General features: G+C 36.0%; 1 protein-coding gene across 1 annotated transcript; it reads left to right on the top strand.

Moving 5' to 3' along the window:
- Positions 1 to 23,822: 23,822 nt before the first annotated feature.
- On the top strand, positions 23,823 to 47,330 carry LOC105101498 (transmembrane protease serine 11G). The gene is made up of 11 exons (XM_064489557.1): positions 23,823 to 23,839; positions 30,820 to 30,879; positions 31,368 to 31,489; positions 32,137 to 32,255; positions 35,750 to 35,817; positions 36,430 to 36,590; positions 42,181 to 42,219; positions 42,901 to 43,072; positions 44,106 to 44,365; positions 45,786 to 45,928; positions 47,053 to 47,330. Exons 1-11 carry the CDS (start codon positions 23,823 to 23,825, stop codon positions 47,212 to 47,214), a joined length of 1,323 nt encoding a protein of 440 aa, XP_064345627.1. The 3' UTR covers positions 47,215 to 47,330.
- Positions 47,331 to 54,913: the final 7,583 nt, after the last annotated feature.

Raw genomic sequence — 54,913 nt, 5'->3', positions numbered from 1 at the left:
TTGTTGTTCACTTGATAGCTTTGAGGATGAATATAATCTCAATTCATTTTATTTACAACATATTTTACAATAGCTTATGTTGAAGAATTTTCTAATCAATCAACTGGGAACACCGTTAAAGCTATTGTATAGCTAATGGTGGAAAATATCAAAATTATTCCAAAATCAGAATTTAACAAAGTATATTTTAAAGACTCTGTTTAATAATATTTCAGTCTACATTCTCAATTACTAAAGATTCTTTAAGTAACAGAGCTATGTAATAGTGAATATGCTAACCAAATATCATAGGTTTCCTGTGAAGTTCTATTTTTATGTTTTGTTCCGTTGTCAGAATTTCTGCCCAACTTTTATTTAAAAAACATAGTCCTGGAGATGAGGGGATTATCCTGTTAGATCTTTCTTCTCTTTCTACTCTCAAACATCAGTATTCTCCATAAAAGATATTGAGATGTCCCCTTTTAAGTATTTCCAGGAGGAGAAATTTAAGAAATGCTTAGGATTACCTTTCTAATGGTTTTAACTACCTTTATTTGTATTCAAAACAAGTACCTTCTGCTGAACCTGTATCTTCCTATTTAAGTCTAGGTGGAGATAACTGAATTATTGGGATAATTTTTTAAATCCACTAGTATTTGTCCTACAAGTAATAATCCTTAGGGAAAGAGCATTAGGAAGTTGAGTAAATAGGTTAAAGTATACTATGAAGAAAAGGTGAATTTAAAAATAGAGAGGAGAAATAATTAGAACCTGAAAGTGAAAAAGAAGCCATTGGAAAGACAAATAGAAAGCTGTAGCCACTTGATAAAATTAAAAAAATAAAAAAAAGAATAAAAGGGTTTTTTTTTTCAATTAAAGGAAATGAATAATTGATTTAGCCTGCTTAAAAAAAAAAAAACCCAAAGAAACATTGTAACTAATACATTTTGAAAGAGAGAGGGTACACAATTTTATCAGCTTAACACAACTATTTTTTATCTTCCAATTCTTGTATATATGCATATGTATATTTTGTAACACTGACATAACAGCACATACATAAAATATTTCTCCATCTGAGATTATATATTTTTCAATGACCACATGTTTGGTATAATCATCATTTTTAATGGCTACCCATGAGTTAAATTAAACCACATAGAACCTTGCCTAGAACATTCGGCTAGCTGATATCAACTAATTATTTTATATCAAGGTCAGGAACCATGGCAACCTCCCCTTCCTCAATCCATGAACCCTCTTGTGATGTACCAAACGAAGACCCTGTGATCACCTATCCTTTCCTCTGCTTTGCTTCTTTCTCACAACGCCTGTGGTTTCTTCTCTTTCTCCCGACACTGCTTTTTGTCTTCCGCAATGTTTTAACATCTCACTCTACCATCTTTCTCAGCTGATTCCACCGAGTCTTCCTTGCTTCTTTTTATCAAAATGTTCCTATACCTTCAACCTTTCACAGAATGCTCCCTCATCATCTTACTAAAGTCTGGATGTCCCTATCTAATACATCCCTTCATTGAAATCCATAATAATACTCAGTCAGAATTCTTCCAACTCCCAATTAAAAGCTTCCTAACATTTGTGTAGTCTTCCAACAATTACTACTGCACAATAGTATAAAAACATTACACTATTTTTAGTATATAGGCTCATGTCTCTACCTATACCACATATTGCCCCTCCTAATTCTAGCCTCTAGGTACTCCCCACCTTAACTGAGGTACTAGGCACCTGCTCAAAATAGACCTCTCTACCCGACTCCTATCTTTATTGTGGTCAATTTCAACATCCAAGTGGATAATCCACATCTAGCCTCAATTCTTCCAACTCATAAATCCAAATGACTTTAACTTCTACTCCACTCCCATTATCTCCTATCTGGACTGTTGGAAGAACCTCAAAATGATCTTCTTTCTCCAATATTGATGTCCTCTAGTCCATACTCCTGCACCTCTAAGTTCAAATATCTCTAATTTTCCACACCCTACAGAAGAGGTACTTTATCTACAGCCTAACAACTTGGATAGAAAAAAAAAAATAGTCTTTATTTCCACTAACTTTTAACAGAAACTTACTATTTCTTTCCATTATAAAATAGGCAAAACAATAATACCCCAGTAACATAAGCTGTATCAGTGACTGTCACTAAGAGAAATAACAGATTTTTAAATTTCATTTAACAGCTGTTATATATGTTTCAAAATATATTCATACTCACTACAACTTTGAAATTCTGTTCATAGACTCATTGCTATATCCTGCTATTTAATACGTTAAAAGAGAAGCACATTTATTACTATTTACAAATTTCAAAATATTTTGATACATATGTCGGTTCCTGTATAATTACATGTATTTTGTTTTATGCATCTAAAAACATTATGAGAAGTTCATAGCCTTTACCAGAGAGCCAAAGATGGCCATAGGCATGGCATAAAAAGAAATTAAGAGCCCTTCACCTGTAGGGTAAAGACAAAATCTATTTTCTAGATGTAAAAAAAATTTCATGATTATCTTCTATTTTCCATTTTAATCTCTCATCTTGGGTTCTTTTTGTTATTCTTCATTTTAGTTTTTTTAAAAGGTGCTTTTAGTGCTCTAAACATTACAGTGCTCTAAACACACTGTAATGTTGCATGCACAAGTGAATCCCTCTGCAGGGAAGTTCTTCCCTCCTTATCACTTCAGCAAGTTTCCATTCTTGAAAACTGTTTTACCAACTGAGCATATTCTCAGTTTGTGCATACTGAATTTTCACTAAAATCTACTCTCATTGTTAAATATATAGTTTAAAAAATATAAAACAATACTTTTTTTCAGTATTGTGGCAGGCAGAATTCTAAAGTTGTCCTTCAACATCTTCTGCTCTAATCTCACTGTGAATACAATAAGATATTATACCCATGCTTATGGAACATTACATGGTTAAAGGAATTTTGAAGACATGATTAAGGTTACTAATCACATGACTTTGAGTTAATCAAAAAGGAGAATTTTTTTTTCCAGGTGGGTCTAAATCTAGTCCTTTAGAAGTAGAGCATAGTCTCTTCTTTATAGCAGAAAAATCAAAGAGATTCCAAGTGTTAAAAAATGCAGTACTCCTGGCTTGAAGATGGAGAGGACCATTTGTCAAGAATGCAGGTAGCCTCTAGAAATTGAGGGTAATCCAAGCTGACAGGCAGCAAAGAAACACAGATCTTAGCCCTTCTGCAGTGAACTTAATTCTACCAACAGCCTGAATGAGCAGGCAAGTGACTCTTCACCACAGTCTCCAGATAGGAGCCCAGCCAAGTCCACACCTTGCTTTTAGCCTTTAAATACAAAGCAGAGAACAAAGCTGAGCCCACCTGAACTTCTAATCAACAGAATAAAAACAGATAAAAAATGGCTGTTGTTTTAAGTGATTAAGTTTGTAGTAATTTCTTATATGTTAACAGAAAATTGACAAACGTATAGAAATTTTGTTTATAAGCCAATTTGAACAATCTCCCATGCTCATTTTTTTAAACATTTTTTATTGATTTATAATCATTTTACAATGTTGTGTCAAATTCCAGTGTAGAGCACAATTTTTCAGTTATACATGAACATATACATAGTCACATTTTTTTCTATATGAGCTACCATAAGATCTTGTGTATATATATCCCTATGCTATACAGTATTATCTTGTTTACCTATTCTACAATTTTGAAATCCCATCTATTCCTTCCCACCCTCCGCCCCCTTGGCAACCACAAGTTTGTATTCTATGTCTATGAGTCTGTTTCTGTTTTGTATTTATGCTTTGCTTGTTTTTTTTTAGATTCCACATATAAGCGATCTCATATGGTATTTTTCTTTCTCTTATTGGCTTATTTCACTTAGAATGACATTCTCCAGGAGCATCCATGTTGCTGAAAATGGCATTATGTTGTTGGTTTTTATGGCTGAGTAGTATTCCATTGTATAAATATACCACTTCTTCTTTATCCAGTCATCCGTTGATGGACATTTAGGCTGTCTCCATGTCTTGGCTATTGTAAATAATGCTGCTATGAACATTGGGGTGCAGGTGTCATCCTGAAGTAGGGTTCCTTCTGGATATATGCCCAGGAGAGGGATTACTGGGTCATATGGTAAGACTATTCCTAGACTTTTGAGGAATCTCCACGCTGTTTTCCACAATGGCTACACCAAACTGCATTCTCACCAGCAGTGTAGGAGGGTCCCCCTTTCTCCACAGCCTCTCCACAGTTGTCATTTGTGGATTTTGGAATGATGGCCATTCTGACTGGTGTGAGGTGATACCTCATTGTAGTTATGATTTGCATTTCTCTGATAATTAGTGATAATTGAGCATTTTCTCATCTGCCTATTGACCATTTGTATTTCTTCCTTGGAGAACTGCTTGTTTAGGTCTTCTGCCCATTTTCGGACTGGGCTGTTTGGTTGTTTCTTATTAAGTCATATGAGCTGCATGTATATTCTGGAGATCAAGCCTTTGTCGGTTTCATTTGCAAAAATTTTCTCCCATTCCGTAGGTTGTCATTTTGTTTTACTTATGGTTTCCTTTGTTGTGCAGAAGCTTGTAAGTTTCCATACGTCCCATTTGTTTATTCTTGCTTTTATTTCTATTGCTTGAGGAGACTGTTCTAGGAGAACATTTTTGAGATGTATGTCAGATAATGTTTTGCCTATATTTTCTTCTAGGAGGTTTACTGTACCTTGTCTTATGTTTAAGTCTTTCATCCATTCTGAGTTTATTTTTGTGTATAGTGTAAGGGAGTGTTCTAACTTCATTGCTTTACATGCTGCTGTCCACTTTTCCCAACACCATTTGCTGAAGAGACTGTCTTTATTCCATTGTATATTCTTGCCTCCTTTGTCAAAGATTAGTTAATCAAAAGTATGTGGGTTCATTTCTGGGCTCTCTATTCTGTTCCATGGGTCTATATGTCTATTTTTGTACCAATACCATGCTGTCGTGATGACTGTAGCTCTATAGTATTGTCTGAAGTCTGGGCTTTATTCCTCCAGCCTTTTTCTTTAGTAATGCTTTGGCAATTCTAGTTCTTTTGTGGTTCCATATAAATTTTATTATAATTTGTTGTAGTTCTGTGAAATATGCCCTGGGTAATTTGATAGGGATTTCATTAAATCTGTAGATTGCCTTGGGCAATGTGACCATTTTAACAATATTGGTTCTTCCAATCTAACAGCATGGGATATCTTTCCATTTTTTAAAGTCTTCTTTAATTTCTTTCATCAATGTTTTATAGTTCTCCATGTATAATTCTTTCACCTCCTTGGTTAGATTTATTCCTAGATATTTTACTACTTTGGGTGCTATTTTAAAGGGGATTGTTTCTTTACTTTCTTTTTCTGTTGATTCATCATTAGTGTAAATATCTGCAACTGATTTTTGAACGTTAATCTTGTAACCTGCTACCTTGCTAAATTCTTTGAGCAGCTTTAGTAGTTTTTGTGTGGATCTCCTAGCGTTTTGTATATATAGTAACATGTCATCGGCATACAGTGACACTTTTACCTCTTGTTTTCCAATTTGGATCCCTTTTATTTCTTTCTCTTGTCTGATTGCTCTGGCTTGGACTTCCAAGACGATGTTGAATAGGAGTGGTGATAGTGGGCATCCTTGTCTTGTCCCAGATTTTAGTGCGAAGCTTTTGAGTTTTTCACTGATGAGTACTATGCTGGCTATAGGTCTGTCACATATAGCTTTTATTATGTTGAGATATGTTCCATCTATACCCACTTTGGTGAGAGTTTTTATCATAAACGGGTGTTGAATTTTATCAAGTGCTTTTTCTGCATCTATTGAGATGATCATGTGGTTTTTGTCCTTTCTCTTGTTGATGTGATGTATTACATTGATTTGCATATGTTGAACCACCCTTGTGTCCCTGGGATGAACCCCACCTATCATGATGTCTAATCTTTTTTATGTGTTGTTGGATTCTATTTGCTAATATTTTGGTGAGGATTTTGAAATCTATGTTCATCAGTGATATTGGCCTATAATTCTCTTTTTTGGTAGTGTCTTTGCCTGGTTTTGGGATCAGCATGATGGTGACTTCATAGAATGAGTTTGGGAGTATTCCCTCCTTTTCATTCTTCTGGAAGAGTTTGAGAAGGACTGGTATGAGTTCTTCTTTGTATGTTTGGTAGAATTCCCCGGTGAAGCCATCCGGTCCTGGACTTTTTTTTGTAGGGAGGGTTTTTAATTGCTATTTCAATTTCATTTCCACTGATCAGCTTGTTCAAGTGGTCAGTTTCTTCTTGATTCAGTCTTGGTGGACTGTATGTTTCCAGAAATTGTCCATCTCCTCTAGGTTATCCAGTTTGGTTCCATATAGTTTTTCATAATACTCTCGTATGATATTCTGTATTTCTATTTTATTTGTTGTAATTTCTCTGTTATCCTTTCTTAGTTTGCTAATTTGTGCTTTCTCTTTTTTCTTCTTTGTGATTTTGGCCACAGGTTTGTCGATTTTATTTACTTTTTAAAAAAAATCAGCTTTTAGTTTGATTGATTTTTCTATGGTTTTTCAAATCTCTATTTTATTTATTTCCTCCCTGATCTTTATCATTTCCTTCATTCTGCTGCCTTTTGGGGTTTTTCGTTCTTCTTCTTCTAGTTCTTTTAGTTGGTGGGTTAAATTGTTTATTTGAGACTGTTCTTTTTTGAGGAAGGCCTGTATTGCTATAAACTTCCCTCTTAGCACTGCCTTTGCTGTGTCCCATAAATTTTGTGCCGTTGTGCTTTCATTGTCATTTCTCTCAAGGTATTTTTTAATTTCAGCTTTGATTTCCCCGTTGACCCATTGTTTTTTTAATAGCATATTGTTTAATCTCCATGCTTTCCTCTTTTTCCTCCTTTGTTTCTCTGTTGTTGATTTCTAGTTTAATGGCATTGTGGTCAGTAAAGATGCTTGAGATAATTTCTATCTTCTTAAAATTGTTGAGGCTTCTTTTGTGCCCAAGTACATGATCAATCCTGAAAAATGTTCTATGTGCACTTGAAAAGAATGTATATCCTATTTTTGGGGGGGTGTAATGCTCTGAAACTATCCACCAAATCTAATTTTTCTATTGTATTATTTAGTTTCTCTGTTGCCTTATTTATTTTCTGTCTGGAAGATCTGTCTAGTGATGTTAAAATCTCCAACTAGAAACCTCCTAGAGGAAAACATAGGCAAAACATTATCTGACATACATTTAAAAAATTTTCTCCTAGAAGAAATAAAAGCAAGAATAAACAAATGGGACCTAATGAAACTTACAAGCTTCTGCACAGCAAAGGAAACCAGAAATAAAACAAGAAGAAAACCTACGGAATGGGAGAAAATTTTTGCAAGTGAAACCGACAAAGGCTTGATCTCCAGAATATATAAGCAGCTCATACGACTCAATAAGAAAAAAATAAACAACCCAATCCAAAAATGGGCAGAAGACCTAAACAAGCAATTCTCCAAGGAAGACATACAAATGATCAAAAAGCACATGAAAAAATGCTCCATATCACTAATTATCAGAGAAATGCAAATCAAAACTACAATGAGGTATCACCTCACACCAGTCAGAATGGCCGTCATTCAAAAATCCACAAATGACAAATGCTGGAGAGGCTGTGGAGAAAGGGGAACCCTCCTACACTGCTGGTGGGAATGCAGTTTGGTGCAACCACTATGGAAAACAGTGTGGAGATTCCTCAAAAGACTAGGAATAGACTTACCATATGACCCAGGAATCCCACTCCTGGGCTTGTATCCAGAAGGAAATCTACTTCAGGATGACACCTGCACCCCAACGTTCATAGCAGCACTATTTACAATAGCCAAAACATGGAAACAGCCTAAATGTCCATCAACAGGTGACTGGATAAAGAAGAAGTGGTATATTTATACAATGGAATACTACTCAGCCATAAAAACCGACAACATAATGCCATTTGCAGCAACATGGATGCTCCTGGAGAATGTCATTCTAAGTGAAGTAAGCCAGAAAGAGAAAGAAAAATACCATATGAGATCGCTCATATGTGGAATCTAAAAAACAAAAACAAAAACAAACAAACAAACAAAAACAAAGTGTAAATAAAGGACAGAAATAGACTCACAGACAGAGAATACAGACTTGTGGTTACCAGGGGGGTGGAGGGTGGGAAGGGATAGACTGGGATTTCAAAATTGTAGAATAGACTACACTGTATAGCACAGGGAAATATACACAAAATGTTATGATAACTCACAGAGAAAAAAATGTGACAATGAGTGTGTATATGTCCATGAATAACTGAAAACTTGTGCTGAACACTGGAATTTGACACAACATTGTAAAATGATTATAAATCAATAAAAAATGTTAAAAAAAAATCTCCAACTAGGATTGTATTCCCATCAATATCCCCCTTTATCCCTGTTGGTAATATTTTTATGTATTTAGGTGCTCCTATATTGGGTGCATATATATTAACAAGTGTAATATCCTCATCTTGTATCATTCCTTTAATCATTATAAAATGTCCTTCTTTAACTTTCTTTATGGCCTTTGTTTTAAAGTCTATTTTTTCTGAAATCAGTACTGCAACACCTGCTTTTTTGGCTTTTCCATTTGCATGGAATATCTTTTTCCATCCTTTCACTCTCAATCTGTATGTGTCCTTCTCCCTAAAGTGGGTCTCTTGTATGCAGCATATTGAAGGTTCTTGCTTTATTATCCAGTCTGCCACTCTGTCTTTTGACTGGAGCATTTAGTCCATTAACATTTACAGTAATTAATGATAGATGTGTGTTTATTGCCATTTTGAACTTGTCTTTGCAGTTGACTTGGTATTTCCTCTTTGTTCCTTTCTTCTTCCTTTTGTGGTTTGGTAATTTTCCTTTGTATTATCATGGATTTTACTTAGTTTTTGTGATTCCCTTGTAAGTTTCTGGCTTGTGGTTACCCTTTTCTGTAACTCTATTAGCCCTTTACTATATCTCAAACCCATCTTACCAAAAACAAAAAAATTTTTAAAAGAAAGAAAAAAAATACTCTAAGAAAAAAAATACTTGCTTCCCTATCCCACTCTTAATGACTTAGATGCCTTCTTTTACAATTTTGTGTTTATTTTATTTGTAAATCATGAGTTACCACTTTTCCAGTTATGAGTTTCTCATTTCTGTAGCATCCTGCTTCTTTTCTATTTAGAGTAGACCTTTCAATATGTCTTTTAGCATGGGTTTAGTGTTGCTAAACTCTTTTACTTTTTGTTTGTCTGTGAAATTCTTTATCTCTCCTTCTATCCTAAAGGATAGCCTTGCTGGATAAAGTATCCTAGGCTGCATCTTTTTTTCATTCAGGACTTTGAATATATCTTGCCACTCCCTTCTGGCCTGTAGTGTTTGTGTAGAGAAATCAGCTGAGAGCCTTATGGGGGTTCCCTTGTAACTCACTCTTTGCTTTTCTCTTGCTGCCTTTAGGATCATTTCTTTATCCTTGACTCTGGCCATCTTGATTATGGTATGTCTTGGTGTGGGTCTGTTTTGGTTCTTCCTGTCTGGGACCCTTTGAACTTCCTGTACTTGGATATCTGATTCCTTAAGTTTGGGAAGTTTTCAGTCATGATTTCTTCAAAAACTTTTTCAATCCCCTTTGATCTTTCTTCCCCTTTTGGGACCCCTATTATGCGAAGATTGGCACACTTTATATTATCCCATAGGTCCCTTATGTTGCTTTCATTTGTTTTTATTTGTTTATCTTGCAGTTGTTCTGATTGGGTGCTTTCTGTTGTCCTGTCTTCTAGGTAACTATTTTGTTCCTCTGCATTATCTAGTCTGCTTTGCACAGCCTTTAGATCCGTTCTCATCTCAGTCAATGAGTTTACCATTTCTACTTGGCTCTTCTTTATAGCTTCGATTTCATTTTTGACATATTTTATATCTCTAAACACTATGTCTTTTAGTTCCTTCAGTACTTTGATCACTCCTTTTTTTTAAATCTTGATCTAGTAGGTTATCGATATCTATTTCATTGATCATTGTTTCAGGGAATTTCTCTTGGTCTTTTAATTGGGAATGGTTTCTCTGCTTCTTCATCTTGCTCATCTCTCTCTGGCACTCTGGCTTACAGAGTATCAGTTATTTATTGTGGTCCTTAAAGGAGTTTATTTATTTATCTATCTAATGCCTATGTAGGGATAAAAGTTAAAAAATAAAAGAGAGAGAGAGAGAGAAAGAGAATTTTAAAAGAAGGGAGAAAAAAAGTTGAAAACAGTGTATAATAATTATAGAGGTGTAATTTGAATCAGACTAGCATTCAAGTTGAGACATCTTTTTTAAAAACCCTTTTAAAAGAAGGAAAAAAGATCAGAAAATGATATTTGAAACCTATTTATAATCAATAACAGGAGATCAAAGCCAAAAGAAATAAAAATGAAATCAGGTGGATTTTAAAAAAAAATATATAAATACTTAAAAAAAATTTAAAAGGAATTAAAACTAGAAGCATATACAATTGTTTATAAAGAAAAATTTAGAAAGGAATTAAAACTAGAAGCATATACAATTTTTTAGAAAGTAGAAATTAAAAAGGTAATAAAAAATAGAACAGGCAGAAAAAGATATGATAAAGAGGGAATTTTGAAAAATGGGAGAAAAAAAGGTTTGAAAACAGTGTATAATGAATAATTGAAGAGCAAGTTGAAGCAGAATAGCAATCGGGCTAAGACGTCTCTTAAAAACCTTTAAAAAAGGAGAAAAGAGGAAAAAAAACATTTGAAACCTGTGTATAATCAACAACAGGAGGTCAAAACCAAGAGAGAGAAAAATGACATGACGTGGATTTTTTAAAATAATAATATTTTTTAAAAGAAAAATTTAAAAGGGATTAAAACTGAGAGGATATATAATTGTTTGAAAGGTAAAAATTTAAAAAGTAATGGAAAATACAACAGGTAAAAACAGATTTTTTAAAAAGGGGGGGAGGGGGTGTTCTCCTGGAGACTGTGCGCTCTTACGGAGAAGTCTTTCTGTCTTCGCCCTGTTTCGCGAACTCAGCTTGCTGTTTTCATAGGCCCTCTGTTGGCGCCCTCATCTGTGCTGCTCCCAGTGCCCGTCGCCAAGCAGATCGCGCCCCCTCCCAGCACAGCATTCCTGCTGGAAAAGCGGGGGACCACCTGCCATCTCCCAGTGCCTGTTGCTCCGCAGCTCCACGCCGCTGCGCGCTCCGCCCCAAGTCAGCCCTCCCCAGGCGGACCCTGGGAAGACTGCCGAACAGCCCCGCCGCTGCTCCGTGTCTAAATTCAGCTCGTTTGTCCTGGCGGCACGAACTCTGCGAGGCACCACGGCAGAAGGATCCTATCTAACTGCGGCTGCAAACAAGTCACTGTCTGGCCTTTGAGGGTGCCAAGCCCCCAGGCGCAGATTCAGGCCTCACCCCCCACCCCCACCTGGGTGCCAAGTGCCGGAGGATATGGCAGCTGCACCTGAGCCCCAGCTCTCCTCACCAAAAACCTTCCGTGGGTTTTCAGAGATGGGGTATGCACCCTTCCCCCCAGGGCACATCAGCTGTGCTGTTTTACAGGGAGCCCAGGTTGTTCTGCCCTGTGCACCCACTCATCCACGTTGCGCAGCACCCTGCAGTCCCCCAGGGCTGCCTCAGCGCAGCCGTCCCTGTCCCCGTCCTCTGCCCGCTCGTGCAGCCTGTCCCGGCCCCCAGCTCCCACCTCGGGTCTCGGGCTGGGTGTTGCAGGGACCCTCTGTGCCCATTTAACTTAGTTCTATCAGTCAAGGTCTGCTCCGTACAGATCCGAGCCTCGGAGGCTCCCCCTCCTTCCCACTGGCCTCTCCGTTGGAGAGGGGGAGACCCAGTGAATGAGCGCCAGTCCTCCTTTGCGAGTCCCTCCCTGCGGGACCGGTTCCACACTGTTTTGCCTTTTCGTCTCTCTTTTTGTCCTTTCTCCTACCAGATTTTTGGCATCTTTGTCTTTTGAAGAGGACAATGCTCTGTTGGAGTTCCGCAGGTGCTCTGGTTGGCTGGGTGGGTCCGTGGATGTGAGTCTTGGTGTATCTGTGGGAAAGGCTGAGCTACGAGCGTCCTACTACTCCACCATCTTGGCCCCATCTCCCCATGCTCATTTATTAATTGTAATTATATGTTTCTGTTTTGCCAAAAACTTCTTTTCAAAAGAAAAGAGAAACTGAAATATGAATTTAAATGTTGATTGTCAAATTGACTTAAGGAAAGATTCACCACATATTGAATGTCAAAGTGTTTGCAGAGGTGCTGATAAGTGCATTCATTCAAAGACATCACAGTTTCTGGCCTCAAATCTTTCACTATCTAACAGGAGAAACATTTTGAAATTAAGCAAAACTAAAACTAAATGCCTGCTTGAAGGGAAAGCATGGGTCGAGGGTTGTTTGGTTGGTAGGGAAATTAAAAGAAAACATCCAGGAGCAGTTATCTTAGAATGTAGGCTTTCAGAGTCTACGGACCCTGTGTAGTCAGATCCTAACTAAATGACTTGAACCTTTCAGTGAGGTGGATTTTGAATTGAGAATTGCACTACAAAGAAAGGAAACAATATTTTAGGCATGCGGGCAAAGACACAATGAGGAGAAAAGGATCTGATCAACAGAAAAGGAAACTCAAAGACGCTGCTGTAGCTACAAAGGAAAGCGCATGGAGAGTCAGGGAAGCCCTTGAAAGAGGCAATGGCACAAATATGTTTTCATTTTCCCACGTTAAAGCTGGATTCCCCTTTAAGCAGACACAAATGAATTACTGGGCAGACATAATGAGTACACGTACCACCGCAGCAAGAAAAGTGAGTCAAGGAAACCCACTACGGAAATCTCGGATCTTGTTTCACACTTGCCTCTGACAGAAATAAAGGCAGGGCCTTAAGACCAGACTGTACTGACTCAGAACAGAGTGCCATCTCTTGAAAGACAAACAAAAACTGCTCCAAGGGTGTTGCTTAGGTTTTGGGCACAATATTATTTCTCATTTAATTAGCCAGAACCAGGAAATTCTTACTTCCTGCAACAAAGATTCTCAAGTGATTCTTTACCTCAAACCATACTGTTGGTTAAAGTTTACCCATCCCAACTTGTTAAACTAGTTTATTTTAAGTCCTTAAGTATTCTCTCTTTATCCAGTTTCCAAGTCTGAAAGAATGCCCAGGATGCTACTCATTTGACGAGAAATCACAAAGCAGCACAGAGGCAGAAGAGTCTGCATTCTCAACGGCGTATGATGTACCAGTAAGTTTATTATTTTTTATATTTAAAAGACTTGTTTCAGATTTGTGGTTTCCAATTCAGGAAATTATTCTGAATTGTAAATTCAAAAGTTTTTTTCTCTATTGTTGAAGAAAATAACAACAGTAATGTTAATATTCTTATTTCAGGAAACAATGCTAATGATTTTTTATTTAAGATTTGGTAAGTTTAACATGTTGGATTTTAATTGGAAAATTTAATGTGAAAATGACATAATCACAGAGAAAGGAGGAAAAACAGAGAGGCTGAGGTAAAATTGTGTAAATTTGTAGGTGTGGAATGATGGAGAAAGTAAGAAGGTGTTTTCTCACCCTCAACTCAGAGTTTAGAATACATAATGCTGTTTGTGATCTTTCTAAATTATGCATTTGATACACTGAAAATGGAAGAAATACATAAGTTGTATAGAAAGTACTGTATTTTAATCCCCATTGTGAAACTGATAAATGTAAGTAAAACTTCAAAAAATAAGAATTTTAATGTCCTTTGAGAAATCATTTGCCTTTTAAAATAAAAAATTAAAGAACAATATAAGAATAATTTGTACATAAGACTATAAAAAGTGAGAAGCAAATACTTCTAAGATTTTTGTTTTTAATGTATTTGGAAGGAAGTCTCTAGAAAATAAATCTTAAATGTTTTTAGCCCCCACTCCCCTGTCTGATCTATTCTGTATTTTTCTACACCTTGAACATTAATTCTTCATATACAAATATGATGTTAATGAGTGCAAGTTGCTCAAGGTAATAAGGGAATTACAAATGTCTTTTCTAATGACTTTTAACTAGAGTTGCACTCTTTTCTTCACTGGTAATAATATAATATTGTATATAAAACTCAATAAAATACACGTGGATTTCTGGATCACAGTCTCCCCCATTAGTTACAATTTCTTATAATCATTCAAAATGTTCCCCTTGAATGACTAGCTCAGGGGCAGACCATTTGACTAAAAATGTTCCCCCTTCTCCCTGCTCACCTTAGAGGCACAAATTAAGGTTTAGGTTGCTAAAAAACAAATTAAACAAAAACAACTTTTCACATTTAATTGATATTACTTCTAGAACTAGCACCCATTAGGATATTCTTTTCAAATGGACAATAATAGAAACAAAATGATAATTACTACTACTATTATTTTTATTTCAAAGTATCTCTAATCTGCAGGGTGAAAATGGTGATTCCACACCAATAAAGAGAATTTAGTTAATCTATTTTTTGCTCTTCAGTATCTTTAATAGTCATGCATTTACTCAAGAACTGCTATGTACCAGTCACCATTTTTGGCATTGGAGAGATAGGGATAAATAAACATACAGTTTTAATTCAGTTTCTTTTAAGGCTTATGTAAATGTCAATTCTGGTTAAATGTTATAGCTGGTTAAAGGCAAAATAAATCTACCAGAAAGGTAAGGAGAGAAATGAAAGTGATGTAAAGGGAGAGAGACAGGAAAAATAGACTGAAGTAAAAAGCTGGGAAAGTAAAAGACCTTCATCTGGTAAATAGACTAAGGAACCATTTAGACCTCTCCATTCCTATTATTTTCCATTTTCAAGATTTTCAAAAATTTTCCCTCCAGATCTAAAATCCTTAAAAACTCGATGGTCCCAATCCCTACTCAGATAAATTTTTGCCATATTGCCTTTGGCTTTCTTTGGCTTTGAGGCTCACAGGAATAGTAAGGGATGAGTGTGCTGGGCTGAGTGGAAGAGGTGTTGTTGAAAAGCTATCTCTACTCTCCATGGATAATCCATGCCCCAGTGTAGTTAAGTCTCAGAGGGTTTTCTCCATTTGGAATATACAAATAACACTTTATTTATTAGTTTTTGTCACCTGTGACTATTATGAAGAAAATATATCATACTTTTTGTTGTGCCTGCCAGTACCAATTAGAATGCCTGGCACATACTATGTTAGTTGAACGATTTAATTGTTCATCAAATTTATTTGGGACTAATTCCCAACTAACAACTCATCAGCTACTGGTTGTTTGGATTTTCCTCATTAACTTAAAATCCACTTACCTAGATTTCATACTACCTTTAAAGACTCTTTTTTACACAGAAATATTTTATTTTTCTAGTAAGCCACTCTCTATTTAGATATAGTGATATATAGAGTTGTAAATATATTTATAATACTTAATCCTTTTTTCTTTCTTAAAAGTGAATAACTATGAAACAGATTCCTTGAATTACTGCATTCCTACAATGAGTTTCTAAAAAATTGTACAATTCTCTGCCTCAGAAATATCTTCTTTTTTAAAAAATTGAGATATAATTGACATATATCATTATAGTTTCAAATGTACCATATAATGATTTAACATTAGTATATCTTGTGAAATGTTCACCCCATTGACACCTGTTATCATACCTAGTTACAAATTTGTTTCCTTGTGATGGAAATTTAAAAGATTTACTCCCTTCGCAATTTTCAAATATACAATGCAGTATTATTAACTGAAATCATCATGCTGTACATTACAACCCCATGACTTATTTACTTTATAACTGTAAGTTTGTACCTTTTGACCCCTTCACCCATTTTGCCCATCTCTTACCCCAACCTCTGGTAACCACCAAGAGTCTCTTCTTGTAATAACACCCATTAGTGGATTTTAAGTTATTTCCCACATTAATTGTTAAAATCAAGTTTGGATTTTATAGAAATGGCATAAAAGGACTCTGTCAAGTGAAAGCATGTCACTGTAGAAAACAGTGACTTTAATGACTTTAATTTGGAAAGCAAACCTGTCATTATAATGAGAGGCTTCCCTCAGCTTCTGTAATAGCATCTGAGGCTCTAGGAATTCAGCATTGTGAATGTACTACTAGGACTGGATGCAAAACAATGAAAAGATAGATGGCCCCCAAACTGAATAAGAGTAATTAATATCTCTGAATAGCATAATTTCAAGTTTATAAACACACTTAAAGCTTTTTCAGAACACATACATATATTAAACATATATACCTAGATGTAAGACATGTATACACGTAGTAAGACTTAAGACACTATGTTTTACCTATGATTAAGTAGTTTACAGGAAAATGCCATGATAAATTGTTTTTAATTTAAGTGGCTTCTATTTTTAAAATTTTTCAATCTTGTTAAAATTGATACATTATAAATAACACTGTAATAATGAACATCCTTCTGGCTAGTTTTTGCACATATTCAAAATTATTTCCTTAGGATAAATTATCTTCTCACTTTCACAATTTCTGGAATGTGCTACATCCAAACATTTTTTTCATTGAATAGTGTCTATATCCCTGGAAAACTGAAATATAGTTCTTTCTTCAGAACACAGAATTTTTTACAGCCTTCTCAAGGGTTTATTGTTGAGGATTTAGTTTTTGTCCTCCTCACTCTTCGATGCCACCCCAGATCATTACTCTCCACACCCTTGTGAACTGTCTTGTTATGTGAAGCTCAAACAATGCTGCTCACCACCCCTTTCCTTCCTCACTACTGTCCTCATAGACCCATGATAATGCCTTCTACTTATTAAAGACTGACACTCGCCTCCCTATCTCATTCTCTTCTCCAAGTCTTACATTTACCCTAGGTAGCCTCAGTTCCCATGTGGTTGACTTCCAATGTTCTCGTCATTTGTTCCCTTAATTATCTCATCTCTGTAATCTTCTCTTGAAATATTACTCTCATGCCCACACCCTAGATTTTGTCATGACTTGCAGTTACTCTCTCTGAATCATAACTTTGGACAACTATCACTATCCTAACCTTCCTTCTTACAGTCTTAGTTACTTCTAATGCATAATGCATCAGCTTTTAAAATTATTATTCATTGGCTCTTCCAATCTATGAATTCTTCATATACTTCAGCTGTCATCTCCACCAAACACACACACACACACACACACACAGAGTCATCTTTGTTCCTCTTGTGATCCTTAGATTCATCATTCCAACAAATTCAATGTCTTAAATTCCATTTAATTCTCTTGTCCCATATTTCTTTTATCATTCATACCTGGATAAATTCTACAGAGTCTGTAACTATCTGAACAATGGCTCATCTCTGCCCAGACAGACCACTGAGGAACACTACAAATGTGCAGGAAGTGCCAGTTCTTCTGAGCCCTCAGCTCCACGTGCTATTTCTACTACCTTCCTTTAGTCTATATTCCTGTTTTCCACAATGACTATTTTCAACTTCTCCAGCCTCCTCAAACTTTCAATTCTCATCACCTGTCCTCTCATGTTTCTGCTACTTCAAGGAAATAATGTGGTGATCAGTTAGGTGAGAATTCCTTCAACTTCCTGACAACAAAGCAACAAACCTACTTACATCCATTCATACTCTCAAGAGGATGCCTACAGTTTGTTCAAGTTCTCCAATCTATTAGGTTGAACCATATGAAAATGTATATGACCACTTTGTCCTACACAAATAATACACAAATATGTGTGAACTTAATAGTTTAGGATTTATGATCCTTCAGATATGCTCTCAACTCACAACTTCAGGACCTCTACTGGCTAGTTTACACCATTGTAAGTATACTCAAAACTTACCCACTCATAAGGAAAAATGTTCATCAACCCCATACACCTTGATAACTTGTCTCTTTTCCTATCCATAATCTAATTCATGAAAAAAAATGTTGATATCCACTGTCTCAGCTTCTCAGTTTCAATTATTCTCCAAACCCCTGATGTTTGGTTTATAACTCCACTATTCTGTTCCTTTACCTGTCATGGTCATCGTGATTCACTACTGCTTAATCTAATGGATATTCTAAACTTTTAAATCATATTTGATTTCCAAACACCATTTGACACTGTGGATCAATCTCTCCTTGAATATCTTTTATCCTTTGTTTTCATATCATACTCATTTTCCTCCTTATTTCCTCTGTGGTTTTCAGGCTTCTTCATTTTTTGTCTATATCTTAAAGGTTAGCCTTCTTTAGGATCATTCTCTGAGTCTTCTACTATTTCAACTAAAAAATATTCTTGAGCATCTACCACATTCCATGTGCTGAAAATACAATGATGAATTTGACAAAGTCTTGGCATTTTAAAGTGGTAAAGTAAAATTGCCAGATTGAAAGGAATGCATATTTAATGGAATATTCATGGTAAGTTAACCTACTCCTTTTCATATTTGTAACATATAACTTCCAATTTGTCATCTGACTTTTATTTATGAAAAGTTGATACATAGAAGATTTGATGCTATTGTTAGCTTGCCTTCCTTTTTAAAGTAGTCAAATTATTTAGTTTTTCCCTTTGATATTTGTGCCTCTATATGTCATTTTTAGGAAATGGAGCTGTCATTCATAAATATGATGACAAAGAGTCAAAATAAGCCAAGATCATGAGGAATTAACTTGTCTAATCTCCTAGCTCCAAGAAGTTTATAAGCAAAGGCAATAAATAACTCAAAACAGTGAAAACTATATACTTCATATAAGTAAGGCAGTTTTTAAAAGGAGAGTTCTCCTCCTCATGTGATGTTTAAATAGGATAAATTTATTTTAGTTTTTTTGAAGAGTGTTGATAAAATACAATACTTAAGTTTCCCTATAGGAATAAATAATGTACAATGATTATTTTATAGACTTATAAAAGAATATTTTGTAGCCTGAAAGTACTATTGCCTAATCCATCCACAATGAATCTTGTTTCACAAATTGACAACACAGGCTATATTCTTCTTGCCAGTTCATTAGTCATCTAAGGAGAAATGTCTTCCAAATTTCCTAGGTATTGACATATTACTGAGCTAAAATGTAATCTCAATTCTCATGTTTGGTAAATGAACTCGACAGAAAACTTCAAGTCATACTTAGGGATGATAGAGAGTAAATACAGAGAAAATTTTTTACGCCAACCAAGTAACAGTAAGATGAGCTCAGTGCTATTTCAACAATAACACAAAAAGGTACTCAAGTATTACTAAAGACAAGACTTGTAACTGAGCACGCGGTAGAAGCACAAAGGAAACATGATCTCTGGTAAGTGGAAGAAAGAAAACAATAAGTAGTAACAAATAGGATACAATTTAGAATTTAATCAATATTTAGCACAGGTATAATCAATGTACTTTAGCAGCATTATCTAAAAGATCAGTACTCACATTGCTAGCGATGTATGAGATGACTTTAGGTAGGATTTATTTTATATTAGAGAATATTTTATATTAGAGGTATATTAGAGAAGGTAAACTACTATATCAAACTCAGTATTTGGTAGGTATCATTGCTTAGGGGTTGGCTATCTTAAAATACGAGTCCATTTTAAAAATTTAAGGAAATCAATTTAGGGGTATTAGTGTTTATGGCAAAAATTGTGATGACTGAAGCTGAAATTTGTAAAAAAAAAAAAAAAACTTTAACAATTCAAAGAAAGAACAGTTAATTTCAAGCAGGACAGAAAATCAACACTTAAAATAGAGCATTTGGATGAGGTCTCAGAGATAAGTATATTTTTTATAAGTAGGGAAACAGGTCAAGGCAATTCTAGGCTGGGATTATTAGACTAAGAATGTAGAATGCCTCCTTAGTTAATGTAATAGGTGTTTTGTTCTCTTTTGTTTTGTTTTTGAGTAGGCTGATAGCCTCAAGAAGAATGCAAAACACAAGCCCCTCTTTTTAGAACAAATGCTTATTTTATCGGTTTATTATAGAGGGTATTTACATGCTTCAGCAGTCATAAAAAATATATCACAAAAAGGCAGGAAAAAATTCTACAAATAATTTGATTTTTAAATTTCAATGTTGCTATTGCTATTGTCACTTTTTTTTTTCCTGGAGAAAAGATGTTTACACTGCACTAAAAAAAATTAAGTTTTCCTTTGTTTTTTGGTGGGATTTGCTCAAGTGTGATGTTTTTGTTTTTGTTTTTTTTACTTTTTTTATTGAGTAATAGTTATTTTTAAATGTTGTGTCAAATTCTAGTGTAGAGCACAATTTTTCAGTCATACATGAACATATATATATTCATTGTCACATTTTTTTCTCCATGAGCTACCACAAGATCTTGTATATTTTTCCCTGTGCTATACAGTATAATCTTGTTTATCTATTCTGCATTTTAAAATCCTAGTCTGTCCCTTCCCTCCCCCTTCCCCCTTGGCAGCCACAAGTTTGTATTCTATGTGTGAGTCTGTTTTTGTTTTGTATTTCTGTTTTTTGGTTTTTTTCAGATTCCTCATATAAGCAATCTCATACGATATTTTTATTTCTCTTTCTGGCTTACTTCACTTAGAGTGACATTCTCTAGGAACATCCATGTTGCTGTAAATGGCGTTATGTTGTCAGTTTTTGTGGCTGAATAGTATTCCATCGTATAGATATACCACCTCTTCTTTATGCAGTTGTCTGTTGACGGACATCTAGGCTGCTTCCATGTATTGGCTGTTGTAAACAGTGCTGCTATGAACATTGGGGTGCAGGTGTCATTTTGAAGTAGGGTTCCTTCTGGATATATGCCCAGGAGTGGGATTCCTGGGTCATATGGTAAGTCTATTCCTAGTCTTTTGAGGAATCTCCGTACTGTTTTCCACAGTGGCTTTCCTTGCTTCCCTATCCCACTCTTAATGACTTAGATGCCTTCTTTTACAATTTTGTGTTTATTTTATTTGTAAATCATGAGTTACCACTTTTCCAGTTATGAGTTTCTCATTTCTGTAGCATCCTGCTTCTTTTCTATTTAGAGTAGACCTTTCAATATGTCTTTTAGCATGGGTTTAGTGTTGCTAAACTCTTTTACTTTTTGTTTGTCTGTGAAATTCTTTATCTCTCCTTCTATCCTAAAGGATAGCCTTGCTGGATAAAGTATCCTAGGCTGCATCTTTTTTTCATTCAGGACTTTGAATATATCTTGCCACTCCCTTCTGGCCTGTAGTGTTTGTGTAGAGAAATCAGCTGAGAGCCTTATGGGGGTTCCCTTGTAACTCACTCTTTGCTTTTCTCTTGCTGCCTTTAGGATCATTTCTTTATCCTTGACTCTGGCCATCTTGATTATGGTATGTCTTGGTGTGGGTCTGTTTTGGTTCTTCCTGTCTGGGACCCTCTGAGCCTCCTGTACTTGGATATCTGATTCCTTTAGGTTTGGAAAGTTTTCAGTCATGATTTCTCCCAATACCTTTTCAATCCCCTTTGATCTTTCTTCCCCTTCTGGAACCCCTATTATACATAGATTGGTATGCTTTATATTATCCCATAAGTCCCTTATATTGTTTTCATTGTTTTTTATTTATCTTGCAGTTGTTCTGATTGGGTGCTTTATATTGTCTTGTCTTCTAGGTAACTAATTCGTTCTTCTGCATCATCTAGCCTGCTTTGTACAGCCTTTAGGTCAGATCTCATCTTCAGCAAATGAGTTTACTAATTCTACTTGGTTCTTCTTTATAGCTTCTATTTCATTTTTGACATATTTTATATCTCTAAACACTATTTCTCTTAGTTCCTGCACTACTTTGATCACTCCTTTTTTGAAATCTTGATCTAGTAGGCCATCAGTGTCTATTTCCTTGATTGTGCTTTCAGGGGATTTCTCTTGATCTTTTAATTGGGAGTGGTTCCTCTGCTTCTTCATATTGCTCATATTTCTCCGGCACTGTGGCTTAAGGAGTATCAGTTATCTAATTCTTCTGGAGACAGTGTGCTCTTAATGATTTTATTGAGAGGTCTTTGTGTTTTTGCCCTGTTTTGTGAACTCAGCTTGCTGTTTCCAGAGGCCCTCTGTTGGTGCCCTCGTCTGTGCTGCTCCCAGTGGCTGTCAGCTAGCAGACTGCGCCCCGTCCTAACACTAGGTCAGGAGCTGAGCTCTTACCCGATGGGTGGGCGGGTCACTCCCCCTCCTGATGCCACAGTCAGATGCTGTGCACAGGGGGAGGCAGGTGGGCGGATTGCACCCCCTCCCAGCACCGTGGTCAGGTGCTGCATTCCTACCAAGAAGGCATGTGGCCGCCTGCCCTCTCCTGGCGCTGGGTGCTCCGCTGCCCTGCGCAGCTGCCTGCTCCACCTCGGGTCAGCACTCCGAAGGCGGGCTCAGGGAAGACCACGGAACAACCCCGCCCCTGCTCCATGCCAAATCTCAGCTCCTTGTTTGTCTTGGCAGTGCAAGTTCTCTGAGGTGCCAAGGCAGAAAGATCCTATCTGCCTCAGGCTGTGAACAAGTCTCAGTCCTGCCTAGGTTGCAGAGCCCCCGGGTGCAGATTAAGGTCTCGGCCCCACCCCCACCCCCACCCAGGCCCTGCGCACAGGAGGAGATGGCGGCTGTGGCTGCACCCTGCCTCTCTTCTTGCGAGAAGCGTCAGTAATGGCGCAGGTCTGAGGAGACAAAGTCTACGACGCCCCTCCCCCACAGGGCACACCAGCCATGTTGCTTTGCTTTTTTGCAATTTATGGGGGACTGAGGTTGTTCTGCTCTGTATCCCCTCCCAGCCACAGTGCGCAGCACCCTGCAGTCCCCCGGGGCTGCCTCAGTGCAGCCACCCGAGTCCTCCGTCTGGCTCGGGTGGCCTGTCCGGCCCCAGCTGCCAGCTTGCGTCTTGGGCTGGGTGTCGTTTAACTCAGTTCTGTCGCTCAAGGGGTGCTCGGGGCAGATCTGAATCTCAGAGGTTCCCTCTCTGTCCTGCTGGCCTCTCATTTTAAGAGGAGACACCCAGCAAATGAGCACAAGTCCTCCTTTATCGCTCCCTCCCCGCAGGACTGGTCCCGCACTGTATTGCTTTTTCTTCTTTTTTCCTTTTCTCCTACCAGATTTTTGGCGTCTTTGTCTTTCAAAAGGGCAATGTTCTGTCAGAGTTCGGCAGGTGCTCTGGTTGGCTGAGTAATTCTGTAAATGTGAGTTTTGGTGTATTTGTGGGAGAGGGTGAGCTACGAGCGTCCTTATACTCCACCATCTTGCTTCTCCTCTGCTACTGTCATTTGTAATAATTACTACAATTAAATATTGTTTTGGCAATAACTACCTGAATTTATCAATTCTTTCAAGTTTATACAAGTGAAATCTTCTATAATTCTTGCAATTCAAGCTAAAATACCAACTCTCCGGTAAAATGTCCATGTCTTCTCTGGAAATTCTCTCCTTTATTAAAAACTAGTAAGTTAAAATCCAGATTACTGAAATGCTTGCAATACAAGATAAAGTTTAGAGCACATATCATGGAAAAAAAAAACTGGGTTTGGGGCCAAGTCTGATAACGGTAACAACAAGTGAGCGCTTGCTATCTCTTTTATTCTTATAATATCTCTGTAGGGATCATCTGTATTTTACAGATTAATAAACTCAGCCTCTAATAGATGAGATGCAAAGTCATTCTGCCTGAAAACAACCAGGCCCTTTCCACCATACATGCCACCTCTCTTCAGACTGCTGCGACCAAAGCAACCTCTTAAAGAAAAAAGTAACGTGAGAGAAATACTCTTATTTTCTGTTGAAGACTATGTGAGATAAACAGGATTGCTAGAAGAAGTGAAATATCATGTAAATGCATAAAATATTATATAACTTTGTCTTCAAATATCTTTTTAAAAGCCTGACCCATAATAGTGAACAATGCATGCATTAAGATGCAATCCAATAACAGGTAACTTATCAGCTTCTTTCTTGCCCATGAGATAACAGTAACCTAGAGAAAACTTTATTATTGTATGATAGATCACATAAAAACCAGATTATACAGGTGAGTGGGATATTGAGAAAACCATCTGGGAAATTAAGAGAAAGTGGGAAACTCTTCTCTTAATTATCTAGGTAATTGTCTTAATTCTTGATTTCCTTTTCTCAGACTGATTCTGACAAATTGTAGAAGGATATGCCTAGAACCCCATCTTTTTGCTCTATATCCTATACTCCCTTCACTTAAATTTTATTGTCTCTACAGAAAACACAACAATGCAGTTCAATGAATTAACCAGAATTTATTGCCCACTTTGGGCCAAACACTGTGTCAAACATTCCTGTTGTTACAGGAAGAAAGGCAGAGAAGACAGGCATAGAATTGACATAGAAAAGGCACAACTGGGGTGGGAGATGGGTTAGTGGGAGCTTATGGATGCTCTCTTCTGATTATTTCTGTTTTCTCAGTAAAATGAGATGAAGGCCATCAGCTGAGGGTGAGGATGAAGGAAGAGTTATTGGAGATTTGAGAAGAGAAAGTATGAAACAATTGTTTCTCACACTAGAAGAGAGAGGAACTAAATTAGTAAGATCGCCAGGAAGCACTGAGGGCTAACTAGATGTTAGTGATCCTGTGTTTAAAATGAGACTCATAAGCATTTTGAGCATTTTTTCCCAGCCACATTTATGTAAATGCAAAGTAGTTAGAAAGTTGTATTTAACCAGGGTTGGAATTTTGCTACATGATTATGACAAAGTAAGAGAGGACTGCAGGACTGAGGGTGTACACCAGGGAATGAGTCCAATGAGGGTGTTGGGAGACAGTGAAAAGATAGTAGGCTCAGTTGATTTTAAGTCCCAGTGGGATTGAAGTCAGGGTACTAAGACAGTGAGCTCGAAGGGTAAGTGGTGGAAGTTGAAGAGTTAGATAATTAAAATTTAGATCATGGAGAAATTGAAGCTCTTGGTAATGGCTAGATACAGAGCCTGAGTATGACAGTGGGCAGCTGAGGCAGAGAGAAGGACAAGGTCATTGGCACAAATAGCCAGAACAGAAAACAGAATGTGAACAATACAACAAAATAGACAGCAACAAAGCTGTATAGGAGACTTCAAGAGAGTTGCTAACTGGGGTGGGACTGTGAAAGGAATTAACCTTTAAAGGAAGGAAAAGGCATTAGAGCAGAGCACTGAAAGGTTTCCAGAAATGGAAAATCTAGCTGCTGGGGAAAAGGAGGTTAAAAATACAGAGGAAGAGAGGACATTTTAGGCAGAGGAGATGTTGTGAGCAAAACAGGGTGGCTGGACGTAAGGAACAGAATAGCACATGTGAAGGGAAGAGAACTCAAAAGTTAGACACAGCAAATGGAGGACTTTTCTTTTAAAATGTAAATTAAAATAGATAAACAAGAAGGACCTACTGTAGGGCACAGGGAACTACATTCAATTTCCTGTAACTAGCTGTAATGGAAAAGAATCTGAAAAATATATATGTGTGTATGTATATTTATAAGTGAATTGCTTTGCTATACACTTGAAACTAACACTGTTAATCAACTACACTTCAAAAAATAAGAATATAAAAAAATGTAAGTTATATCACATCCTTTCCACATTTAAAATTGTCCAGTGGGTTCATATAGCCCTTAGAATTGTAACACCTTGCTGTGGTCTTCAGACCCTATGATTTGGTCCTTGCTTGTCTCTGGCTAAATTTTCTCTACTTTTCCCTGGACCTGCTGTGATCCAGCACATTGGCTTCGTTTCTTTCATGAACTCAGCAAATTCACTCCTGTCCCAGCTCTAGGAATTTGGTGACACCTGGTTGCTCTTTCCCCAATTCTTCTGGAAGATGTTTCCTCACTATTCATCTCTCAGCTCAAATAGCATCTCTCAGAGGACAACTCCTTGTTACCCAATTAAGCAATCTCTTCCCCCGGCCTCCAGTCATACTCTGTTCATTAATGTGTTTTACTTTCATGAGTTGAAACTTACTCTTCAGCTTGTTTATTTTCATTTCCCTTCCACTAGTCTGTGAGCTCCATGAAAGCAGGAAACTTGTCTGTCTTGTTCACCATGGTTTTTCCAACAACAGAATCAGTTTTTAGCATATAATAGGATCTCTATAAATATTTATTGAATGAACAAGTGAATGAATACCAATCTAAAGTGTTTACAGTCTATGTAATGATAAATATCTGAAAGTGTTTGCACATTATCAGAACTGTATATTTAGAAGATAAATTCTGGCTGCAAAATTGTAGAATGTGTTTGAAGGGAAGTTATCATAGGAGATAAAGAGATCTATTAATGGCTACTATTATTGTCCAGATAAAATACATTGAATGCTTGAGGTAGAATGGTATTAGGGAAATGCAAAGAAGGTACAAACAGGAGAAACAATTCTAAGGTAGACTGATTAGGTGAAAGAGCTATGGAGAAGGAGATACTCATGATTTCAAGGTTCAGAGAGTGGGTAATCTAAAAAAATCTGAATAATCTTATTAATACATATATTTGGGGTTTTTTTTTAAGTAAAAGGAGGTAAAAGGAGAGGGGAATAAGAAATAAATGACTAAACTGGAAAGAAAGTGATAGAACAAGATGGGGCAGAGGAAACAAGCAGAAGGAAGAAAAAAGACAAAAACCACTATGGGACAGCAAAGAAAAGATCACTGAAGATGTGGAAAATTATATTTTTTTGTATTATAACTTTTTTTGATTTGTAGATAATACATTAGTTTGTGTTTTAATGTTCAAAGAAGCCCTGACTCCCTGTGGAACTCAAAATTTGTTGTTAAATAGCAGTGGGAAGAGACATGATTATAGATAAATGATGCTTAAATGAAAACATTAGCAAGAAGGAAAATATACTAACAAAACTGAAATAGTATTAGCCAAAGTGGGTGGAAAGTACTGCTCTGGTCAGTTATTTTCGACAGCCCAGGTCAATGGTATATGCATTCTTTTGGATCCTCATCAGGTATTAATTACCTCAGTACTCTAAAATCCCCTTCAAGGAACAACTTTCCACAGAATTTCACCATGTAAATTTGCATTAATGAGCAGAGCTCTGAAGAGTAGCACTCTTTGACCTTTATTCCCTTTTGAACTATTATCAACTAAAACAAGTTATTTTAATTATATTCTAATTATGACATCCATCAACTTTTCATTTATGAAACATTATGTCATTCTTATTTGCCTAATGTGGGGTTATGGAAACAAGACACACAGCTTGTCAGAACACGAAACATAAAAAGGAAGCACAGATCTTCATTTAATCTTTTGCACAACTTTTAATATTTCTACCTACATCACAGATTTAATGAAAGTCTCATCGAATTTGGTGGTACAATTAAAAAATGATCATCATCATCATTGCTAAGCCACTGTTATTATGAATAATGACATCACCATTTCCTGATATGTGCATATCAACTTTCTTCTCAAGTTGTGCTGTCTTCTTTAAGCAAAGAATTAAAATCCCCAGCTAGATGATTCACCCATCTTGTCTTGACTTAAATTTTGCCATACCCATTATTTTTGTCCAGTAATTCTTTCCCCATGGATGCTCTAAAATGTGCTCACCACATAATGCCTACTTCTGAATCCTGTGATTACTCTTGAAGGTTCTGGTGTCCTCCCTTTCTCCAACCGTGGAATTTTTTTTTTTTTCAATCTGCTGGAACTCTCCATGGGGATAAGCAGGGCTTTGCTAGGCTCCCAAGCTTCTTCCCTATCTCTGTGTAGTTTGTGCCAGTGTTGCCACTCAGATTCTCAGGTTGTGGACACCGGTTCTCACCTCTTTCTTTCATGTGCAGTATGTCCACGATCCAGCACACACTTTCCACCAGCTCACTCCATCTATGTAAAAACTCCTTGATATCCTTTATCAGCTGTTTTTGATAATATAGATAGTAAAATAACAAAAATTCCTAAGTCCTCACCATGTTTTATTTACTGTTCTAAGTGTCCTTCCATGTGACTCATTTAATCTTTTCAACAAATTCCACAAGGTTGGTATTGTTACCCCCATTTTACCAACAAGGAAGCTGAGGCACAAAGAAGTTGAATGATTGCCCAAAGTCCTGCAGTGGGGAGTTGGGATAAGAACTCAGTTGGGCTGGCTGCAGAACCCACACTCTTAACCACCATGCTGAGCAACTTCTTTTGGAGACCATGAGCCCTTCAAATCATATGGCCATTGCTGTGGCAGAAAGAAATTACCTTATTCCTCATCTTTGAATCATCGAGTGACAATATTTTAATTAAATAAAGCATTTAGAAAAAACTCCAGGAAAAATAAAAGATGTTAGGGGAAAGAACTTGAAGATGTACCTTGGTCAAATATTGTAACATTGAAAGAAAATGGCTGACACTGAAAAGAGCAGAAAGAGTTCTTTCCAGTCTGCTGCGCTTTGGTTCAATAATCCCCTAAGAGAGAGTCTGGATCATGAGCCACTTGGAATTTAAATGAAGGTAGGGGAGGGATTAAAAGGATGACATTTTTCAAAAACACTTTGACTCTTTGTGAATGGTTTTCCTGACTGACTTGTTGAATAGGTAGTTTTTGTTGCTGCTCTTCTTCACTTTGGCATGAACATTTCAAAGGTGAGGTCACTTATATTTTTCTTTTATTTGAATGCCATAGGCTTCTCTAAGGCTGGATATTCCTATCCTACAGTGAACCTGTTTATACTCATCTTGTTGGGATAGTTTGACCAAAATTAAATTCTCTCAATCAGAAGGACTAGGGGGAGGGAGAATTCAGGAAGGAAAGAGGGAAGAATTGTCCTTTAGAGATTTTTAAGTACAAAATTTATAATTATATTTTGATTCCATAAAAATGCTTTATTTCTCCTCCTGCTGTTTTTGAAGAAATTCATCTCTAGCAAAACTCTCTGCTAAAAACAGCTTTTGTGTTGCAAATACCTTATACCACATTACTCTAATTAATAGACAAATATTTACCAAGGACATATGAGGTATAAACTCCACCAGTATGGAACAATCATTGAAACTAGTCATTGAAATTAATCACTGGTTAAGTTAAACTTAGGTGAGCACTAAAATAAATCAGGGAGCAAAAGTTATTTTCATTTTTTAAAAAACATCTAGGAATAAATATTTTAGGGCATGTCTGCAGGGTTAAGGAAATGAACTCAAACAATTTCTCTTTTATGGCCTATCCATAAAATGGTAATTTAGTCACAGTGATGTTTCTGGAGTTAGAAGTGGAATAGCTCAACAGAAAACCATATCCTTTTGATGATGAAAATTTTGTTGCAAAACAAGCTCCCTCTTTAAGAATGCTCTTCTGTACCTGATACAGAGTGGAGGACAGTGAGATGATGGGTCCAGCATTTTCAAGCTTTAAAGAATTATTATTTTTCAGCAATTATTTCCTCCAAAAAGAAATCATTAATCCTCTGAAATTCTCTTAGAAATTTTCTTCAAATCTGGCGGCAATTTTTGTACACTGTGCTCCTCCTTTAAAAGACTCTAAGTTCCTTGAGAGGAAGGCTTATTGAAGACCCTCCTTTATGTTCCTCTGTGTTTCGTACATAGTAATGATCAATAAATATCTACCGAGTTAACTATTACTCTGCATTAAATTCATTTCTATTCTCATTCATAAACTCTACTTCCTCAAATAACATCCTTGAGAAATCCTTGTCCTTGTCCTTGTGTTTGTATATGCTGTTCCCACTGCCTGACAATTCCTCCTCTTCAGCCTTCAAGGCCCAGTTCGAAGGACAGCTTCTCTAAGGCAAAACCATTTGTACCTACTCATCCCCCCATAGCATACTGGGTATAATTCCATTATGACATCTATCATTTGTATTACAGTAGTTACTTAATATGTCTCTAGATTGTACACCTTGAAGGTGGGAGACTACATCTTATTCATCTTTGAATCTTGAGCAGAAAGTGGCACACAGAAGAAACTCATAAATTTCAACTGAATGAGTTCATGACTGCCCATGATCTTCTATTAATACAGGTGATAAATATGTTCACCAGCTCTTGTCTATGCCCCAGCAGGATCTCAGCTCTTCTAATGAAACTTCAGATGTTTGCTGATTGTGATACTCTTGTCATGCCACCAACCAAAGAGTAGCAAGCCAGAGTAACTTTAGATCCTTCCAGAAACACAGCAGAACTCAGAATTGGTGCTACCTGAGATACTTAAGGTTGATAGTTCTGGAGTGGGGAAACTGCCTTTAGCTTCTTTTCTCAGATACAGAAGCATCCCTACTCCTTTCAGATCATTGATACCCAAAGGCACACCTCAGTTAATATCTTTAATTTTTTAAGAAGGATCTATTTTCCACTTTGGCAGTACTAGATACCAATCCCAGAAAAGGCAATTCCTTCTTCTTCTCTTCCATGTCTAATTTTTAACTGAACAAGAGCCAGTACCTTTAACTTTCAGAAGCATAATCCCATTCAGCTCTCCCGTGGATCAGATCCTCCTAGACAATCCATGTCAGTCTCACCTCTGTCACTGTTTAGACTTGGTCTCTAGACTGTGGGCCCTGACATGAGGATGGAGACAGAGCTTTGCCACATCTCCTTGCTTTCAAAAAGTTTTACTAAATACCATTTATAATATCACTTTCATGTTTTTTTGCTATGTTTGCATACTACTGATACTACTAGTCTTAATATTTTTCTTTAAGTTGATTCATTATTTACTCAAATAAACATGGCTTTGCCCTGTGCAATATTACCTATAAAAGTCACAAGTTTAAAATCTTATAACCTTATGAAACGATACTTGTTATATCGCATCAGTGGGTCTCATGTAGCAGAGTTCCTGAGTCCAGAGTCCTGAGCTATCACTACTTATTTGTTCATTATATGAATGAGCTCTTCTTGGTTTGTGTATTACTTCTTCCATATAGTTCTCTATTTCCTATTCTTCAACCTGCTGTATTTTAGATGTTCTTCATACGCCTTACAGACTACGTGTCCTATAAATCGGGATGATGGATATAAGAAGTATGAAAAGAGCCCCAAAGCCCAAGTCCTAGTTCCAGCTCCTCCACTATTCAACTCTGAGGTTTTAGTAATCACTCTGAGCCACTGCCTGTTCAAGCTAGAATGAGGAGTGTCCCAGATGCCCTCACTCTTTGAGGCTATGATCTGAAGCACATGAACCAAATATATGGCATTAGTTCATTTACAAAGACAAAAACATTTCAGAAAATATTTCACAAAAATATATCTAGTATAATGGACCAGGAAACATAGGAAATAGTACCCAACTGTAGTGTAATTCTGACTTTTAAAATCAAAATATAAAGTAAAATCTTAATGAGATTTTTGACAGTATTTTGTTCTAATTTTTATAGAAAAATATACTTAAACGTCACTAAATGCAATAAGGGCTAACTATAAATTTGGGGGAAAAAAACTTATACCAAAACTATGTGAAACAAATTCTAGTGTTTAAGTTTTGCTTTTAATACACAACTCTTTCTCAAAAGGCCATCAATACGGGACAGAAGAAGTTGTTCACTGAAACCATGGACGATTGCCCTTATTATCACAGTTGCTGTGATGGTTCTAGCAATAATCATCGGGCTGCTTGTTTATTATTTGGCATTTGGTAAGACTCCATCTCACTGTATTATTTTGAAAATTTGAAGATCTAGTCAATTTATTTCAAAACCTTAATATGACAGAAAACCTTTATAATATTTTTAAATGCAATTTTCATTGCAATAATAATTTGCATATGTATACACACTTTGTATAATTCAATTTTCACATAAATTTGTCTACATTTGGGAAATGATAATTCTTTATGCATAAAAATTACTTCTAGCATTTTAAAATTTGACTTGGGTCCCATAATATTATCTCTTGAACAATGCAATAGATTCACATCATATGTTATTATATGGTTTAATAATACTGAATGTACCAAAAGTAAAAATACTGTTTTAGTAGAAATTCTAACTTTGAGGTCAACTTGTGGGAATATAATACATTCTATTATTATTACTTAATTAACAACTTAAATTTATGAATTATCACTAACAGGTGATAATTGTGTCAGGCCGTAACTGACAACCATGTGACTATGAGAATGTGTGATCTTCACAAAGGATTCGAAGGAGGTGTTGGCCACAGCTGTTAAGTATTTAATTCCCAGTAGTTTAGCAATTATAGGAGTTTTTTGTATGTCATCCCTTCTGATATTTGTACAACTCATACTAAAGAGAAACCATCCACTTTTGTTATCCCTTCCAGATCAGAAGTTTCACTATTACCAAGCCTCCTTTCAGATTCCCAGTATTGAATATGATCCTGATATTTCAGTAGAACACTCAAAAATTAGGACAGACCTGAAACAAAAAATCAATAATGAGGTAAGCCTGAGCTTTGCTGGCATCATTCCTACACTGACAATACTATTGTGAAAAAGGAGTTTAAAATAAAATAAGAGGCAATGTGAGAACCCATCAAACTGCACCTATGTTAGGGTTGCCAGACAAATATAAATGCCTAGTTAAATTTTAATTTCCTGAAAATATTCTTCATGCAATATTTTAAACATGCTTATACTAAAAAATAATTCTTTTTTATCTGAAATTAAAACTTCACTATTTTTATTTGCTAATACTGGCAATTCTAGTCAACATTTTCTCAGGAAAATTGGAAAAATACATTAACAAAGGATAACTGCACCATAGACTGAACAAGGCCAACAGAAAAATAGATAGCTCAAATACCAAAAAAAAAAATTAGAGTTATCTAGAAACATAACAATCATTCAGGCACAAACAACATTACCACATATCATATATTAAGCACCTACTGTGTGTATGACCTAATGTGTGTATGACCTGATACATTTCCTATTAGGCAACTTATACTGAACATTCATTCCTGAAAATATCCCACCAAAACACACAGACTAGCTTTTTAGTTGTATACACAGCTTCTACTGAGCCTAGCATGGACCAAGGATGAAGGATCATTTTTATCAGGTTCAGAAATATTTCTTTAGCCATTTTTCAACCCAATACCAGAAGCGGATGAAATGAGTTGAAGGATGCAACTGAGTGGGATTGGCATGACTTCAAAAATACATCTTCAGGAAATTTTGATTAGGGGGAAAAAATCAGAGCAGGATAAAAAATATTTTGTTTCAGGAAGCAATACACTGAATTAGAGACAGTCAAAGCTTTGAAGTCAGAACATCTAGGGTCATATCCCAATTTTACCCTTTGTCAGCTTATCAACTTTGGGAAAGCTATTTAACCCCTCAAAATTTTTACTACAAAATAGGGATAATTTCATCCACTTTCCTGAGTTATTCTGAAGATTAGTTAATATTGTGAATAAAAAGCATTAGGGGGGAGGGTATAGTTCAGTGGTAGAGTGCCTGCTTATCATGAACAAGGTCCTGGGTTCAGTCCCCAATACCTCCATTAAAAACAAACAAACAAACAAACCTAATTACCCCCAAAAAATAAAGTTAAAGTAATATAAAGTATGAAAAATTATGTCTAAATAAACGTTAGCATCTGTTTCCTTTACTTTCTGAGAACTTTTCATACACCTCTCCTGGAGCACTTAACACTTTGTTACATCATTTTATTTTCTATGTCTATGTCCATCTGGATTGTGAAGGGATAAGTCTACTTATTCTTGTGCCTGTCACAGTGTGTGCCACATGGTGGGGCCATAAAATACTTACTAGGAGATGACTAGCAAATGAATGCCCACTTCATTAGTATTGGTCCTGTCCTCTAGAGTATAAGTGGAAACAGCATAAAGAAGGGAAGTAGATTAATTTGGATCAGGAGTTGGCCAGTTGTTTCTTTAACACCAAATAGTAAATAGTTTCAGCTTTGCAGGCCAACTGGTCTCTCTGCAACTACTTAAATCTGTCAGTGTCATGCAACAGCAGCCACAGACAACATGGCAACAATCTCTGTGGTCTAATAAAACTTTATGATGGACGCAGAGTTGAATTTTGTAAAATTTTTAGATGTCACAAAGTATCATTCTTCTTTGGATTTTTTTCAACTATTAAAAATTGTGAGATGATAAGCCATACAAAAACAAGTGGCTGCCTGGATCTGCCCTACAGGCTATAATTTGGTGACCCCTGATTTACACTGTAAGTTATAGTTTTAGCAAGCATTTTCCCAGAAGAAGCAATTAAAGCCAATACCTAAAATGAATTTTAGAGACTTCTTATGGAGTTCAATAATCTAGACTTTATATACTCACTTGCCATGGATAATGCATAGTTCAAAAAGCTGTGTTTTAAGGGGAAACAACAATAAAACATAAAATTGGAAAGAGAATGGAAGGCAAGCAGAAAACATAATAATATATGTAGAATATGAAATATAAATATTATATATAAGTATATATAAATGTATGTAGGAAATCTGGAAGTACATATGCCAAAAATGTAAATAGAAGATTCCCTATACCATGATTTTGAAATGATTTGAAGGCTTTTCATCATATTTTGTTGTATTGCTTGCCTTTTTTTTAAATTGAAGTATAGTCAGTTATAATGTGTCAATTTCTGGGGTACAGCATAATGTCCCAGTCATACATATATATACATATATTCATTTTCATATTCTTTTTCAGTAAAGGTTATTACACAATATTGAATATAGTTCCCTGTGCTATACAGAAGAAACTTGTTTTTTACCTATTTTTATGTTTAGTGGCTAGCATTTGCAAATCTTGAACTCCCAAATTTATCCCTTCCCACTCCTTTTCCCCCGGTAACCATAAGATTGTTTACTATTTCTGTGAGTCTGTTTCTGTTTCATAGATGAGTTCTTTAAAGTTCTTGTTTGCTTTATATAACTTTTTTACAATAAATATGTATGTTTTTTCACATAAATATGCATATATGTATATAAAACTATTGCCTTAAAAAGCAAATGTCCCTTCATAGTCAGAAGAAAAACACATGACCATTCCTTTTTTTAATAAGTATTGATTTCTCAGTAAGTTTATGCTCATCAGCCTATCCAATATGATGTGACAAGGCACTTCACCAGAGAATATTTCACCGGTCGAATCAGAGGAGTCAAAAACACCTGTTCAACATTCACTCACTTTCACAGTTTGGCAGCTCTTCTCTGCTGATTTGTGGAATTAATTATTGAGACTCAGGTTCACATAACGTTTGGCATACGATCAGTCATTTTTCTAAGAAGCCAGCTCAATGAGTCAATGGTAGTAAATAGGTCTGTAAAACCACAGACTCTGTAATAAGCTGTGGTTTTAATAAGAAATAATTTCTTCTAGGAATTCATACTACAGAGAAATTGTCCCATATAGGAATTCTAAAATGGTATACAAATGGCATATATTGTCTTGTCTTATTTATAAGTAATGATTTAATGCATTTTTCTTGATGACTATATTTATAATAAATATTCATTCATCTTTTCCCCATTTACCACAGGATCCAAACATGGCCTAAAAACTTTTACTAAAGCCTAAAAAACTGATCTTTCAATCATATCCATGAGGTTGATAACTAAGCTTGAATGACAGTGGGTGCTAAGTCCATTCATAGCAAGTTTTCAAAGAAACTCAGTCTCTGCACTGGCTTTTGAAATATGCAGCTTAATTCAACTCTATATCAACCATCTCTGACCATGTGACAAGCTATTCAACATTCAATTACAGGGGTGGCCTTTATGACAACAGGATTATGCCTCAATGAGCTTTTTGGGGATAGCTATAAACAAACTTAGAAGTAAATGCTGTTTGAATCACTGCAAGTTTTATACAAGCATTTTTATGATATATTGAAATGTGTGACATTCATATTTAACAGAGTCCTTTACTGTTGTTTTTTTTTTCCTTTTCTCAGATAGATAAAATATTTCAAAGATCCAGTTTAAATCATCATTACATCAAGTCTCATGTTGTCAACTTTAGGTAATCACAACTAATTACATTATATGATGAAAAGGCGACTTTGTATTATTTAGTTATTCTTCAATTATTTGCTTTGTGAATACCAAGGGCAAAAATAATTTTATACTATCACATTTAATTGTTATTCCTCCTGAATGGAATACCTATAGGGAGAGAGTTTCTTAACTTACGTAGAGATGAAATATATTCTACTGGTTGTCTCTTTAAAGACTTTTGCATTTCAGTTAAAAATTCTTACAATCACTAAAAATTCCTCTCAGTTTTACAAACATTTTTAACAATAAACAGATGTATGCATTTTTTAATCAAGAAAAACATATATACAAAATTCATGAATTTAACAAGTGGTCTTGATTTATTTATCCAGAAAAAAATTCTAGAATTCTCAGATATTCTCCCCTCCCTAAATATGACCAAGTTTTATAAGCAGGAAATAATTCAGGTATTAACACCTACATGATACAGAAAGGGGAAAATCCATGACAATAAAACGTATAAAATATTTATGTTGCACTTTCTTGAAGATATAACTAATATTTAAATGAAAAGGTATAAAATAATAATTACTATGGCTATCCCCTCACTCATTTATTCTGGAATTTTTTTTTTCAGGTCAAGTAATGAAGGTTTGAAAACGGATGTATTGCTTAAATTTCAGTTTGTTTCTAATGATGCAGACACAGTAAAAAGGCAAGCTGATAACATTTTGCTACAGAAGTTGAGATTAAATGAAAGCTTCTTGAAGACAGATACTTCATCACCTTATCTTAGAGGCAAGAAATACCATTTTTCTTCCCTTGATACAGTTTATCATTTTAACAATCTTCTTATCTACGGAGAAATCTTCTTTATTTCACCATAAAATGAAACCACTTTTCATTTTTGTCTCTTACTTGGTAATAAATAAATCCCCACAGAATCAACACCAAAGATTATCTTTCTTTGGTTAATACGGAAACAATCATAAAATAAGAATTATATGATAACTCAAACAGTAGTATTTCTTACTTTTTTAAAGAAGAAGTCTTGGTCAAATTGTTTTAATTAATTAAGTATTCATGTGATAAAAACCTACATTTTGCCACTGATACAGTAACCCATAGTAACCCATATATAGTAACCCATATTTCTGTTGCAATACTCTCTCCAATCTGAATTCAGAGTGTAAGAGTGGTGTGGGCAAAGAAATTACAATATGTGAGGCACGAACATGATTTGGCTCCAGTGAAAGGAAGTATTTTTTCTTACACTCCCACAACCCTTCCTAAACACAAAGGATAGGATTGCCCAAGGGCGTGGAGGGGATAAGGAAGACAAAGATGCCAGACTCTGAAAGTACCTGTCTCAAACATAAAAACACCATCTCATTTGTAACACAGACACTTACCTGGGTGATAGATGTCTGGGGTCTAAGATTAAACAAAACTAATTATAATTCTTAGACTATTGTTAACCTTCTAGATTAACTTTGAAATTGTCATATTTTACCAGAACAGTGTAAGTTGTGAAATGAGATTTAAAAGCTGACAGATAATTACAAGTTATAAGTCTTCCCTAGGTACTCTTTCTCCCAAATTGTTCCAGAGGGCTAGAGCAGTTATATTATGTTTAAAGATGAGAAAACTGTATCATGGTTTTGGGCAAAGTCAGAAAGAAGAAGAAATAGCCTGAAGATAAGAAGTCTCTGTAAGTAATGTTTAACATTCAGTTTTGCTAGTCATGCAGATAGAACAGAGTAGACTCTGAATCCAACACACCGGGCTTTAGATACTAAAGACAAGAATTCCTGAAGGAAACATTTTGTTGAAGAGATGTAAGTATGTATGAAATTTTTGTTTTTAAAAAATCTAATTTTGATTTTCAGCTCCCATTAAGCCAAAGATTAGAAACTTAAGACTCCATCATTTTTGGATCTATGCCTCACCCCCCACCCCCACTCTGTGACGTTAGGGGACTTAGGTCGTTCAGTGTTACTTGATCAGGTTGGTCCATGAAGGCACCTGCTGGTGATCCATCCATCACTGGGTCTTCACTTGCCTGTCTAAGTAAGTTACTATTAAGACATTCCTTATCCCCAGGGAATGGTCTCCTCAGATTCATAATTTATCCTGAGACTTCTGTGCTTCCCAAGGGTACTTGGAAATTAATTTGTGTATTTTTAAAATTTTACTTCTCTCTGCAAAAAATTGTAATTCCTTGAAAATAGGAAATGTATCTCTGTAATTACAATCATATTCCCAAGATTAGCAAAGAACTTAGCACGAAGCAGGAACTTGGTATTTATAAAGTGTAGTATTTTTAACTCTAAATGAACTCAGTCTCTTGAAAGTGGGCATGAAACAAAAGCAGTCTTCTAAAATTAATAAATACCACAGAACACTGAGGAATCCAGAATTATTCCTTTTTTTTTTACATAGGGTTTTAAAACTACGCTTAAAAAAAAAAAAGGAGGGGGAGAGGTTATTACATATAAAATTTAAAAACCAAAAGTTGAGTTTCATAGGGTAAGAGAAATCATTAAAATACACAGTGTATAAAGAAAAAATGCACAGAATGCACTTCAGGAGAGACTGCAGAAACCAAGACTTAGAACACAGAAGACCTGTGACCCAGCAGTAAATGCAGTTAGAGCAGTTCTTGTTTTGCAAAATGAAAATAGTCACAACAGTGGAACGTATTCTTTAGGAAAATGTTTAAAAAGTTTTGAAAAGTACAAGTACAAACAAATTAATATAATGTATTATTTTATGGACTTTCTCAGGTATCTTTAAAAATGCTGATACGGGGAAGCTGAAGAACTGGGAGATTGTACCTTTCTAAGAATTGTTCACTTCTTCTAGCTTGTCCATTTTATTGGCATTAGTTGCTTGTAATAGTCTCTTATGGCCCTTTGCATTTCTGTGGTATCAGTTGTAACTTCTCCTTTTTTGTTTCTGATTTTATTGATTTGGGCTCTCTCTCTTTTTTTCTTGATGAATCTGGTTAAAAGTTTATCAGTTTTGTTTGTTCTCAAATAAACAACCTAACCTTACAACTAAGCAACCAAAGAAAGAAAAACAAACAAAACCCAAAGTTAGTAGAAGGACATCATAAAGATCAGAGCAGACATAAATAAAATAGAGACTAAAAAAAATTATGGAAAAGATTAATGAAACTAACAGCTGGTACTTCGAAACAATAAACAAAATTGATAAACCTCCTACAGTCTGTTGGGTGGTGCCAGGTCTTGGGGCTAATAGCCCAAGCAAGATGTCAGCTTCCAGGAGAGCTTATGCAGATGAATACTCCCTGATACGTTTGACACCAGCTTTTATGCCCCGAGGGTGAGCCACAGACACCCCTCACCTCCGCAGGATACCCTGTAAGACCAGCAGGCAGGTCTGTCCAAGGCTCCTACGAAATCATTACTTTGGTCCTTGGCCCTGGTCCACATGAGATTTTATGTGCACTCTTTACAAGTGAAGTCTCTGTTTCCCCCAGTCTTGTGGAGCTCCTACAATTAAGCCCTACTGGCCTTCAAAGCCAAGTGCTCTAGGGGTTCCTCATCCTAATGTCAGGTCCCCAGGCTGGGGTGCCTGATGTGGGGCTCAGAACTCCCACTCCCATGGGAGAACCTCTGCAATATAATTATTCTCCAGCTTGTGGGTCGCCCATCCAGGCAGTAGAGAACCCAAATATATCAAGTGTGCCCCTCCTACTGTCCCGCTGTGGTTCCCTCTTTATGCCTCCAATTGTAGAAGATCTTTTTGAGTGGGTTCCAGTCTTTCTAACTGATGTTTGTTCAGCAGTCAGTTGTGGGTTTTTTGTGTTTGTGAGAGGAGGTGAGATCAAGGTCCTTCCACTCCACCATCTTGACACGATCTCTGAAACAGAAGTTTACTAAGACGTATACATGGGAGGTAACTAGGGGAAAATGAGTAACTCAGAGAGGTGGCTTAGAATTCAGTGTTAGCATCTTCACCAAAGAACAGGAAATTTGTGGAGAAATGGCAGAACAAAAGAAAGCAGTTTTTGTCTTCTAGGAGCAGAGAAAAAGGCTAGTTAGTAAAGTGTGTTATGCAGATTCCTCTGGTGCCCTCTCCAGGCTGACAGGGTCTAAAGTTTTCCCCAGGGACTAACCTTTTTCCTTTCTTGTAGAGAGGAAAGGAGGGACACCTTGGTAATTTTATGTCCTGTTTTTAGGCAAATAGGGAACTCACAGAAGGCTTTTCTTGTATCTGCTTCTTCTCAATTACTTTCAGCTCAAAATAATTCTTGTGCCAAAGAGGCATTCTTTTGGAGTGGCATAATCTGTTACCCTTCACACTCTAGGGAGGATATAGGTGGTAGTCTTTTTTAAAAAATAATTTGAGTCAATTATGCTTGTTTTTTTCCACAATGTATTTAAAATGTATTAACTTTGCCTCTAACTCTATGTGAATTATCTGGGATCAAAGTCAAATAAATGTGATATTACTTTTATTCACACAAGCATAACCTAAAGCTTTTGAATATTTTAAAATAATTTTTCTAGTCTCAAAGTTTTCAGCCAGTGGCTCTTTTACCTTTTAAATTTAGTAGTATACTTTATAGCAGTTTTTATTTAGCGTAAGAATAAGTTAACCAGAAATGTTGTTTTTCCTATTTCACTTAACCCATTTTGTGGTTTGTTTTCAATCAAATAGTGTGCTATCTTCTTTAGCCATATCAAATATCCCACACACTATTCAACTAAATTTTATTTTAGGCAGGAAAGTGAGAACAGGAAAGAAATCACAACAAATCACAAATTTTAAAAAGCTGACTAATACTCTAAATATCATACAATCCAGAAAAAAGAAGACTTTTTAATTCATTAATTACCTCATATATCTCTATAATATCTTACTATTTTCCCCTTACATTTTCTTTTTGGCTGTATACTCTGATCACCTCTTAAAATATCAATCTTTTTTTTAACATTTTCTATAGAATAAAAAGATAACTCAAACTTTCTACCAGTATGCTTGATTTTTAAAATATTATTTTCAAATAATTATAGACTCATAGGAGGTTAAAAAGAAATTTAGAGAAATCTCATGCACTTGTACCCTTCCCCAGCCTTCCATAATACAGTACAATATCAAAACTAAGAAACTGAGATAGCTATAATCCACAGAGCTTATTAAGACTTCACAGTTACATATGAGTTCATTTGTATGTGTCTTTGTGTGTACAGCTCTATGCAATTTTATCACACATGTAGCCTTGTGTGACCACTACAATCAGTATATACAACTGTACAATATCAAAACTCCCTGATGTTACCTCTTTAAAGTCATACCCATCTCCTCTACCCATACTTAGCTTCTGCCAACCACCAATCCATTTTCCGTAATTATATTATTTTATGAATTTCACATAAATAGAATTATGTATTTTGTATCTTTTTGAGATTGACCTTTTTAGCTTAGCGTAATTTTTTGAGGTTCATCCATGTTGTATGTATCAATAATTTTTTCTTTGTTACTGCCAAGTAGTGTTCCATAGCATTCTACAGTTTAACCACCTATCCACTGAAGAGCATTTGGGGAGTTTCAAGTTTTGAGATTGAAATGAAGCCCAGTGAAGCTGCTATAAGCATTCATGTACAAGGTCCTTCATGAAAATGTCTCCATTTCTCTAGGATAAATGTTGTAGAGTATAACTGCTGGGTTGATAATCATTTTTGGTTTTGAAAGGAACAAACAAGCTACTTTCCAGAATGGCTATGCAACTTTGCATTCCCATCAGCAATATATGAGTGAACCAGTTTCTCTGTATCTTTGCCAACATTTGATGTTATCACTGTTTTTCATGTTAGCCTTACTGATAGCATTCCTACCTAGACTCTCTACTATTTAACTCATATTTTAATAAATTGGTATGGCATTAATGAATTAGATACAGTCATCCTTCCTGGCAAGCAATATCCTTCCCCATGGCAATGATTTTACAATTATGAACCAAGATTTTCCCAGGGTCCATATATTGTCAGAAGAAGAGTTTAATTTATATTTAGGCCTCTCCTTTTTGTAGGATTTTTTTTATTTATTTATTTATTTATTTATTTATTTATTTATTTATTTTATAATTTTTTCAGAGGGAGGAAGTAATTAGGTTGATTGATTGATTGATTGATTGATTGATTTTAATGGAGGTACTGGGCATGGAACCCAGGACCTTGTGCACGCCAAGCATACACTCTACCACTGACCTATATGCTCCCTCCTGTAGGATTTTATTTAAATTAAGAATTTCTTGATTAATTCAGTTCCTCCCAACCAGAAATATTCATGTTATATAGGTGGATTATTTTAAATTATACTTGTTCCATTGCTGAGCAATCATCTTTTTTTTTTCCAGATATAAATAAAGTACATGCAGAGCATATCCTGAACAGCTGTAAGTTCAAGAATATTATCAAGATGCATAAAATTCAAATACTTTAAAAATATTTCCATGTTTACTATTCCCCAAAAGTATATAATGTTTCTGAATGGATACATAATTTAACTCTATCATGGGGAAAAAACTGTTGCTAATAATTGGGAATGTCTATGTGAATGTACTTGCTGCTCTCCTCATAAAAGTTTCGCTGACTTTTTTTTTTATGAATTCCCTTTTATCTTATTTACTTATTTTTATTTGGTTCATTTTGTTAAAGCAGAAAATACTGCTTAGAATTTAATGACACTCTCTAACTTTAATATGTGAACTTTGACATTTATGCTGTAGTGGTGTAATGACTGTAATACTAGACAAGTATTTTAAAAGAGTACAAATGGCATTTTTCTACTGTAAGTAGTGTACATTTCACACTAAAAATTGTCAGGTATCACTACAGTAAACTACCTACAAGAACCGGACCCAGAAAAGTATGAAACAAATTTTAAGTTAAATTGCGGTACGTATATCAAGGAAGGTGTTTAAATTTTTTTAAGATAATCCCTTTTTCAATGTGAATAATCATTTCTGTCATATAATTTTGATTAATTATTTTAAGGTTACCATCTTTAACTATGTGCCAAAAGTACCCACACACAATTATAACTCCGGAAATAACCATCTAATTCCCTTCGACAGGTTGCGGTTTAGGGAGGGAGTTCCCATCCATGGAAAGAATTGCTAATGGTAATGTTGCAAAGAGAGCTGATTGGCCATGGCAAGCTAGCCTTCAGGTGGATGGTGTCCATTTCTGTGGAGCATCTTTGATCAGTGAGGAGTGGCTCCTGACTGCTGCTCATTGCTTTGACATGTAAGACCTCATTCTGTACCAACCAGATCACCAGTTTCACCTCTTTTTCTCACCTTCACTTCCTATAATTCTTATCCCTCTTTCATTGATCATCTTAGGCCCTAAAATGGTATTCATAATTGTCCAGCAGACTTATAAGAAGCAACAATTACTGAAGAATAGTAAAAAAAAAAAAAAAAAAAAAAGGAAAAAACTTAAAGAGTACCTTCAGTTCCAACTGCACATATAATCTCCAGCAACCTCAACTTTAAAAACAAGTCAACATTGCCAAAAGTTAAAGGCATTTACCAGTTTTCCTGAGATATCTTGTGGATTAAAAAAAAAAACTCAGTTAATAGTATCCCAACTTACAAACTAATATCTGATTATCCCACTTGAATTATCTTTGGTGCTGTGCTTTTATTATTTGTATGCCTTCTGAAGATTTAACATATGAGACACTTGGAGATAATAAAGAGATACAGTAGCCCTAGAGAAATTCATATGAGATGGGGAAATATTCTGGATAAAATTTTATCTAAAAAAGAAAGGATGCAAAAACAATATATAAAGTTTGGCTCCAATTCGCTCTCTCTCTCCCTTTCTCTTTTCTTCCCTCCCTTCCTTCTTTCCTCCCTTCTTTCTCTCTCCATAGATATACATACATTTATATAACTGTGCATGGCTATGAGTGCACAGGTGGGTTTACACATGTCTAGTTTTTTTTTATTTATATTTTTCTCAACTAATCGGAATTACTTTTACAACCAAAAATGGCAATAATACATTGTTTCCTTAAAAAAATACCAACTTCTCATCAAGGAAGGAGAGTAGTTTAAGCTATCTTAGTATGGGGGAATATGTTATCAGCTAAATGAAAGCAAAGCAGTCCTAAGGGAGAGGCATCAAATAGAAGGTGGAAGGATCCCAATCAACAACCACCTTAAACAATTTGCCCTTCTCCCACCCTTATGTCCCATGCTCATCCAGAGTCCTGGGCAACTTTAGATCAGAAATGATCTAATCCAACCATAATCTTTTAATCTGTAATCAGTTACAAAAACCCCAAACTCTGGATGGCTAGTTTTGGAACAACTCTAAGCCCTCCACTAATGAGAAGAGAGGTGCAGTCAATTATCATTCACGAAAACTATGCTGCCCATAAGCATGACGATGACATCGCTGTGGTGAAGCTCTCCATCCCCGTCACATTTTCCGACGACGTGCACAGAGTCTGTCTCCCAGATGCTACTTTTGAAGCCTTGCCTGGGAGTAAAGTGTTTGTTACTGGATGGGGAGCACTGAAAGCAAATGGTGAGTATCTCAGCAGAAACTCCCAAGCAAAAAAAAGAAAGCCTATCCCCCACTGGAATGGAGACGTAAAATAGGATACAAAATCAAAATATAGAAAATAAGAGATGAAGTAAAGATGTCCCATGACGTACATGGCAAAAACAAGAAAGAAATCCAGATATGGTGAACTATGAAGGCTGCTATTACTATTACATAGTACCTATGTTAATTGTCTTCTTTATGGGGTATTTTGGAAACTACATAGTCATAACTTTCTTTCCAAAAATAATTGAAGCATTTTTTCACATGATTTTTTCTTTCTGTTGCTGAATATGTAGAAATTCTGCTGTGGCTGCATGATACTTAAAGTATCTGATTTACGAGCAGTAATAATGATAAGCTTCTGTAATGTGTCATATAGCTAAACAGAAACAGCCTTAAACAAGCAATCTGAATGGCGCTCCTGATGCCAAATATTAATGGGGCCCTTCTGATGCATGTATCTATGGAACAGTTTTTGAGCCTGAGAATTTATAAAGTTGACAAGTATGGCATTTTATGACACTTACTAATACACAATGAACTGCAAAGACAGACCTTTAGATCCTAATGTAAGTTTCCAGTTCTTATGTTTCTTGGTTGGACTTATTATATACAATTTAATTTACTCTTGAATTTCTGATTCTTGTTCTAGATGCTTATTATGACACTTTAGTCTTATTTATGTACTTGCTCAGGGTATACCTTTTACCTGAGTCTTTATCAGATGGTAGTTAGCATTTTTTAGTAATAAAGTACTTTTTAATTAAGGTACATATATTGTTTTTTTAGACATGATGCTATTGTATACTTAACAGACTACAGTGTAGTATGAACATAACTTTCTATATGTGCTGGGAAACCAAAAAGTTTGTGTGACTTACTTTGTTGCGATATTCGCTTTATTGTGATTGTCTGGAACCAAACCTGCAGTATCTCTGAGCTATGCCTATATAGCTGTGTCCTTTGTGGTGAGGCAGATTTCCAGATAAGGTAAACTGTCACAGATTACCCCAGGTGGTGCCAAATGCCCCGGCTTTAAATCTAACATTTTCTCCCATTTAGCTATGTGACTATGGCTAAGACTCATAACCAGGTGAGCTTTGTTTTCCTCATTTGAAAAAGAGAATACTCATATCTATCTTTGGTGGCTGTTGCTAGGATTAAATAAGACAGTGAGTAAATGTGCCAAGCATGGTACATAGCACATGGAAGACATCCTAAATGAATAATAACTTACATAAATAAATAAAACTTACATCTGAAGACTGTAAGCAAGCCTACAGCCGTATAACCTCAAATACATGTTTTATCACTGGTCCATCCTTCTCAAGAAACAACAATTAATTATCATAAGCAACAATGTGGAAATTGTTCACCTATTTATTTTTTTCTTCTCTAGGTCCCTTTCCCAACACTCTGAGAGAAGCTGAAGTAGAGATCATAAGTAATGATGTATGTAACCGCGTTAGTGTATATGGTGGTGCTGTGTCATCAGGCATGATATGTGCTGGATTCTTGAGAGGAAAACTAGATGCCTGTGAGGTAAGAATAGACTTAAATTTGCAAAGTGAATCTGTTAACAGAGATGGCCTTCCTGAACACAGACCAATGACACTTCAAGTGACTCTATGAAATTAAATTGTGGAGAAGAGAGTATAAAATAGAGGGAATGGAAGAACCATAATAGTCCTTGTTTATCACTGTTTTGTCCAGAAACATATGTAAAAAATAATCACCAGCTGCAAACTAGAGCTCTGATTAGAGAAAAAGACTGCAAGCAGATGACAGAAACCAAGTCAGAAAGACACAAATTCACTGATTCAAGCCATAGTCATATCCAATAGTTAGGTATCTAATTCCTCTAATTGTAAGGCAACATGGGATGTGATCTGCAGTAGTAAAGACACAAGACTGTGGGACCCCCATAACTACCTCAAACAGGATCATTTCTCTTATTTAAAAAAAAAAAGTTTGTAAGGGGCTTCCACATAATACCTCTTTTAAATGAATAGGCTCATTGCTAAAAGATAAAATTAGAAGTCATTTGTCTAAATTTTGGGTTAAATATATGGGGAAGTCCTCATGATTCACACACTCAAATCAGTTCACTTGGCAGCAAAATCCTTTCTGTAATAAATGGTGCTCATTTGTTTGGATTGCCCTTTGCATATCTTCCTCCTCTCAAACCTACTGCAGCAGTGATACAGCCTCCCAGACACCTTCCTATCAACTAACGTGAGTGGAACAAGTTGAGATTCAAATTTAAAGCAAGAGACTATTCCTACCTAACAGAGTTAGGAGAGGCTTCATGGAGGAGGTGACGTTTAGGTGAGCCTTGAGGTTACCACTTATGTAAGAATTGGATGCCTGGACTTAGGTTCAGTTTGTGACCTCTATTGAGAGGAAACTACACAAGGATAAAACTGAAAACTTAGCTTTATTCACACTACTTTCCAAGTAAAAACATTAATAAAGATAAGCAGAGATAATAAGATAACAGAGAGTTAATAGATTTAATTATCATATTAATACTAATGGTAAGTAAAAATAGTTAGGTTTTCATACTTCAAAATATCAATTTATTAGACAACCAGATTCTGATTAACTCATGTTTCTGACATTCCTTTTTGTATGACATTGATATTTTTTCTTCTTCTTTCCTCCAGGGTGATTCTGGGGGACCTCTGGTTATAGCAAATGATAGAAACATCTGGTATCTTATTGGAATAGTAAGCTGGGGAATGGACTGTGGAAAAGAAAACAAGCCTGGAGTTTATACCAAAGTGACTCGTTATCGGGACTGGATTAAATCTAAAACTAACATCTAATGCAGCAATCACCTCTGCAACCAAAGTGCAAACGTCATGTGTAGTCTCTAGCAAATTGTGTTTAGTATGTACTGTGATGTGTATTGTCATCAGGTTTCAGATGCAAATAACCATGATCTGACAGCTCTTCCCTCAAATGTGAAGAAAGCAGGCTTTCTTTCACGTCACCTGAAGTGTTTTGCTGACCATGAGCAAACAAGATACTGTTAATGCCACAAAGATCTGCCATTGCTAAGGGTATCTGATTACCTCCTGCCTCACCTTTCTGTCCCCAGTACACACTTCCTGTTTTAGAATAATCCAGCAGTTTAATCAGATAAATACTAGCTGGCTAAATACTCTTTATTTTTCTCCTGACACAGCACCTTGCCCTTCCCTAACTCCACAGTATTTATCTTCCTTGTCAAATAATTCTCATTAAGAATCTGTAGGTCCACTGTACCAGACAAAGCAAGATAATTCGTCTTGGCCAATGCTAACATAAATGATGGAGGGGCACTAGACACGGAACCAGGACATAAGAGGTGGCACTACTGTTAAGTCCTTTCCCCTTTGCCCTTGGATGAGCATTTAACCTCTTTCTGAAACTTGAAAAAAAATTGACATTTACATTTATACCCAATAGTGAAGATTTTAAACCCTTTAAACAACTACACTAATATTGACTTTGGAACAAGAAATAAATCCTTGGATCAGATAGAAGGAGAACTGGAAATACTGCCTAGCGCCGGATTTTGTTCTAAACTATGTAAGAATGTCTTTTGGTATTCAGAAAATAAAAGCAGTTCCTTGGACTTTTTGCCAGATGGGAAATGAGAAGAGGCAAGAACTCAATGAAAGAAGTTGCTTTTCATCTCTAAGAACAGGAGAGGTGCACCCTTCAGTAGCTCAGATCATAGAGCAGAGGACTGTAGACCAGACGTGTGTAAAAATGGGAGAGGTTCCAATCCTGGTATAAATTTACTTTTCACTTCTGTTAAATTATTTGCTAATGTAGTTTATTTGCTAAGCAGTTTTATTTTCCATCAACATCAGAACAATTAAGGGACATACTGAATGAGAAGCCAATATAAATAATATATTCATAAATAACTTATATGAGAAGCCAATATAAAATTAGAAATTCATAGACAATCTGATAAAAGATCTGGAGGAAGACTTTATTAGTATAATATTTAAATTCACTGTTAAAATGATAGGCATTCTTTGAAGAATTATATTTATAGAGAATATTTAAAAAAGAAAACATCTTTGGAATGGTTTATTATATAAAATAGTCAATTTCATACACATTTAATGCATATTTTGTGGCACTGTACATTACTATGGACTAGTGTTAAACAAAACTCAAAATTTCCCTGTGCATCTAAACCTTTATTTGCTTCCCCCTTCCTTTTATGAATAATTTAGTTAATTAAATAACTGTTATGTTAAGACTTGAGTTTTATATCAAGAGTCTCTTACCTCATATATTATTGTATACATTAAAATATATTTATAAAAATAAACTTAAACTCATTCTCTTTGAATCATCACTGTATGGCAGAGCTTCTCAACCTTGACACTGTGTCAGTAATGCCAAGATAATTCCTAGTTGACAGGGAGTTAGAGGGGCGGCAGCATCCTCTGCACTGTAGAATGTTTAGCAGCTCTCCTTCTCTCTATACACTAGATGCCGATAGTAACCCTATCAAGTTGTAACAAACAAAAATGTATTCAGACATTACCAAACGTTCTCTCAGGGGCAAAATCACCCCTCATGGAGAACCACTGTCATGGGATCAACACTCAGAGGAAAAGAGTCATTGTTAAAAATTTTGTACCCACAATTTCCTTACATGAGTTTGGGAATATCTTTCTTCTCCCCCTTTATATAATGCTGATGCGTTGAAAAAGTTTAAAGACCATCCATCATGATCAAATTCACATTTAAACAATCCTAGTCAAAGTAAGATCACTTGGAAACTGAACCAGGTTGGAGAAAGGCAGTATGAAGGCTGAGTTGATACAAGCAAATAATTCACGTCTAGATAGATGGATGAATGATAGATAAATCAGATAGACAGACAGACAGACAGACAAATATAGATGTAGACAGACCTTTCTATAGAGATACAGAGATCTCTACATAGAGGTATCTATATAAATCTGTATCTAGAGAAAGAAATTTGTCAATTGGATTGTGCAATATGTTAACTAAGAACTTAGACCAAATATGTTACTATGCTGCCATCTCCTGGTCTATGTTATTTTTAAAAGATATTTTATTATAATTTCATTTCAAGCTATAAATTACGTGATCTGTTTTCCAAGCATAGAGTAAGACAAAGAAAAATCTGTCAATCCTGCCCCAATTTTTCCCTAAAGCAATTCAAGTTTAAAGTTTTGTGTATCTTTTCACATTGTTCTGCTTATATAAACATAAACAAATGTATCTATTCATTTATAAAAGGTTTATCCACTTTTTTTTCCCCAAAAAGACACCATTTTACACACATACGCACACACAGAATATCTGGGATTTTGTTTCTGCCAAGATGGTAAAATAGCATAGCATACAAATCAGCCAAATCAGATAACTGTGGACTAAAGAGGTAAATGTGTACCCTGGGCTAGAAAATCAAAAACCCAGGTGAGAGACTGGGCGATCCAGAGCTGGAATACGGAGGCAGGGCAGGTGGCTGATGCCCAAAGTGGGATAAATGAATAGCTGAAAGAAAGTATTTTTAAGTTTTACTCTGTGTCCCCCACCACCCTGCCTTGTCTTATATTGCTCTGGACAAAGTTCACCTGTTTTTCATACCAGAAACTAAACTCAGCAATCCAGACTACCAGTTTTGGAAGTATCAGGGTCAGTGCTTATGAAGAAGAGGAGCTTTTAGACAAGGTGGCAGTGAATCAGCTGCTTTCAGAAATTCTTTTCCTCACCCTCACTCCAGACCTCCAGCACTGGTGGATTCAAATGTAAAGAGTTGGTTTCCTCCCAGTGCTGCTAAGAACCTAGCTCTGTAGCTATTGCTCCTGTGGCAGGCCTTGGCCTGCAGAGGAGAGCCACCGCTGAACTCAAGCCCCCCTCACTGGCTCATTCCTAATGCCTCTGGATAAACGGCATGGGCTTTCCCATGGTGCTTAGTCAATCTTCAGCCTGCTACTTAGCTGTGTCTACTTTTCCTCTGCAGAAGATAAAGGCTTCTTTGTCACTCCTCTCACATTTAACTGATTTTAAACAGCTCTCAATTTCTCCTTATCCCAATGCAGGGCAATGATGCAATTTAGCAGTAACCAGCCAATTTCACTATCTCTGTAGGCATTTCTCCTTCTTACCTTTTAGGTGACTGAACTATCACACCTGCAATGATGATGCCTTTACCAGGTGGTTTTCCCAGGTCACTGCAGCTGTCACCTTATGCCAGAGATTAACTGTGACTCACGTGCCACTCAGAATCTCTTCTTTACTCAATAGTCAGGGAAATGAGTTTGTTGGTCCTTAATTTTCTGGCTCCCAAAGTGGGATCTTAGGTACAAAAGATTTATTGGGGGAAATTTCTGTGAAGAAATTGAGATACATGCTGGAAGAGGCAAAGAGACCCTGTAGGATGCAGTTCAGGTCTGACATTTGGGTAGAAGACGGGGAAGGAAGAAGAGTTAGGTAAGAAAAGTCTCACATGGCAGTGCAGGTCCAAGACAATTTGGCCAAGCCTATCGGGAATCCTCCAGTTAAAGTCACCCATCACAGAAGCCCCACGTTTCCTAGGAACATGGCTGCCTTAACGAGCCTGCTGTGCTTGGTCAGAGGCTGAAAGAAGCTTGTAAGAAGCATGACCAGTATGAGTGCTGAGGCGCACTCAGAGCACAGCAGCTGGGGCATCTGCCAATTAAATTCTCCTAAATAGAAGATCCAAGAGGCACATTTCCCCCATCAGCACAACCATGGATCTCTGCCTAAATGTGCACAAAGGCAGACTCCAGAAAGGATTAGAGACATAAGTGAGAGGGAAAAAAATGATTAATACAAAAAAAGGAAGAATATCTTTGTGACATGATAAGGGATAAATTGTTAAAAGCATAGGGAATATTAATGTAAGCACCACCTTCCCCTGAAAAAATACATGTGACCATTCACTGCTTCTGTTAGGTAAATAACACCATGGGTAGAATGGAAGAAGATATTTAAAATACTTAAAACTTAACAGGTAGTGATATCTAGACTATACCAAATACTCTTGCAAATCAACAGAAAAAAGAACAACCTCATTAGAAATATGGGCAAATGATATGAAAAGGCAAGTTATAGCAAAGAAACAAGAATATAAAACAAATGCCTAAAGAATTAGTATTCACAGAAACGTAATTAAAACAAAAGTAAGGCACCATTTTACACCAAATAGACAAATAGAATAATGGTAAGTGTAAGCAAAAATGTAGACCCTTCGTGGATGGCTGATGTGCTAGCAGTCGATTATAGTTAATTTATGTATACTAATGTCCTATGACCCCAAAATTCTATGATATCCCATATCATGCACAAAGTCACTTTCAAATTGTTTCCAAGTACTTTTTTTTCAGATTAGATCATCTGGAAAGGTTTTAATTTTCCCATATAATTTCAAGCACAAACAAAAAAATCAAGAACACAGCAAGTTTTCATTTGCAAGAGTTTAACTATGAGAGTAAGAGACTTACATAGAAGGAAAAATAAATGTTCTCAGGTAATGCTGCTAACCTTCACAGTCCTCAGAATCAATGACCCATCTCTAATTGCTGAAGGAAGGAGAGAGTATTTTCTCAGTTTGAATAAACTTCTCCAGGTTGTTAGAGTAAGAAGTAAAGGGTCATCCTAGCATTCCATGCAAAATAGATGACGTAGATTTTCTCTCTCAAAGGTTCAGGCAGAAGAAGAAAACAGGTTTTGTACATTGATCTTTTAAATAGATTCTCATAGTTACAACTAATACTTGTAACTACCTGCACTAACTGGCAATTTTGGTTGGAATAAATACATTAACACATTCCCTTCTTTTTGTTTTAATTAAAAGTGTGGACAGTATAAGAGCTATGCCTATGATATTCCTTGATCATTATCCAAAATATGTCCTTTCTTTTGCATGGAACAGGGTAAAGAGTCTCCATAAATCTCTAGGGCACTAGCTTTCATAGGGACCATCTCTCGGGAGATACAGATATGCTGAGTAAATGGGATTCCTATTATGCCCTACTCACTTCATTCAGAACTGCTTCAGTATGATATGCTTCATGTATTTAGTTTCAGCAAAAAAAAATTCATTTAGAAGAAATGGTTTCCCTGCTTCATATAGCCCCCCCCAAAATGACTGTTGTAATTCATTGTTTTAAGAGGACATTTGTTATATTTTTTGATTTAGTCTAATAGAATAGGAAGAGAGGTGGGGTATAGATTCTTACATAAATGAGGAGTAAGACTTTGAAGAGAATAAATGCAGTTCATGACAATTCAATGGATTTGGGAAACCCAGGAATGGATAGAGGGAAATTCGGGAATAACGTTTTGTTTAGTCATATTCAGTTTGAGATGTCAGAGACAGATCTACATAGGACTATTCCAGGAGGCAGAACTTCAATGCAGAAGAATTATAGTAAATATGTAAATGCATATATTTCAAACTGTGGCAATGGATTAGAAAACACAGAAGATGAGTTCCGTGATATTCAATTTGGCAATGATTTCTTAGAAATCAAAAGAACAGGGAACAAAAGAAAAAATAGATGAACTGGGCTACTTCAAAATTCAAAAGTTTTACACATCAGTGGACACTATCAACAGAGTGAAAAGGCAACCCAAGGAATGAAAGTAAATATTTGCACATCATTTATCTAATAAGGGATTCGTAGCCAGAATATACAAAGATCCTCTACAACTCAACAAGTAAAAAACAAATAACCAAATTCAAAAACGAGTAAATTACTTGAATAGAATTTCTCCAAAGAAGATATACAAATGGAACAGGTACATGATACACAGCTCAACATCACTAATCATTAGGGAAATGCAAATCAAAACCCCAATGAGATATCACTTCACATTCATTAGGACAGAAAAAAAAAACAGAAAATACTAAGTGTTGGCAAAGATGTGGAGAAACTGAAACCCTTGTGTATTATTGGTGGGAATGTAAAATGGCATAATTTTTATGGAAAACGGTATGGCAGTGTCTTAGTCCATTCTGCTGGCATCTATAACAAAAGTACCATGGACCAGGTGTCTTAAACAACAAATAATTATTTCTCACAGTATGGAGGCTGGGAAATCCAAGCTCAAGGCACTGGCAAATTTCATGCCTGGTGACAGTCTGCTTCCTAGTCCATTGGCCATCTTCTGGCTGTCATTTCACGTGGCAGAATGGATGAGAGAGCTCTCTGGGGTCTCTTTTATCAGGATACTAATCCCATTCATGAGGGCTCCACCCTCATGAATTTATCATGTCCCAGAGGTCCCACCTCCTAATACTATCACACTGAGGGTTAGAATTTCAACATACGCATTTTGCGAAGACACATTCAGTCCATAAGAAGTGATTCCTCAAAAATGAAACATGGACCAAATTAAACATATGACCAATGATTCTACTTCTAGGTATATATCCAAAAGAATTGAAAGCAGGACAGATATTTGTACACTTATGTTCATAACAGCATTATTCTCAATAGCCAAAAGGTGGAAGCAACTCGAGTTAATTGACAATGAATAAAGAAAATGTGATATATATGTATGTACAATGGAATATTATTCCACCTTTAAAAAGGATATTCTGACATACACTACAACATGGAGGAACCTTGAGGACATTATGCCAAGTGAAATAAGCCAGTCACAAAAAGACATATCGTATGATTACGCTTACATGAAGTACCTCTAAAGGTACCTGAAGTAGTCAAATTAATAGAGATGAAGTAGAATAATGGTTGCCAGAGGCTGCGGGAAAGGAGATATTAGGAGTTAGTGTGTAATGGGTACAGAGTATTCATTCGGAAAGATGAAAAAGTTCTGGAGATGGATGATAGTGGTGGTTGCAGAACAATGTGAATGTGCTTAATATCAAAGAAATATACACTTAAAAATGGCTGAGATTGTAAATTTTGTGCTCTCTATACTTTATCACAGTAAAAAAAAAAAAAAAGAGGGAGAAACAGAAAAGGAGGGAAGGTTGAGAGAACAAATAAGATGGCCATGTCAAGACTGAGCCAGAGACTAGAGTTTTTAGATACAAGCCAAATAATTCGGGAGCTGTGAGAACTAAAAGAAACAGAAAAGGATCTCCCTTGACCTTTTCAAGGAGTATAGCCCTTCTGACACCTCATTTTCAGACCTCAAGTCTCCTGAATTGTGAAAGAATAAATTTCTGGGTTTTAAGTCACTCAGTTTGTGTTAACTTGTTACAGTAACCTCAGCAACCTAACACAATGATGCAGGAGGCAAGGTCATCAGCTGAGAGTGATAAGTGAAGGGAGTTGAGGAAGAGGAGAGGTGAGAAAATGTTGTCCAGGAGTGTGGGAAATCGAGAGGCCTAGGAACTATAAAATGACAACCTACACTAGGAGCCCACTTTAGGACAACAGAACAGAGACTTAAAACTTAGATCAGTTTGTGTGTTTTTCTACAGGCTTGTTTATCTGCACAAGGGTGCAGGGGAGGAATCATAGAAAGTTGTGTTCATCCAAGGTT

The sequence above is a fragment of the Camelus dromedarius genome, chromosome 1 (genome assembly GCF_036321535.1).
Source record: "Camelus dromedarius isolate mCamDro1 chromosome 1, mCamDro1.pat, whole genome shotgun sequence".
Taxonomy (NCBI): Eukaryota; Metazoa; Chordata; class Mammalia; order Artiodactyla; family Camelidae; genus Camelus; species Camelus dromedarius.
Note: the sequence above shows the minus strand (reverse complement) of the source record. Positions and strands in the feature narration are given on the sequence as shown.

What these genes read in the sequence shown, in the direction of transcription:
- LOC105101498 (XM_064489557.1), top strand. An exon ending in GCTGCTCATTGCTTTGACAT is followed by an intron (nt 43,073 to 44,105) that starts GTAAGACCTCAT and finishes ATCTGTAATCAG; the next exon opens with TTACAAAAACCCCAAACTCT. An exon ending in GAAAACTAGATGCCTGTGAG is followed by an intron (nt 45,929 to 47,052) that starts GTAAGAATAGAC and finishes TCTTTCCTCCAG; the next exon opens with GGTGATTCTGGGGGACCTCT.